The sequence below is a fragment of the Anguilla rostrata genome, chromosome 13, assembly GCF_018555375.3.
Source record: "Anguilla rostrata isolate EN2019 chromosome 13, ASM1855537v3, whole genome shotgun sequence".
Taxonomy (NCBI): Eukaryota; Metazoa; Chordata; class Actinopteri; order Anguilliformes; family Anguillidae; genus Anguilla; species Anguilla rostrata.
Window position 1 is genome coordinate 36,545,326 of NC_057945.1, and position 64,823 is coordinate 36,610,148.

The following is a 64,823-nucleotide window of genomic DNA, read 5'->3' on the forward strand; positions in this document are numbered from 1 at the left end:
TCTCGTCGGCTTTCAGAACCCGCTCGCACCCTTGCGGCTCCTGCCGAGCAGAGGGGTTTTGTTGGCAACTTGTTTTTCTCTCTCTTGTTTACGTTCGGCCCTTGGTGGCAGGGTGCTGGAGCAGGGTGTTCACCAGGCCTGTGGCCTACAGTCATCGAAAAAGTGTTTTTCACGATGCCTGGAGTCCACCGTTCTCCTGGTCACGCCGAGGGAAGGGCAGGCAGCTTTTACATCAGTGAAATGTCAGATGTCTGTCCGGAGGCAACTCAAGAGCTGTTTCTGAAAAAAAAAATAAATAAAATACAGTTCCGTGAAAAAAGTATTTGCCTCTTCCTGGTTTCCTCTATTATTGTATATTTGCTATACTGAGTGGTTTCTGATCTTTAGACAAAATGTAATATTAGACAAAGGGAACCTGAGTAAACACAAAACATATTTGTAAAATTATTTACTTCATTTCATGACAAAAGTTATCAAACACCCATATCACCCATGTGTAAAAGCTATTTCCCACTTACAAACAATTTGGTAGCTTTTCAAGCATGAGCTACTCGTTTCAGGTCCTACCACAGCATCTCTATCGGGTCCGAGTCAGGATTTTGACTAGGACACATCAAAGCTTTAATTTAGTTTCTTTTCTGCCATTCAGATGAGGAATTGCTTTTATGTTTTGGACCATTGTCTTGCTGCTAACCATATTACACTTCAGCTTCAGCTCACACACAGATGACCAAACATTCTCCTAATTAATCTGGTACAGAGCAGAATTCATGGTCCTCAGATAATGGTTAGTTGTCCAGGTTCCTGAGGCACCGAAGCATCCCCATGCGATCACTCCATCACCGTCATGCTTGAATGTTGGTATGTTCTTACCGTGAAATACTGTATTTCTTTACACCAGAATGGGCCCATGTCATCCAAAACATTCAATTTTTGACTCATCTGTCTATAGAACATTATCCCAAAAGTCATCTAGGTGCTTTTTTTTTTTTGCAAATGTGAGCGGAGCATTGATGTTTCTCTTGATTAGAAGTGGTTTCCGCCTTGCTACTATCTCATGAAGCCCAATCTCTTTTTTTATTTATTGTGGAGTTGTGAACATTCTAGTTAGCTGATGTTAGAGAGGCCTGCAGTTCTTTGGATATTTTTCTCTGATCTTATGTGACTTCCTGGATGAGTTCTCACTGTGCCTTTGAAGAAATTAAGGCAGGCCGGTCACTCTTGGGAAGATTCACCACTGTTCCAAGTGTTCTCCATTTGGTGATAATGACTCGCGTTGCGGTTCGGTGGAGTCCCAAGAGCCTACGCGGCTTTGTAACCCTTTCCAAACCAATATATTTCAATAACCTTTTCACATGTCTTCTGAAATTTCCTTTAATCGTGGCAAAGTGTGCTTGTAGAAACTTTGCGAAGACTACTTTACTCTGCTAAGGTTCAATATGAGTACGATTTAGATTCAACAGGACTTTTTCACGGCATTGTATATATGTATATCCCAGTGGCATCACTAGGGATGGTGACACCCGGTGCAGTCAATCGTAGGTGTCACCCGATGTTGATGACCCGGGGGGGTGTTGGATGTGTCGACGGGTTATGCATTCAAACGACAAATCGCTTCTCATCACATTAATACCGCTAATTAAACCGCATCAGAGAAATTAGCTGTTTCAACCCATCGCTACACAAAACACTGCACAAAAAATGTATTGTTAGTCATTTCGGCTGATGGTGTCACCCGGTGCGGTCCGGCCCCCTTGTGATGCCTCTAGTATATCCATCCATCCATTATCTATACCCGCTTATCGTAGACAGGGTCGCGGGTGCTGGAGCCTATCCCAGCGTGCATTGGACAAGAGGCAGGAATACACCCTGGACAGGCCGCCAATCTATTGCAGGGCACATACACTATTCACTCACAGTTCACTCACACACTCATACCTATGAGAAATTTAGAGTGTCCAATTAGCCTATCTACATGTCTTTGGACTGTGGGAGGAAACCGGAGTACCCAGAGGAAACCCACACGGACACGGGGAGAACATGCAAACTCCACACAGAAAGGCCCAGGCCGGATTCAAACCCAGTACCTTCTTGCTGTGAAGCGACAGTGCTCTCAGAAGCATGCTCAATTATATATATATATACATAATTGAGCATGCTCCTAAGATATTGTTTTGAAAGATTGCATCAAGCTGTTCTTTGAAAAAAGAAATAGTGTTTACCTCGAATAATAATAGTAATTATTATTATTATTATTATTACGTAGGCTGTATTATTACATAAGTGTGCCCCTCAGAGGCACACTTTCAGGAGAACCTCTTCAGGAGTAGCTGCTGCTCCTTCGTATTGAAAGGTGTCAGTTGAGGTGGTTTGGGCATCAGATAAGAATGCCTCCTAGGCAATAATAATAACTTTTGAAAAAAAAAAAAAACTGCAGAAAAAAGGCAACATGTATAAAAAATTAACCTCAGGGATAGTGTTCATTGGAAATACCAAGGAAACATAAAATCAATATTCTTTATAATGGATGTGCGTGAGAAAAATGTGCGGTAAATGCAACTCAATATTTTACCTTGGCTTTATTTACTATAACGATTCTTTGATGAAGGAATGATGGGGTTTGAGAGGAACATTCAAAGTCTTTGTCATTTCAGTTATAACAACAAAAGTCCATTGTGTCACTAGATAGCCTAATTACACATGTGAAACCAAGGCACTGTTGAGAATGTCTATCAAATGTTGGAGAGTTACATATGTGATACACACACACACACACACACACACATTCACCTCGGACCTAACCTCCTGTTAGAAAGGTTAGCCATAACCTTGACCATTATGCACATCCAAGATACTACAGTTACTGTTTTACTTTTAACAGGGCTGTTTCACTCCGTCTGAAACACTGGCCTGAGTATGAACCTATTTTATACATATACAGTGCGTGTGTGTGTGTGCGTTTCTCTGCTTTTTAAAAACATTTTTTTAACCACAGTCAAAATCACATAAATCATGCTTAGATCACCCACTCTAATGTTTGGTCGAACATCACTATAAATATCTTCACCATGCCAGCATATTTAATATATTGAGTGTCAGTTGCAGAGTGTTTATTTTCTCTTAAAACTGTCAAAGCAAGAGCACATAAAAATTAAATTTTTACATCTGCTGTAAAAAAAAGTAAATTCTTCTTTGAGAAGCAAACCTCGTGAAAGTACTGAATGGCCCAAAAAACAAGCACATGTACAATCTCCACGAAATCTTTTCTTTCAACATGATTCTTAACATCAAGGATTTTCTTTGGTGGGGACCAAAGGAACTCAAGTTACTCAATGACACTTTTCAAATACAATTTAAAAAAAATTTTTTTTTAGCTCCAGCAACATTAGAAAAAAGGTATAAAAGTCATCACACATTGCAGAAAACCACTGGCTTTCAATAAATAAAAAAAAAGATTTTTTTCCACAAGGTGCCTGCTTCTCTGTGAAAGTTAGAAAGAGTACATTCTTTTTTTTTATTGCACAACATCTCCCACATTCATACAAACTTGAAATAATATTCAAAAATAAAAATATGACTAACACTGAATAAAACGGTTCACAATCCTCTCTTTAACTGGGTATCAATATTCTATTCATCCAACCAACCACGTTCCCCGGGTTAATGTTTAGAACGTTACTGGGAATACGGCACCTGATCTGCAGAAATGTGCAACACGTATAATTCTGTAACAAATGTGTAACAAATAAGTGACTGTATCCAATCTGTAAAGACTATAAAATGACTTATGAATGCAAAAAATTGGCACTCTCTTCCGTAAAACCACATAAAATTTTGCAAAAGGTTTTTTATGCAACTAGAAAACCTTTATGCAACTAGAAATACTTCTTTGATGGGCCGGATGATCACATGACGTGTGCAGGTCTTCTGAAACTACTGCCATATAATCCTCCAACTATAACCCACCTATAACACTTCCTGTTTCCCATCAGAGATATTACCCTGACCCATTTTCAGTGACGCCGCCCCTATACCCACACCCTCTCTTGTTAGCAAAAAAGATCTTTATCAAACCACACGCTATCAAATTATTTATTTGATTCTTTTTTTGTTTTTGTGTGGATTTCAACGTTTGCCAGGTGTTACAAATGCACAGTCGAATACAAACTCGAGGGGTCCGTTTGATTCAGTGCAGAACAGTAAAAACGCGAAAACAAGCCCACTGCAAGGCAGGGATGCGCTACCCTGTCCTCCAGTCAGTGTGATTAAAATGCACGGAGTAGTACTGGCAGTATCGCTCCACACACAAAGCAAAACATATACACAAATACGCCACCAATAGAGACCACTTCTGCATACATCACACCTGTACTCAACCAAGCCCTCGTGCTGACCAGGCCGCCAGATTCAGCAGTCAATTGCATTAAAGAGAGAAGAGACAGCAAGAGAGCAAAACTATGTATATGAAAAGCCTGAGGGGGGGGGGTGGGGGACAACATTAATTGCAAAGCTGACACAAGCAATAAAGTCAAACCACACTTTTCAGGTGCATTCAAAAAACACACCCGTGTGGCAATACTGCTTAGGTGTGCACTTGAAAAACCAACGCGCCTTTTTTTACCAACGTGCGCAAAGTGCAACATGGAAACGCAGATGAGAACGGATAAACATTTCAGACCGCAAACGGAGATCTGGGCCGAACCCCACTATGCCAGCAAAAACGCAGGAACGATAAACACGCGCGTTTCGCGTACACGCACGCCTGCCTGCCAGCCTGCCTGCCTGCCTGCCTGATAACAGGGGACCATATTTCTGAGAAGCAGAGGCGAAGGACCGCAACGTCGCCCAAATCGGACCCCACATCCGCAGGCGCTGGTGCACGGAAGGGCGCTGCGCAAAAACGCTGCTCCAGTTTCGGAAGGCGGAGCGTCCACCATCATCGCGGGGGGGTGGGGGGGGGCTCGGGCCCCTTTCGGCCTAGTCGCAGATACATACAGAAAGTGGAGGAACCTCAGGGGCCAAAATAAGAGGCCTGGTTTCCATTCTCTGGGAACGTAGCAGGGGGGGTGGCCACGGATCTCAGTGAGATGTGAAGGTCACTCTTCAGTTCATTACATTACATTTATTTAGCAGACGCTTTTATCCAGAGCGACATACAATTCATGAATTAAACTCAAACAGCTTGTTTCCCAGGTTGACTCAGCTGACATGGAATTGACCACGGCCTCACTACTCACTGCTACCTGCATTGAGCTGGATGGGGTCGAAGGCAGCGAGGGACAGTGTCAATAAGAGAGAACAGCTAGGAGCTACCTGAAGCACTTTCAAAAAGCACTTTCAAAAAAGCTCATCTACCAGAATTTGGCACATGCTGCACATTCATTCATACCTGTCGCTTGAAAAAACTTGATTTCCATTATTCGGAGAACCGATGAAAACCCAGCTTTTTTTTCCAGCTTTTCTTTCAGGCACAGGTGGCAGCTGATTTCCTGCCTGCGGCCCCTGGTCAAGAGGAAGCATTTCCGTTACAGACTACGTTTCTAACTGACCGTACGGTGCATGTCGCTCCCAAACGGCCCACGGGGATTTGCCTTAACCGGTCGCCCTTCGCACGAGAGCGACAAGATGAAAGGCCTCACGTGCGACTGGAGGTCAGAGGTCAGAGGGGGGGCAGGGCACGCACGGCTCCCCTTTTCGAACGGTGTTAATTTTTCACAGGTCCTATTGGTTACATCGATCGCCCGGAACGGCCGAGCCGACGCACAACAATAGATAAAAGGGGGACGAGGATCGTTTGACAACGTCGAATCCGACACCGCCGCCGCCGCCGCCGCCGCGCGCGCTGTTCTCTGTCCAAAAAAGCCGGTCAGCTTATTTTTCCACTGACAAGACAAGAGCGAAAGGGAGAGAGCACCCTTCCATCACCTACACCACCACCCCCTTCCCCCTCGCCCCCCTCCCCTCCTCCACCTCGCCTCCCCCTGCCCCTTTCCTCAGCAGTGGCCCCCGCCACAGCCACCCACGCTCACCCCCCCCCCCACCCCCCACCCCCCTCGTGTTCGTAAAGGCATAAGAGCGACTGCGGAACGGCCGGGTCCGGCGCTGGGGCTGGGGAGGAGTGTCGGCAGTGCCCCCCGCACAAAGCCAGCTCTGAAAATAGCCGCGCACAATGAGACCTGCCACTCGGTCTATGAGATAATGTCTAATTGAAAACAGTGTGCCCATTGTAGTGCTGTCACCGGCTCCATTGTCCAGCACACCCCCCCCCCCACCCCCCACCCCCTCCCTTTTTTTTTCCATTGACGCGGCATGATTGTTCCCTGCCATTGTAGGCACCCCCCAACCCCCCCCCCCCGCTCTGTATTGTTATAATTTCATTACTCGTTTGTTTTTTGTTCCCCTTCTCCTTTCGCTCCCCTGCAGGTCTTTTGTTCTACGTATTTGGCCACTTCATTTTAAGCTGCCGTTGTCGCTGCTGGTGCACGCGTGCGTGCGTGCGAGCCTGCGTGTTTGCGAAGAGCTTTACTTCCTCTAAAGTAATAAAGAATTTCATTAGCACCTGAGCTAAGAACTCGCTGCCGTTTTAATTGGCAGTTCATTTCACATATAAGACTTCAGACAACAGTCTCGTTACGAACGATCCTGCCACGTACTGTGGGTACGTCTTCATCACGACGCACGCTATGGACATTGTGGTCGAAACAGATGAAAAGAAATAAACTTTCCGCTTGTTTTCGACACTTTGGTGCACATTCGCAATTGTCAGTCTTCTAGGGCCTCAGTCATGCTGATACTGCAGCTCTCATTGCCACAGGCATATTTTCACCCTCTAGCAGACAGTCATGTTCTATTCAAACACTGCACATCTGGACCTTGAAATAGGAATTTGGTAATGAATCCTGGGCTACGACCTACGAGAGAAAGAAAAATCCCTTCTCGATTCTAGACTGTGTCTTGACTTCACTAGAAAGTTAGATAAAATCTAACTTTAGAGACAGGCTGAAGTCTCTAACCCCCTCCCCCCCAGGGAGGAGGTCAAAGGTCGCCAGACAAGGAATTCAAAAAAAAGTTGGCCATCCCCAGACGTCTGGCATAGAGATGTAGGAGATGACCAATCCCCTACATGTTCAGACTCTGGAATGACTACGGACCCTAGATAGAAACTGTAGATTTGCTCTGATATTCTATTGTAACAGAAATGCAATTCAGTGCGTTTTAAATCACATTTTAAACGTTGGAGAAGAAATAAATAGACTTTTAAACGAGCATGCCATATCATCCTGTGACTGGGCGGTATATTTGTGCGAAAATGTCAGGCGTAAACAAAATCTCCTTCAGCAGGGAAACAGATTGCAATTTAATTTTTGCAACAAAATATTCAGCAACCTTTTTTATTCTGCTGTGAGAAGTTAGTTGCCTTGCTCACAAGCACTCTAGCAGGACACACTCCTAGATTTGAACCTGCAAACTCCTGGCTCAAAGTTTTCAGTGGCCTAACTGAACATGACAGCACAGGTGCATGACATCTCATGACAGAAATATGTGAAACACTTCCATAACATTTTCTTTCATCACTAATCCAGGCATTCATAATTCGCGCATTGTTCAGTGACTCATTATGTCCATCCCAGCTCAAGAAAATACCAAAGCCCTCTCTGAATTCTGACAAGGCATTGAAACATTTCAGCTAAAACATTACATTGCAAGGCATTTAGCAGACGCCCTTATCCAGAGTGACTTACACAACATTTTAACCTAGCATAGCATCCATTTATACAGCTGGATATATACTGAAGCATTGCAGGTTAAGTACCTCGCTGAAGGGTACAACAGCAGTGTCCTGCCTGGGAATCAAACCTGTGACCTTTAGGTTACAAGTCCAGCTCCTAACCAATTATACTACACCACACCAAATGTTCATCAATAAATAATTCCATTGCATTTATTTATTTATTTTTTTTACTTTATTAGTAAATTTTCCATTCCATTTCCTTGTGTTCACGAGAGCTATTAAAAAAAAACTCTTATCATACCTGCAGAATCTTCAGTATGGTAACCGTCAAAAAAAAAAAGAAAAGCTTCCAAGGTATTCGGCATTGCTGTGAAAACACGATAAGAAACACAGCGGTGGCTATAGAGATTTCCCTAGGTATAAAAAAGAAAAAGAAAAAAGAATGTTATCTTTGGTGAAAAGTTGTCAACAGGCCACCGTTTACAGAAAATGTTATTCACAATCTGTCACGTGATCTTTTATATTGAACCATAGCTTTTTTTTTTTGTCTTATCCTATCAAGTAAAAATGCATTCATTTATGTACTGTTTAAAAGTGATGAGGGCAGATAAAATGTAGCAGGTAAGAATTCCGTGGCTGGGCTGGGCTACTGGGGAGGAGATACTTACCTTTACAAAACTTACCTTTATGAAACTTACCTTTATGAAATTACAGGCCACCATGGCTGTACAGCCTTTTGAAAACATGTGACATTTAATATATTTAATTAGGAGATAATTGTCTGACAAACCAATTCAGCGAATTCTAAAATTCACTTCCTGTTCCAACAATGTTTCAAAGGGGTTTCCTTAGTTTATGCACACAAAGGAGGCCAATAAAATTACAGGAAAATTGTAATACCTCGAGCAATTTGCTGGATTGTGAGACCAAAGAACAGGCAACTCCTATCGTAATGGGAGAATATGTGAGAGTGTTACTATGATTGATTTCTTGTATAATTTCCCATTATGGACAGGGCAGCGAGTAAAAAATATTCAGTAATCTTTAAATGCTACATTTAAATAGGTTTCCCAACGATTCATTATTTAACTCTCACCCAGTTTGGTAAATGCCAACCACAGCTTGAGCTGTCAATGCGAAATAAGATAAAAATGGTACGTTCATATGTAATCTGGGCCAGAGCAATGAGAAGCCACAATGCAGGTGTGCATTTTCAAAGAGGACACGTCCGAATGTGGTGAGAGGCACAACTTTATTAGTGCCACTTTACGCTGCTAATAACGCGCATCTTCTGCGCTGCCAGGTTAATCATCTGCTCAGAGTCTGCAGCTGGAAAACCGAGCGAGCGTAGCAACAATTATTTGGTTTTTAGCGATTTGCATGGTTTGGCTTTACATGCTGCTTTTCAATTCCCCTTTCTGCAGAAGGAAGGTATGAAATAAAAAAAATGAACTGTTATCTTTCCCACCCAAACAACGGCACCTTTTGTTCGTGACCCCCCCCCCCCGCGACCTCTCTCCGAACGCGCGTCGCTGTCCGAAGCGGAGCCGCCATAGGAAGCACCGAGAGCGCTGCTCGGGGGCCTATTCGCGGGGGGGGGGGCGGCGTGAGCACAAAATGGCCCCCTCCGAGCTCCGGTAGACCAGGGCGGCGTGCGAACTGAAACTTTATTTACTCAATGAATGTGCATCGGTGGCCCCCGGAAGCAAACACTTCCTATGGAATCGAGACAAACAGAACCACCTGCCATTCTGAAAGAAAGCGCATTTATCTAAACGAGCAGGTCCGCAGCCTGCTCTCCCCCACCCCCCCCCCCCCCCCCCTCCCCCGCAGGCTTGCTCTGTACAAGCAAAGGGTGCTGACACGCCATGAATAGTCGCCACAAACACTGGAGACAAAAAAAAAACCTGACCGGAGACGACAAAAAGCACCGGTCGGGAATAAAAGCGACCTCGTCTCCCGTCACATATTTATAACTTAACTGCATAAACAAGGGGGTTGGAAAACTAAAAAAAAATGCGCCGTGTGGCTGCACCGGGGAGACAGTCTGCACCCAGCGGGCAAAGACTGATGCAAGAGAAGGGTTCAGAAGGGCCCCCAAAAACAAAGGCGTCAGGTCCCCGACAATCAACCGAGAGGAACAGGAAGTCGCGCCGGGAGCGGCAATCTGACCCGTGCAGCATTTTCCGCCTGTAAAAAGCACAACCAGGAGAGAGATGCTCGGCCTGATCGGCACCGGGACCGTAAAAAAAAAAAAAAAAAAAAGGGTGAGTTTTGGGCACCAATGTTCTCTGCCCCCCTATCAGCGCTGACATCCCTGTCCGCTCACCGTGGGAGCAGGACGGGCAGGCACCAGTGCCCCCAGCACTTCCTGAATGCCAAGCTCTGCTCTGGGGGTCACGGAAAGTAGCACGTGCACCCTTACACAATATAGGCCTACTCATGTAGGCAGACTGTCTCCCTATTATGGAGCCTAGTGGTGCTGTTATAAACATCAAATTACATGACATAAGAAAATATGCAACATATATTATTCAAAATATGCCACAGGCCTATACACGTGCATGGGTCTATTTAAAAGGTCCATCTCTCACTAAACTGTTTTGCTTCTAATTACTGAAAGGTCTAAATGTAAGAATCACCCCAGAGTGACTACGGTAACTTCTTCAAACCTCTCTGCAGCTAGACTACTACAATCTATTGGGGAGGCTATTGGAATGCAAGACAAAAGTAGATGACACCCTCTCCCATAATTTCACTTCATAAACTATTAACCTCGTGTGAAAATGAAGGTTGATGGAAAGTTTTTCAGTGTGGTTAAGCACAGATCTTTTACCATTAGGACCTAATTTTAAAATACGCGCCGGATCTAACCACAGCAGCAGCTGCAGCTAAAAAAGGCTTTGCGCTACATAAGCAAACGACTTCCCTTTACCACGAGCGCAAGCGGCAGGTTGGCTGCCCGCGTGCCTCTGAACTCCTGCAAATGCACGTGAAGGATCCACGCTGTCTCGTGCTCCTCCGGTGTCGCTTCCTTCTCAGTGGCACCGGGTTTCTGCCTCAAAGGCGTACCCCTCACGTCATCACCCCCCCTAATACCGGTGCCCCTGCCACACAGTCTCTTCCTCGCCCGATTCCAGCCCAGCGGTTTTGATTTTTATCTCATCTCCCTCCGCATCGGCCCGCGCAACGCGTCAGCAGTAGCTACCGCAACAGCCTACCCGAATTTATACTTCAGGTTACCACGTTTCCATCAGAGCATGGTATAAATACACAAAGGGACAGAAGTATGTGGTTTGGGGCCTACACAAGAAATATGACGGAAACAATATTGCATCCTGTTGAGTCGCAGTTTAGACTAATTATCATACACGCCTTACAAAACAAGCGAATGTCTTTTCCCGCAGTGAAAGTAATTGAAAGCCACATTTTTACGTAATAGGTAGCATATAAACCGCATTCACAGAAAAAAACTGATCCAGATCCAAGTGTCAATTGTGGAATGCCTTCGGAAACAAACACTGCATTTTTTCTTTTTTGCTTAGACATTCGTAAACGAATTTTAGCAAGTAACGAAACCACTCCCTGAAGAATGTGCATTATTTCGAGTATTATGATAGACTACTTAATGTCATATGAATTTTTTTATTTTACATCAAAAATATTGTTCGTGAAGGCGCGAGGACAAACTAGACGAAAACCTCGAGTTGCAACTTAGAACCACTGTACGGCGCATGCATATTGACCTCCCTCTAGTGGTTTTTACGAAATATGCATCGTCCGAAATACACGAGGAGTCAACCGAATCAGAGAAACGTCGTCGTTAAAGTAGCTGTGCATCTCCTGACTAAAGTAGGATAGCGCCAACTGCAACATTTCAAGACATTAACGTATCATGGTGGGAAATACAAATTACAGCGTTTTTAAAACTGGAAAAACTGTATTTTTACACGAGACGAGCAATTTAGTGTATATTGAAATGCATCCGATGACCACGGACTTCTCCCATAATGTAACATTTTCATAGCTGCAGTTCCAAAATAGTGTATTTCGTCCATTTATTGTGAATCCACACAGACTACGTTCGATTACATCGGGCTTCACGAGCGTATTTGCCTGGACAATGGATTTACAATTTTTCCCCCAGTCAAGTTAAACTGACTAATTCAATATTTAAAATAATCTATTGATTACAGCCATGCACAGATCTCCCTTCCAGCACTGAGGATGTTCTGTCATCTTTTACTGCTCGCAAGGGCTCTTAAAGTGCAATGTTTCAAATCTTCACTTCACTCTATTCTACATCCCAATAACTCAACAGCAAATTAATAAAACAAAAGCAGTTTTATTGTTCGAGGAAAACTGTTACAAAGAGACAGGAGAAAAATCCTTATACAAAGAATCAATACCACTTCGGTATGTTATAATGTACTTCCGAATGGACAAACATGAAAAGCTAAATGCTCAGTAGATTCATCACAAATTCAGACTACCGCTAATTATCAAAAAAAAAAAAAAAAACCAAAAAAAAAAAAAACACAGGAGGTTAAAGGTCTTCATGGGAAGGTTAAGTAGCAACACTTTGTAGCAAGGTGATATTGTCTCCTTTCAGCATGATCCGCCCTGTAGGGGAGAGAGAGAAAAAAAATGTTCACATCTGTTGGTTTTTTTGCTCCTTTGGAGTTTTCTAACCTCTTTTTTTTTTTTTTTTTTTAAAGCCTTGACTTTGGATTTAAAGCTGTAAATATATGCGAGTCACACTCGGCGCAGAGCTCTGGCAGACACAACACGCGGCTACCACATCCAGCACCGGGCCTCCGGCGCGCGAACAGCCGTCACCTGCAGCCATCTGCCAGACAGGCTGGGGACGGTTAGCACAGTACGACACGCACTTCCGCTTAAAGGGACACAAGGCGCGCTGACGTCAGCTCAAAAAGAAACAGCTATCCAAAAAAATCCCACCTGAACAGAATGCATCACCGTAATCCCCACCATGACGACAAAAATCACATTCGAATATACGATGAACAAAACATTCTCTACAGCTTTTTCACATTTATTGAGCGTCCCAGGGTGATGAAAATATTAAATTACCAGGAAATATTTAAGGCGGCACTGAAAACAGTGCCTTCCACAAAGGGAGACGTTAGAAGGGTCTCTCCATCAAAACTCAAAAAGAAAAAGAAAGCTGGGAGGTAGTTTGAAAGTTTTGTTAAAACACTCAAACAGAACAGCGAACTCTGGTGGCCAAATACTATTTTACATCCAAGTAGACATAGAAGTATAAAACTTCATTTATCACTTTAACATTAAGTAGTTATGAAAGGGTGATATCCATTTCCACAAACTCACAAACTACTAGAGTACATATCTCCATGAATTAACATGAATAAGGCTAAAAAAAATATGCCCACATGTGATTTTCTTCCATTGAAGACACATTAGCAGTATACATTCACGCCCATAGATGACTTGTTTTTAAGGTATGAATGAGTTGTCTTGGTTGCCCTTGTAATCTTACAAAAGGAATGAGAATTTCCCTATTTTTCTCAGCGATACAGATACCTGAAAATGATGCCTCAGTAAAAGGCGGCCATTTTGGATGATCGCTGATCATTTATTTCTCAATAGAAATTTGGTGTCTGGAGCTCAAGCTTCAGCTTTAGACTTTACAGATAGGAATGTGCAGAAAATGAAGAGATTTGAGGAGCAGGCTCGACAGTCTCTAGTCCATTTTGCCGTGGAATGACTCAAATTTTGTTTTGGTGAAAAAGGTACCTCCTGATAAATATTCAGGGTATGGAACTGGGGAAGCTTCCTACCAGGCAATGGAAGGAAATGTGCCATCATCCAATATGCAACAACAGAGACTACTGTACCACTGCATCCAAACTCAAGATATTCTATTCAGAAATGCACAGATAATGTGATGTACACAGACACAGGCTCTTCCCAAAGTTAACCCAACACATTCGGCAAATGAGTTCAGCGGAAAAAGCGAGCAATAAAAGGCAAATGAAGCAACAGTAACTTATTGCACACAATAAAACAAGTTAAAATGCACTAACTATCACACGGACAGAAGAATTCATGAAATAACAGGGCAAAACAACCAGATCCCCGTTTCATAGCACCTGACCCCAGACACAGACAGTGGGCACCCTGTACAGTCCTATATGACTGGAATAGATTCCCTTAAAGTAAGCTATTTGACCAGGGGTGCCCCATCTAATTCGAAAAGGGCCAACGTGGGTACAGGTTTTTGTTTCAACCCAGCACTAATTAGTAGTAGTTCATTAGTTGAATCAGGTGTCAGGGGGCTAGGATAAAAAAATAAAAAAAATAAAAAAACTTGCACTCACATTGGCCCTTTACAAATAAGACTGGATACCCCTGGTCTTAACCAAACATGATGCAATTACTTGTAGAAAAAGGTCTAGAAAGGATGTCAGGTAAATGCTATTACAACAAGATGCACAACCTACCCTTATAACAATGTGCCATAACTCTCTGACTTTACTAGTGGTCAAAAAAAGTTTTTGACAAAAATAAAAACAAACTGCAGGACGTTCTTACCCAGAGGTTTCCTGTTCTTGGTCTTCATGTGGACCTCTTCAGCATCATCCAGAACCAGGTTCATGTATTCATCAAATCCCTGAGGAAAATAAAAATCATCCAGAACCAGGTTAATGTACTCATCAAATCCCTGAAGACAATATAATGGCAATGAATATCATTTACGATCGTGTAACAGTTCAAGGCGAGAACTGGTGCATTTCTGTAATCAGATGCTTTCCATGCACAATATGGTATGCAATATGTTAAGTAGTGTATACAACATGTAGACAGCATTTTTGGACATTGAGACAATTTGGGCTGCAGTGTAGTAAAATGGGTAAGGAGCTGGTCTTGTAAGCTAAAGGTCACAGGCTCAATTCCCGGGTAGGACACTGCCGTTGTACCCTTTAGCAAGGTACGTAACCTCCATTGCTTCAGTATATATCCAGCTGTATAAATGGGTGCAATGTAAATGTTGTTTAAAAAATTGTGTTGCTCTGGATAAGAGCGTCTGCTAAATGCCTGTAATGTGAATTTCCCTATTACTAATAAAAAACAAAATTAATCAAGGTACAGCCTCATCTATGAGTACAATAACAGTTTCAGCCACATTTCCACTTTGTTGACTCCAGAAATGTGGACCTTAAAGGAATACCATGGTGATTTTCACACTTTCTTGGTTATGTGCTATTTGCACAAGAGGCATTGAAGAAACACAATGAGTAAAGTATTAAATATGTCCGTTCTGTATTTTTGGAGAAATATGCGTTTTAAATTTATCGTCCTATTTTCAACCGGTTGAGAAAGTTGTCAACTTGGTGCGTCACGAATACAGTAACCACACCCCTTTCCACGCCCCGTAAACCCATACATAACTCGAGACCCATAGTTTGCGCCGCTGGCTCACAGACAAGACAATGCAAATATTTGACTAACGTTAGGTTCACTTAAATTAGAGTGCCTTTTTAGGACTGTTAGATTATTTTTGGTTATATTAATTTAGCTAGCTAGGTAGTTTGCTTTCATAAGGCAATGTTATCGATAACGTTAGCTAGCTAGTTTGCTTTTATGAGGACGTTATAGTTGTGCTTTTATCTTAACTTGGCTAGCTAGATAGCAAAAATTATAATTGGATATAAGTCAACGTCCTTACCTTAGCTATCTATCGATACTTGACATACTACTAAGCTAGCTATCTTGTGAAAATTCAGTCTCCCAAAAAGAGCGCGTATCATGGGGGTAGCTATGGTAACGGGGGTAGCTATGGTAACGGGGCACGGTCTTTCAATCATAGCTAACTGACAGTTCTCATTACCACGCCCAGACGGTTCGGGTGAACTTTTATAGTGGGAAATTTTGGCTTAGAAAAATACGTTTTAAAGTACATTGAAATGACTGAATAATAAAAAAATTATGCACATTTGTTTTGTTGTTGCCTAAAGACAACTGGGAAGGGTCACGTTCAACCACCATATGTTACTCCTTTAAGTTCCAATGTGGGTTCACTTACAATGATACAGCCCTCTATCCGCAAGTTCACCTGCTCGTACAGCCACACCTGGATTCTGGAGCGCTGCAAAGACGGCAGGGAAGAGGGAAACAAACGGTTGCAAGAGACTCTACCAGCAGTAAGAAAACAAATCATTGTACACCTTATGTTGAAACATCAATGGCTTTCAGAATTCCAAAATTATGGTGAAAGAGTGCGGTTTGGTTGGTCAGACCATTGTACATGAGGAGTTCATATATTTGTACAAACAGACAATAAACGACGGTCGGTATGGTATGATTGTTCGTAAATCAAAGAAAATACATCCACAGAAATAGTATTTTAAGACCGAGGAAAGCTACTTACGTTCTGGAGATACCTGAAAATAAGATTCTATGCAAAAAATAGTTAAGGAAGACACAAATAATGATAATCAATAAATAATTGATACAGATGAACATTCTGTACAGTTCTGCAAACAAGTTAGCTCACATAAGAACGATTCTTACGAACATGGCAAAACATCAGCATCCGCTACTTCCATATTTATACACCCAAACATGCAAAGACTGCTAAATGGTTAACAAGCTCACAGATGTGACCAGGGCCAACCAACAATTATTAACATTTAGGTACCTGCTTGGCTAACTTAGCTAGCACTACGATAGCTACAGCTTTAGCCTCGTAGGCCAAACTTAACTTGCTTGGTAATGTTAGTGTGATAAGCAGCAAGATCGCAAGCTAGGCCCATAGCTAATAGACGTACAATATTTCCCGTCTAATACTTGCGCCTACGAAGTACTCGGCATCCGTCCAGTAGTTACTTAAATACAGATAACATCTCGAATGAATGAAAATAACTAACATGGCAAGCTATGCCTGCCGCAACGCATCAAGTTGTCCATGTCGATTTCTTAAAGGATACAATTGGCTGCACCATAACCTTCTGGACCTTCGGTCCTTGTCCTCTATACGCCATTCTTTATGATGGTTTAAAGTTGGATTATAAACGTAACCTATTTTCCTTTTGATCAAAACTTCTTTCTTCAACGACAATGACGAGAAGCTCACGTTGCTAGTTTTCTTTCTACCATCAATGGCGGGCTTCCGGTACTTACAATGCATCATGGGGGGAAATAAACATCTTCTGTAAACGCAACATCGCCATCTATCGCTGGGAAGTTATTTGCCAAAAATATTACTTCCAAATCGAAACGTACTTGCAATACTAAAATCCATATATGAATTTTTATTACAGGTCTTTCAATCAAGGTAGCTTCTTTGAAACTGAGCACTAAATATATTTAAGTCATAACAATTTCACTCTAGTGTTTCTTTTGCGCCTCTACATCATGAAACCTATGCACTTGTTGTACGTCGCTCTGGATAAGAGCGTCTGCTAAATGCCTATAATGTAATGAAATCATAACCAGACATGAAACGATTAAAGTTTTCATTCAGTTTTTAAACGCAAGTTAAATCTGAGCATATTCTGGCGAGGTTCTTAACGAAAACCCAAATCGGCAAGTGTGTATTATTAAAACGATTTTCGAACTGAAAATGACATGCAAGACTTCTGCTTCTGCTAAGAAAAAGAAGGGGAAAAAAAAGAAATCCCAATATTCAGAAACGTTTTTATTATTATTCACAGAGATGTACAATGATTGGACTGACATTTAAAAGAAGGAAAGCCACGGAGCAGCCCAAGTTCTTCCGATAACGCCCTCAAAACAACATACACTTAAGACATTATTGTATCTCCATGACGGAGCACAACAACAAAAAAGTACATGAAATTCCAAAATAAACTCTGAAAATCAGCAGCCGCACGAATGTGACGGCCATTCAACGGTGTGACAAGACATGGTTTAGACAGATTTCCCTGAGAGGCGATTTCTCAATTGTATCATTTTATTTTAATAGGCCGTGGTTTTATGTTAGGCTTGATGCTAATTACACCACTCTACTGTGATCAAGTACAATGAAAAGCAACTTTAAAAGACGGTCCCGGGTGGCACTTTACAGCTGAAAGTTCGTTAGATCGCTCAGAACGGTTTATGAGCAATAATTCAAAATACATACAAGACACCCAAACAAGCCAATATGCAGACGCGTTCATTCATAAATTGACATCTTGCAATGCATGCAACTCAGATTCTACAGTCTCACAAATCCTTTGATTTTAGATTTTAACAAACAGGGATTCCAGAGATAATTCGGAAGCAATGTCTTCACAAAGTCAAGGCAAGTTTCCACCTCAAACCAAAGGACATATCATAGTTGAATCAAGGACTCAAGCTGACATCTGAAGGCTGTACCTGTGTAAAACATGGATTTGGCCTTGATGAAAATGTATTTTACATTTACAAGTTATTGTAGTTTTAAGGGAAACTTTGACATTGACAGGATTTGTTAACTGTTCCACTGGTTACAGACCATAGTGTCATTACTCAATGCTTTTATCCAATCGATTGTCTCTTTAGCTTTACAGAGGTTCAGCTGGAAAGACGCATGCTCAATTTAAGAAATAAGACTATTTACAGCCACAGACTGGGGGGGAACTTCAGAGAAAGATTTTACAGTATTCTTGGGGAAACTGAAAATCTTCAGAGGGCATGGTGCAGGCTTTACCAAGTGCTGCTAATCATATTCTCCTTATCACAATCGGCTCAAGCGTACATACCTAGGACAGCACATGTAGTACAAACGATCAGGTTCAAAACATTCAAACTACCTCAAGAAATGACCAAAGTTTAGTTACTCAGGTTTCAGTGATCGAGAGAAAACGACCTTGGTTCACAACACCGGTCATAATTACATCATTTCTCTGCTGAACAATAAAGGAAAGCTTAAAAATGCATCTATGGCAACCCAAGAGAATACAGAGCATACACCGCTCCTCTCCAGCCAAACGCATTTTTCTATACCCTACTTCAAATGAGGAATGATAAAGCAAAAAGGAAAAGAAAATAAACCTTTTAATATACGGACTATAAAAATTCCCTCTGGGAACACATAGTCTCTGCATTTAAATGTTAAAATGCGCAGAAACCGGAGAGAGAGGTAATTACGAATACGACTGTGAAAACGGTAAAAATTTAAAACAAAGTCACATCTTAAAGTCGCAATAAAATTGCATTTACATAATTGTTTCTTTTTTTTTTTTTTGGAGGAAAGAGAACAGCCTACACACACAATCCTGCCTCAGACAGAGAAAGAGCACGGGAAGAATCCCAGAGAGGAAACAGATCCATGATGGAGGGGAACCAGAACACCTTCTCTGTCCAGTCCAAACGTTAAAGTGAGAGGGGGGGGGATCAGTGTTAAACCTAATCTCATTCCCAGGTGATGCAGGATGCAGAGAAGGCTCTCCCTCTCGCTGCCCAAACTCCAGGGCCGGTCCCCTAGCTGTCGATCATCTCCGAGAGCTCCAGCAGGAGGTCGTCCTCGTCCTTGCCGGGGTCCAGCTCCATCTCGCCGTCCAGCGGGTCGTCGGCGAACTCGTTCATCAGCTCGTCCAGGTCGTCCAGCGCGGCGGGGGCCCGCGTAGCGGCCGTGCTCTGCCGCCGAGGCTTGGGCTGGACTGGGGCCTTCGCCGCCGGGGAGCTGCACCAATCACAGGGAAGAAGCCGGTCACCGACAGGCCACGTTCAAAACAAGCACGTCCACCTCAGGATCGCTTCAGAGGAACGAGGGTCACTTCAGACGGACACGGCAGTAACAAACATGCAGATACATGCCTGCTTACACATCAGGACGATGTAAAGCAGGGCTGCCTAATCCTGCCTAATTCAGGTGTCCCTGGAGATCTACCGTCCTGTAGGTTTTCACTCCAACCCTAACAAAGCACACCTCATTCAACAGCTAGAGATCTACCGTCCTGTAGGTTTTCACTCCAACCCTAACAAAGCGCACCTCATTCAACAGCTAGAGATCTACAGTCCTGTAGGTTTTCACTCCAACCCTAACAAAGCTCACCTCATTCAACAGCTAGAGATCTACCGTCCTGTAGGTCTTCACTCCAACCCTAACAAAGCTCACCTCATTCAACAGCTAGAGATCTACCGTCCTGTAGGTTTTCACTACAGCCCTAACAAAGCCACACCTCATTCAACAGCTAGAGATCTACGGTCCTGTAGGTTTTCACTCCAACCCTAACAAAGCACACCTCATTCAACTAGAGATCTACCGTCCTGTAGGTCTTCACTCCAACCCTAACAAAGCTCACCTCATTCAACAGCTAGAGATCTACCGTCCTGTAGGTTTTCACTCCAACCCTAACAAAGCGCACCTCATTCAACAGCTAGAGATCTCGTTGAGCTGCTAATGAGTAGAATCAGGTGTGCCAAATTGGGGTTGAAGTGAAAACCTACAGGACAGCAGATCTGCAGGAGCAGGGTTGGGCAGCCCAGACTTAAAGGACTGCTCTGTCGGGGACTTTACCTCTGAGGGGCAGCGGGAGGCTCTTTAGCGGGCGAGAGGACCGGCGCAGTGGGGGCGGGGCTCTGTTCTGCGTTGGCGGTTCTGTGGAGCTCCGTCTCAGAGGTGCCGCCGGGGGCTGGGGAGGAGAGCCTGGGACCCGGAGGGCGGGCCTGCGCCTCGGCCTCCACGCTCACCGATGGAGCTGCCGTCTAGGGAACGCAAACAGACGCACCGTTACGCCACTACTCCCCCCCGTCTCCGCTCGGGAAGAGAGAGGTTTTCACCGCGACACCGTTTAAAACCGCGAACCCACCTCCGGGGCCTTCACGTCAGCGCGCTTGCAGGACGGCTCCGGGGGCTGGTCCTCCACTGCAGCGGGGGCGCTGTTGAGAGGCTTCACTGCCGCCACGGCAGAACGATGACTCTCCGATGCTTTCCTCTTCTGGCCCAACTTCACCTGGGAGGCTGCCTTCACTACGGATGGCTTCACATTCAACTTGGGTCTCACTGAAGGTAGCAAATGGGACAGAAAAACCCCAACAGAAAAACATTACAGACCAACAACACCGAAGGGGAAGCCTTCAAATTGCACTTACTAGTAGAACTCTGAAAAACCAAGTAAATACAAACACTGAGGTTTCTGCAAGCCTCCGTCTGCCGGCTTTTTGCATTCATGTATTTACAGCAACAGGTAGAATGGATTGTAGAGAGGCTCCTTAGACTGCTTCTTTACTTGGGTTCTGAGGCCAAATGCCTCAGAAAATGTAAGGGGGTAAATGATGTGAGTTTTGCCGTTTCGGGTACCTTTGGTTTCTGCCGTCTGCACAGGGGACCTTCTGGGGGCGGGACTCTGCGTCCTCTCCGGCTGTGGCTCCTCCTCCTGGGCCGGGCCGGGAGGCGCAGGCTCCTCCCCCAGGGCTGCCGCGGGCGCCGGAGGCGGGGCCTTCTGCTCGGCGGGGGGAGAGTTTACGCCCCCGGCACTGGCAGAGGGGGACCCCGCCCGGGCCTGGGCCCGCCCCGAGGCTGGAGTGGGCGTGGGTTTAGGCACAGTGGCGGGAGCGGGCGTGGCGGGACTGGACTCCTTTTGTCTGAGGGCGACGCGTGGGCGGCCGATTGTGGGCGTGGCCTCTGGCTGGGCGGGGGGTGAGGCGGGCTGCGAGGTGGTGCCGGCCCTCTGTCGGAGCGTGGAGAGCGCCCTCTGGGGGCGGGAGGCCGCGGGGACCGGTTTCGGAGCAGAGGGGGGCGAGGACTCTTCCGGCGGGCTGGAGGACCCCCCCGCTTCTGCCCCCGCCCCCTGCTCCCCCTGCTCCCCCTGCTGCTTACGGAGTCTCTTCTCCTGCATGATCTCCTCGAAGGTCTTCACCTTCACAGTCTGGCCGGGAGAGTCCTGCCTGCCGTTAGCAGCACCGTTCTGCAGCACACAGATAGCGGGTTAAGCTAACAGGCTCATCAGGGCTGCTACAGAACAACAGGCTCATCAGGGCTGCATACACGCACACATCACGCGCACGCGCACGCACACGCACACGCACACGCACACGCACACACACACACACAGGCAGCACCTCACCTCTGCAGTGACAGGCCCAGGGGGCTTCTCTGTGGCCTCGGGAGTGTTTGGATTACTGCCATTGTCTGCTCCTGGGGGGGGAAAAAAAAAGTTCTCATTAACCCTGGCGCTACGGAGCGCACAAACCTAAGCGAAACTGCGGCTACGGTGTCTCACTGCCACCCATCAAAGAGCCGCCCGTCACAGAGCAGCCCCTCAGAGGTGAGAGGGCGCAGGTAAAAGAGGGGGTGAGGACTTACCGGCCGCTGTCGTCTTGTTAATGCGCAGTATCCTCCGCTTGGGGAGGGCGGAGGGAGGCGCAGAGGGCTCCTCCGTTTTCACTTCCTGCTCTCTGGCCTGCGCGCGCGCCGCCTTCTCCTTGCGGATCTCCTCCAGAGTCTTCACCCGGACCTCGCTGGGCTGGGGCTGGGGCTGGGCCCGGGCCTTCTTTCCCGGGACCTCCTCCTGCGGAGGCGCCTCGGGCTTCCCCGGCTCCTCGCCGGCCTCCTTCCGCTGCGCCTCCTTCTCCTGCTGCTGCCTCTTCCTGGCGTGCAGGACCTCCGAGAAGGTCTTCACGTGAACGCCGGCTGGAGGCTTGGCGCTCCTCTTCGCGGGGCTGGGGGCCTTGGTGACAGCCGTCCCGGGCCCCTGCCCCTGGGCCATGGCTGCCTTCTCCTGCCCCTGGGCCTTGGCCATCTTCTCCTGCCCCTGGGCCTTGGCCACCTTCTCCTGCCTGTGGGCCTTGGCCGCCTTCTCCTGCCGGATCTCCTCCAGAGTTTTGATCCGGATCTCTCCAGATGCCTGCACCTCCCTCTCTATTAGGGCAGAGAAAGCCAGGAGTCTCGATCACACCATTTCCAGAGACATTACAGCAAAAAACAAGTTGTTATTCATGTTGTTATTAACACAATTAAAAATTATCCTTTGAGAGCAGTAGGTTGTTTGGGATGTTTTTTCTAAATTCTAAGTCAGTGTTCTAGAACCCCATCGCTCTCAGTTACCAGTAGTGATGTGACATCAGCATTAGAATGCTCCGTTTAGAATGTTCTAATCACATCTTTGTGATGTCACACCTTAAAGGGTCAGGGAGGCTCCAGCTTACCGTTGTCAGGGGCTGCAGGCTCCGCAGGAAGGCCCAGCCGATCCCTCACAGGCTTCACCGCTGTGCGTTTACAGAAGGGCACAAAAGCGTTAAAGCACAGAATCTCGCCATCAGAGAGGGCAGGTTAACGTGAGATGGATGAGCCGGTCAACAGCACTCTTTTTCTCCTCTCACCTTTCCGCGGGGGGGTGTCCGCGTCGTCTTCCGGAGAGTCCAACTTTCTTCCGAGGCGCTCGGCGAGCGTTCGCTTCAGTGGCGGCTCGCTAGCCACGGGCAGATCTGCGGGAATCAGAAAATGACCCTCCGTTCCTTCCTACTGCCGACTTACAGTGACAAACCCATCCGGAAAGTTCCGCTTTTACAACTCTCTCATCTGCATTAAGATCATTCACTACCGCCAGGACAGCACAGGTGACATTTAACCAAAGGAAAGCGACTCTCATATAGCGACTGAAAGGAAAAGCCATTTTGGCTCACACGGTACCTTTCTTCACAACGAAGTGCTGCTCTGCAGGCAGGCTGGCCTTTCTCTTTCCGAGCCGCTCGGCAATGTGCCGTTTCACCGGATCCTCAATCTGTAGGGGGGTATCTGTGCAGAACCATGGGGGTTAACCTTAGCCCTTTAACCTTTAACCCTTAACCCAAACCGCCTCAGTAATCATCCAGCTGTACAAACTGACCTAAATCGATTGCATAGAAAATATAAGCTGTGCAAAAGAAAAAAAAAAAGTAGAAAATCTACAAAATTTTGCGATGCATTTCTATTTGTTACTACTTCAGCACTAACAATCCAGACCTTACATAAAATTATCATGGCAAAATGCAACCAGTTCCCAATATTTTTCCCTATTCATGGCATGACATTTCTGAATAAAAAGGCCACTTCTCTTTCACATACGTACGTGTAAAACACGGCACGCACCACCCACACGCCCAGCTGCGTACCAACCAACTGCACAGACACTCACAGGGCACGTCTCCCTCCACACAGCCAGCGCCCCACTGCTGCTGCTTACCCTCTTTGGCACTGAACTGGGAAGGGCGTATGAAGGACCTGATGTTCTCCTTTTCCCCACTGGTCCCGTTGCTATGGAGACCCAAGGGAGGGGTCTGACCGGTGCCCTGGGACAGGCTGCTGGGGCTCTGACCTTTGTGAGGAAAGAACACTTCAACATTTTAACACGGTACAGAAGTCCCGCAGGATGTCAGAGATAATGTTAGAGCAGGGGTGGGGAATTCTGGTCATGGAGGGCCGGAGTGTGTGTGCAGGTTTTTGTTTTCCACCAATTATCCTGGCTAAACGTGCTAACAGGCTGTTTATAGATTAGATCACAGTAAAACGGTTTATATAGGGACACAAGAGCGGTCTTTGGCTGTCATTCATGTGTTTATCAAGAAATGTAGCTAAAATGTAAGGTGGAGTAAATGTTATGGCTAATCAGGTAATTAAGGCCAGAGGTTGCCATGAAAACCAGAAACAGATACAGCCCAGGTTGCCCTCCTCCGTGTTAGCGGTAAAAAAGAAGATTAAAGATCTGAAGCACAATTACCAGCTTTCTTTAGATTCGCCTTCAGTGCTTTCCTCAGTCTGATTTCTTCAAGAGTTCTTATGCCAAAGTTTAAGGAATCATCTTTTTAAAAAAAAGGACAGAAAAAGAAGTTACGGTGATTTAATAAGACAAAAGAAAAGAAAGAAAGAAAGAGAAAGGAATGTAGGTGTGGACGGGATGTGTACCTTTGTTGCCGCCGGAGAGGAGTTTCCTAGGCGACACAATCCTGGACGAGCTCTCCTCCCCTTCCTCAGAAAACTGATCTGGAGACGCAAACAGAGAGCGGGTGGGTCATTCACACTGATCAGCACTGAGGGTGAGGAAGCATTTCAGCATCGAGATTAGAGGCGTACCAGCATATAGGCTGGCCAATATAAGCAGTCCATATCTGCCATTTTGAGGTGGCAGGCAGCAAATTTCAAGATGGCAAAAACAAAGTACATAGCTTGCTAACTACCCAACAATGTTCATGTGTCGTAGCATCATGTAAGTACAATGGGACTGAAAAAACTGAAGTGTTACTTGGAAAATAAAATCATAATACATCAAATACAATTTTAAGGGTGTGAATATATGACTGATTGAAATTAATGTACCCTGTATACAATTCCTGAAAATTTCTAAACAAAATTATCTAAGTGATCAGGAGTTTTGATTTTAACTGAAGCTCCTAAAACTATACTGGTTAACGTCGGTGTAGTACCGTCTTCATCTTCGTCCTCATCGTCAGCGGGGTTGATCACCACCGGGGGGTGGGTGGGGCTGGGCACGTTCTCCAGCGTGTCGGCCTTGATGACCCCGCGGAGCTGGGGGTTGGCGGGGTTGGCGATGGGCGCGGGGGCCGGAGAGGCCGGGTCCGCCACGGGAGCCGGCTCCTCCTCGACCTCCCTCTTCAGGGCGGGACCTGCGGGAGGAAACGCAGCACTCCGATTGGCTACAAGGCCGCACGCACGCACGCCGCCGGCCTGGGACAAAAGAAAATGAACTGCCGTGGGGAGAGCGGATATCGATCGCGCCTCGCGCCTCACGCTCACCTCTGCTGGGGGGGACGAACACGCCGTCGATCATGCGAGGCTTCTCGTGGTGGAAGGCACAGTGCGACTTCTGGCAGCCGGCCGGCTGGTTCTCCCAGTAGCAGGGGATCTCGTTGCGCTTTTTCTGATGGGGGAGAGGAAGAAGAGCCATGTGTGCCTCTCCAGCGCTGCCGCCGACCGGACGGCCCGCTCGCCAGGTGTGCGTGTGCACAGGTGCGCAGGTAAGCAGCGTTCGGGGCGTTACCTTAATCTCCATGTGCCGGAACTTGCAGACCTTGCGGAAGCAGCGGTTCTCCTGCCACAGACTGCACATGGTCTCGCTGCCCATGGCCGCCTCGCAGTGCCGGAACGGGCAGCTGTCGCCCTGGAAACGGAAATCGCTAGCTGTCAGGGAAACGCTCAAAAACCGGGTCGTGGCACAGTTCAAAAAAACATTTATCACAGCAGTTAATCCTCCAGATTTAATTTTTGAAGTTTTCCCCAACTAATAGCAGAACGTGTTTTCTGCCTTGAAGGACACACAACTGCTTTTTCATGCCCAACTGATACTGAAGATGATAGCAGGGTCTAAAATCTCAAGGTTGAGAAATAACACTGGACACACCAAGGCCTTGACCTGCGTCCTGTAATGTTACCTTGGAGCAGGTGGAGTAGTAGAAGAAGTAGCAGTCATCTCCGTGGTTAGTCATAGCCAGGCCGAAAAAAGCGATGGTGCTCTTCTGCAGCAGGCCGGGCGGAACTCCGGGTCACAGTCTTCCGGGGTCAACGACCTTTGACCCCACAGGCGCTTCTCTGCTTGCGGTAGGACAGGTGCGTTAAATTACAATGACGCGTCTCCCATGGATACGGCTGACTGACAGGCTCCCGTACGAAGCCTATCGAGGCACACGCACGATGAGCAATGCAGGCCAAGTGCTACGAGCCTGTGGCCTGTGACGTCACACCTACGCGGCCACGCTTCTGACTGACAGTGAGGAGGTTTAGGTGCTGCTCAGTGTGAAGTGGGGAGGGGGTGTGTGATTTTGGGGTGCCGTGTTCACCTGGAGTGGTGGAGCAGGTGTCCCCCTTCTCTTGCTGCACTTCAGAGGTGCCTCCTTGGGGAGTCCTGAAGGAAGACTCAGTCCGTGAGTTAAGAGGGAAAAGGCCCGGAAGGAGACTCCCGCGTCCTACGTCCCTCCTCTGAACAGCTTGCCTGTTCCCTTCACCCTCAGCCTGTCAATCACTAGATGCTGATGGGTGTGGCCAAGTCCTTTTTTTTTTCCTTTTTATTAATAATTTTTTTTTTTAATGAATGGGAGTAGTGGGGGGGGGTGGGGTGGGGGGTGGGCAGAAATCTCTTCTCTATGGATGTAATGCCAGAAGACAGCCAAGGGGAAAAAAATTGGGGGCATGAAAAATTGAAGTGGAGAGAAAAAAAAAGTTCTTCTATTTCTTCTTATAGTGGGGAGGGAACTAAGGGGAAGGGTGAAGCTGGACACGCTTCTGAGGCCAAACAAAATAATCAAAAAAGGGTGAAAAACAGCCGTCCTCTGGGTATCTATTTTTTTTTCCTTTTACATTAATTCTATCTGAATCCAGTGATCTTCGGGGATGTAGAAGTCGTTGCTTCTTTAACCTACATGTAGAAAAAAGAAAAAACACCTCCCCAACACTTTAACTGTTGGCAACACGAATACTACCTTGCAGTCAAACAGGACAACACAGTTCCAATATCTCACTCAACTGTTTCACACTGTTCACAGGTTCGCAATGAGACAGTTTCACAAAGAGAGACATTAGAATTTGTTTGGATCATGAAGCCTTTTTAAAAAGCAGCATGGCATTGATTTTACTTGGCTGTCATTCAGTTACAGAATTTAGCAAATGGCAGGGAATTTGTCTTGCAAACGCACAATAGTGTAGTTTACAAGTAAATAATCCCTTCTAAACACAGCAACATTGTTAAAAGTAACTTGTTAATAATAACAATTTGCCACGTTTTGAATTTGGGAGGATGTAAGCTCATACACTGCCATACTGCCATGTTTTCCTAATATTAGAACGAGTCGTGCAAGGAAAACCCCATCTCAAAAGGCCTGGAGAAATTGTTTTTTCCCTCTCCCCGTTAAACAAAGACACGATGTTTGTCAATTTGTAAATATCGCTAGAACTAATTATCACGAATGTTAACCATAAAGTTAGCTAGCAAGACCATGACATTATGCTAGCAAACCAGCGAAAGAAAGCTTGTACACTACATGTCCAAAAGTATGTGGACACCAGACATCCAACATCTCATCAAAAATGATGGCCATTAATATGGACTTTGTTCACCCTTTGCTGCTACAACAACCTTCTGGGAAGGCTTTATACTAGACAGAGCACTGCTGCAGGGATTTGCTTCCATTCAGCTAGAAGAGCATTAATGAGGTTGGGCACTGACTGAGCAATTAGGCCTGACTCACAGTTGTCCAGATACCTTTAGTCATATATGTCCACATTCTTTTGGCTAGCTAGGCTAGCTACACTACTTGGCCAAAAGAATGCGGACACCCGAACAGCACACTGATATGGGCTTGTCGAACACCTCCAAAACCATGGCCATTAATATGGAGTTGGTCCACCCTTTGCCGCTATAACAGCCTCCACTCTTCTGGGAAGGCTTTCCACTAGATTTTGGAACATGGCTGCTGGGATTCGTTTCCATTCAGCCACAAGAGCATCAGTGAGTTCGGCCACTGACGTTGGGAAACAAGGCCTGGCCCGCAGTTGCCGTTCCAATTCGTCCCAAAGGTGTTCGATGGGGTTGAGGTCAGGGCTCTGTGCAGGCCAGTCAAGTTCTTCCACACCAAACTCAGCAAACCATTTCTTTATGAACCTCACTTTGTGCATGGGGGCACGGTCATGCTGAAACAGGAAAGGGCCTGCCCCAAACTGTTGCCACAATGTTGGAAGCACCCAATTCTCTAGAATGTCACTGTATCCCGCAGCATTACGATTTCCCTTTACTGGAACTAAGGGGCCTAGCCCAAACCATGAAAAACTACCCCAGACCATTATCCCTCCTCCATCAAAATTTTCAGCTGGCTGTACACATTCCGGCAGGTACCGTTCTCCTGGCACTCGCCGAACCAAGATTTGTCCGTCAGACTGCCGGATAGTGAAGCGCGATTCATCACTCCAGAGAACGCGTTTCCACTGCTCCAGAGTCCAATGGCGGTGCGCTTTACACCACTCCAGCCGACGCTTGGCATTACGAATGGTGATCTTAGACTCATGCGTGGTCGCTCGGCCGAGGAAACCCATTTCGTTTAGCTCCCGACGAACAGTTCTCGTGCTGACGTTGCTCCCAGAGGCGGTCTGGAGCTTGGTAGTGAGTGCTGCAACTGTGGACCGACGATTTTCACACGCTACGCGCTTCAGCACCCGCCGGTCCCGTTCTGTGAGTTTGTGCGGCCTACCGCTTCGTGGCTGAGCACTTGTTGCTCCCAAACGTTTCCACTTCACAATAACAGTACTTACAGTTGACGGGGGCATGTCGAGCAAGGCAGAAATTTGACGAACCGACTTGTTGGAAAGGTGGCATCCTATGACAGTGCCACGGTGAAATTCACTGAGCTCTTCAGTACGACCCATTCTACTGCCAATGGTTGATAATGAGATTGCAAGGCTGTATGCTTGATTTATTTATTTATGCCCCTATTAGCAACGAGTGAGGCTGAAGCAATACAGCCCACTAATTAGAAGCGGCGTCCACATACTTTTGACCATGTAGTGTAATTTACGTTATTTTTATTGTTTCGTGTAACCAGCCAAACAAGGAAAATGGACGTTAGGGAACTATAGATAACCTTCCTATACTCATATAGATCTCTCAACAGATAACAGGCTTAAAAAAAAACAATAGATCACAGATACGAAAACAAAAGAAATCAACAGGGCGGTTTACCAGAAATTACTGAGGGTTATGCGTTTTGAATCATCCGCGGTACTGTAACACACAATTGCGCACAATGTTAGTGTTAGTGCTACACGGCAATTTGAATTAAAAAAAGGGTCTCGGATGGCAAGGTGACGCTAACGATTACTCTCTGGACTCAATTTTGTTCGTTTATCAGCAAACCAATACTGTTTTTTTTGGTTGTAGTCAGTTAGCTAACCTTAGATAGGCTACTGTATTTATGTTTCACTTTGATAACGTTAGCCAGCTAAAAAAATACTAAGACGGGACTGTATCTCGCTAGTTAGATAGCTAATGCTAGCCATCAAACAAACACCACCATGCCAACAACCCATTAGCTAGCTAGATAGATATCAATATCAAGTAGTTAGTCCAACTTTCCACAGACATTAAGCTTTCTGATTGAAACATCACAGCTAACTAGCGAGCGAGCTACAGACCAAATGTTATCTTGAAAGGGCTTTCAGGCCTAGGAAATGTTAGCTAGCAAGCTAACGATAGGATAGCATTACATAAGGTGAACTGTGTTTAACGTATTAAAAACTGAAATGACGATTGATAAAATTATTACACTGCATAAAAAACAACAAAATAACGATTAGTTACCAGAATTACTTAAGCAAGTGTTCAATATTCGTTCTCCCACAAAAGAACACACATGTCGCTCCTCTCCAGTCCTCTTTCTACTTCTTTCAGTTCTGAACCTTAGAACAAAATGGCGTCACGGAAGGCAGGGAGAATTCTGAGAGAACTGAGACAGAGAGGCTGGGGTTTGGTTGGCGTAAACTTACCCGATCCAAAATGGCGTCCTGACTGAATGAGGTGTCAGCTGTTAAAATACAGAGAGCCAAAAACTTCACCGATTCATGTGTGATAGCATATTATGGAAAATCAAAAAGCATCTGTTTTTTGAGAACCGATGCCTGATTTAAAAGACCTTTCAAATATGTAGATAATATTTATTATTTTGACAGACATATCATATTCTGACCTTGTGTAGTCAGAAGAGAGAGAAAATCATCCGTTATTACACATCAAAAGTAGGAGATTTACAATTTATCCACATTCATTACAATGTCTGCTTTATCACAGCTTTATTTTTGGCATTGGAAGACCAGCTAGGTATTTTGCATACAATTTACAATAAAATGCTAGCCAAGTATCATTTGCATCCTTTGTCCTGGCTTCTTCCAGTTGCGACTGTAGCTTGATTGGCCAGAATAACTGTGTTCCTGCTTGGAGATTAAGCCCCATCCACCATGAGGCCCAGTCAAAGCCAAAAAAAAAAAAAAAAGATTTAGAAATTTTTGATAGTAATAAAGAAATGGTTTTGAAAGCCTTGATACATAAAATTCCCTGCTGCAACCTCCTCCTGAAAGTCCTCAACCCATTGTCTTTTTGCCCCCAAATCTGACAGCACTGGACCAAACAGAGTTTTTGTTCTTTCGTCAATCCACTTAAAGTCTTTTTAAGTCTTATCTACTGAAATGGAGCAATAGATTGAATGAGGGCATAAATCACCTATTGTTCCAGGAGTTAATTAACTGTAGGAGGAAAGCTATCCCAAAGACCAATGAGACTCTGGCCCTCGAGGACCAGTGTCCTTCATCGCTTGCGTATGCTTTGTGAGTTGGACACACTGTAGCATTTTTCATCCCATTGCCACACGCGTAGAAAGATGTGGGCTCGTCAGGTTTGGGGTACAATCCATCAAGTTTTCCGGTGCAGAAGGCGCCTCCCGGACTGACAATAGTGTCCACGCCCTGGACACATCGGCTTGGCAGCTGCAGTCCCTTGGGGGAGCTATGAGTCACATGTGTGGTTTCAGCAGTGGCTGAGGTGGTAGTTCTGGTCACGGCAGATGTTGTTGGCCCGGGTGATGTTAAAGGCAGGTACTCTGGAAAGATAAATATGTGAATAAAAATCATGCATATGCTATGGGACACTTCAAGCTGAGGGCAATAAAGGTCTCCATGTGAATGCTGAGTTTTCAAATATATATGTATATGCAACAAATGTGCACTGCAATAGAACCTGACTTTTAATTTTTGCTGGCTTTCTATATGCAATGCATTACATTCTTTTTGGAGAAAAGCATTTTGTTGCAGGAGCATCTCACTCTTGCATCCAATCACTCAGTGAGGCATACTTCAGTTATTTATATGGACACTTTCCCTGGTTGCAGCAAGAAAGGCCAAACAGCATAAAACATGTAATCTCTAATTACGTTTTCTACTGCATGTGCTTGACTACTAATAAAGGCTTGTGACTCTGGTCAAGAGGAGCCTAATCACAATCTCGCTCCAGTTAAAGTCCACAATGTGGTTTGAGGGCAGTATAACGGATCAGAGGGTACCTTCCGCGTACGTGGTGACGGGGACCTTCGCAAAACTGCCCCTCAAAATCATCCATGTCCAAAGCCCAGACGAAGGCCCCACCAAAATTATTGTTCTTCAGATACTGGGCCTGGAAGAATGACAAAGGTCATGAAATGGGTGGCAGACAAACCTATTTGTAGCCAATGATGTGACCTCCCATTTCCTATAGGCTAGGTTTACCTTGGCCTCAAAGCTCCTGTGGTTGTCAAACCCCACCCACTCATCCCCCTTGACAGCGTAAGGGACCTGCTGCTCCTCTATCCACTGGACAGTAGTGCCTTGGATGAAAGAGCAGATCTGAGGAAAAACAAAACAGTACATTTCAGATAGTTGGCTCATGCCTGTACAGACGTAACATTCCTAAAGATGAGTTTTCACCTCAGTTTTGATAATAAGTCTAAAAGTCTAAAATACTGTTGTCCACTGGGGCTTCGTTTTTAGAACATATTGTACGAGGTCCCTTCTGTGTTTCTGCATTACATTGCTGCCTGTAGAAGAGCAGATTTGTTGAAATACGTTGTTGCATACCACACTGAGTGCAAGCAGCAATTTACCATCATTGTTTGTTCATTGTCTAACTCTATAGAGTGACAATTGCACAATTTCTGTTACTCCCAGCACTACCTTTAATAAACAGAAACTATACTTATTATGCCTAATAGAGTCTGTTTCTTCTTCTGTACGGTTTGGTTCAACAGTCTTTGGAAATCAGCCTTGCCTATTTTTAGAGCAGACACAACCTATTGTATTCTGTTAGAATATTTTTTTGAAGGCTGCAGCCATACACAGTTTATCCAGTACTCTCGGACACCTACTTGCATGGTGTTTGTAATTGAAATTTCTGAATGACTTTTCAAAACATGCACCTGCACAGCCTTTTGAAATGCACCCATGGCCTGTCCTAACCTGTGCAGACATTCAAAATTCTTGTGCAACATTTTTCAACTTACCTTCCAGTGATGAAATATGAATATTAATATGGAGAGTTTCATAGGCACCTTTTCTATTAAGTCTGTGAATCCCTCTAATGGTGATTTTACAATTACTTGGTCAATAATTCTATGTATGTTACTGCATGCTATTATTATATATCTGATACAAACATACACATTTTCTTGAAGAATAAATATACTTAAAAGTCGTCAGATCCCGTCCTCACAAAAGACAAAAGACCCTCACGAAAGTCTTCTTGTGGGAATCACATTTCATTAAAGAGGTTATTGTAACTCCATGAGGGAAGTTTCAGACCTGTTGTTTTTTTTATTTGGTCTTAGGTTTTTGGCACCCAATGTGGGGCTGTATTCCCACCCTAATTTGTAGTGTTCAATTATCTGCAATCACAGCTGCTCTCGTGCGGTGAACCCCACAGCTAACCCAGGAGAGCACAGACATCTGTCGTTCCCCTTCGAAGCGCTTGGTATCATTAGTACTTCTTGTCACACTGTAGTCTACAGCTAAGCTCGCCTGGAGTGGAGCTGAAGGAAGACCTGTCGTGTGCGGTTTTGACACGTGGAGCCCTAACCGGCCGAACCCTCCCACACTTGGACAACGCAATTGCCAATTGCACGTGGCCCTGTGGAGTTATCGGCCACAGTCGGCACTGGCAGGATCTGGATTTGCTCAGAGGCCGCGAGGCTCATCCATGCACCACAGCGTGGTGCCTCAACCCCCGAATGAGCCATCCAGAAGCTCTCCACCCGTTGGCAACTTGAACACCTCCTCACCTCATAATAAGACCAGAGGCCCATCTCTTGGACGTAGGGCCCAGCAGAGGCCGAGCCCCTCGCCGGAGCCCCGGGGCCTTGGTCAGATGAGCTAAGAGTGAAGGAACGGCCGAATGTTGTGAAGCCCATGTGGAGCTTCTCCGCTGGGGCACCTTGACCCCTCCAGTACCTCATGGCAAAGTCCTGACGGGTGGTGAAGAAAAAGACTCAAAAACATAAAAATAAGTTCTGAAATTTACATTCTCGATGATGAAAAAATTGGAACGGAGTGTAGCACAGTGGGTAAGGAACTGGGCTTGTAACCGAAAGGTCACAGGTCCGATTCCCGGGTAGGACACTGCCGTTGTACCCTTGAACAAGGTACTTAACCGAAGTTGCTTCAGTATATATCCAGCTTTATAAATGGATACAATGTAAAATGCTATGCAAAAGTTGTGTACGTCGCTCTGGATAAGAGTGTCTGCTGAATGCCTGTAATGTAATGTAATGAAAACCAAAGGCTTTTGGACCTTTCTCACGCGCTGCTCTTACTGCATTGGCGTAGGTGAAGTCTCCCTGGTCGCGTGAGCCCCGGTACAAGGGGCTGTGGTGTGCCGTGAAGTTCTCCAGGCTTTCATGGAAATTGAAGGTCATCACATTGATGAAGTCCAGGTACCTAGAGAAGCAAATGTATTGCTAAGAGTCAGGTTATTCTCAGTTCTTGTTCAATGTTTAGACAGATAAAGAAGTAATTTTATAATGATCACGTCCACAAATGCTAGACAGGCCAGGTTGCCTATAATTATGGCTAACATGGCTAGAGGATAGACAGCGAGCACAGGCAATGGACTGCTGAGCAGTGTAGGAATGTGATATGGTTCAGCTTAGTCATCCTTCTTGACAAACGGATGCGTCCACATGTGCCATACAGCTGAAGAAGCCTTCGCGCCAGGTCACTTGGTTCCAACAGTGAAGGGTTCTGGTAGTTCTGCAGTTGTATGGGGGGAATTTTTGGCAGGAATTTGGTGAGGTCAACTTCTTAAGAAGGTAGGTGAACTATTAATTTTGAGTGACTATCTTCATCCCAAGGTGTACAATTTATTTCCTGTCTAGAGTTTTTCTTCCAGGATGACAATGCCCCCAATCTACAGAGCACGGGCAGTCACGCAATGTGATGATAATCTGTCCTTTCAGTCACGAGATCTGAACCCAATAATACATTTACGGGAGACTCGTCAACATGATTCATTTCCATCAACAAGCCAGTTGATTGATTTTCTCGTGGAAGAATGGCACCACATCTCTCCCCCAGAATTCCCGACACTAGTAGATGCAATGCCACGGTTATTACTCATTTCTGTCATCGCTTTTCTTCTTCCCCGTTTTCTCTTGAGATTGCAGGTGATGAAGAGACGCAGGACCACGGTACACAAAGCAGTACGGGACAAATCGTTCACGCAGCTTTGGAATCAAGCTCCATTAGTTTCGGTGAAAGACGTTGGTAATATGATTTGTAGTCATCATTTTAATATCAATAACATGGGATGCGGATGAATATGAGGAAGAGTGTACCTAACTGCCAAATGTAGCTACTGCCAATTAGAGGAGAGGCGTATCTCTCATTAACAACAACTTAAGGCTTGTGGGGGTGTGATGTATTGGGAGGAACTTGTGCAGCGTTAGTTCCTGGGGAACTCTGGGTATTAAACCCACCATTACCCTGGCAAGAGGACACCAGGTGTGTCCCCATGCAGCACCTGTACTATTCAGGAGCTCGCTGTGAAATATTGGAACGCGTCATCCAGTCCCCAAATTACGATCACTGGATAATTTCAAAAGCTGCCACAAGCTGCGTGACCTACTTTGAGAGCTCGACAACCTCGTAGCCGGCGTCGATGATTATTTTCCCAGCAGCCACTGCAGCTGTCACCATCAGTCTGGGGCGTCCGCTCGCCCTGCTCTCCGCCTTGTAAGCTCCCAGAAGCTCCTGGGGGTCCGTGAATAGACAGAATAAATTAGCGAAGCAGCGCATTGCTCCTGGTCAGTACACCGCTTGCTAATTCACTGATCTTTACAGCTCAAGCTATCCATCCGCTCTCGCTGCTGTGAAATTGCACAAAGGCAAATGCCACTCGGTTGCAGCGATCTTAAAAAGCAAGGCCACATATGCTCCCGTGCGCTATCAACTGTCCAGGCTTACCGATTAAGCGCCACATAACCTTTAAGAGCTGCAATTAAATTAGACTTAAATGAAAAGTAAATTAGATTTTTAATAATCTGTGGCAAGTGATAGCAGACAAACCTTTAGGGGCAAATGGACAGCCAAAGTCAGTGTACACTTTATGTATGCGTTTTACAGTCTTTGGCATGATGCTCAAACAGAATAGAAAGAAACGAGAAATGGAAACGACTGGCTAAGTTGACAACTTGCCAAATTTGGCATCAGATTTATAACTTTTACAGGATTCCAGTGAAACTCACATAAAGAATGTCATTATGGTAAATTTTTCCTCTACCAAGTAAAAAAAAAAAACACCAATCTGGTCTGCTTTAAAAACCACGTATGCATGGTGTGCCTTTATCAAATCAGTGTCCATAAATGAGACAAATATTCACACAACAAGCTAAATATACCGCAGTAAGCTCAGTCCCCACCTAGACACTGTCTGCAAAAACTTACTTCCGTGGAATAATTTTCTTCCCCCCCACAGAAAAGTTGCTAACACCAGTAGGGCCACAGGTCTGACTCACCTTGCACAGGAGTGTGAATCTCTGCTTGTCCTCTAGGGGGCTCCCTCGAGACCCCGGGTACTGCCAGTTTAGCTCCAGCCCATCAAAACCGCGCGTTCGCAGGAAACTGACGGATGACTGGATGAACTTCTGGCGGTTGGCCGGTGAGGACACCATGGTGGAGAACCTTGGGGAGGGTTTAAGGGTTAAGCGAGATGGGACCCAATTACATTACATTACATTACAGGCATTTAGCAGACGCTCTTATCCAGAGCGACTTACACAACTTTTACATAGCATTTTTTTACATTGTATCCATTTATACAGCTGGATATATACTGAAGCAATGCAGGTTAAGTACCTTGCTCAAGGGTACAACGGCAGTGTCCTTACCCGGGAATCAAACCTGCGACCTTTCGGTATTTGTATTGTAATGATAAATTGCAGATTTCGATCAATTATAATTGCATCCACTAACTGAATATAGCATTCATATTATTGTTTGTATTATTGTACTCTTTGGACTGGAAGTAATTTTTTCCAGCTGGAACCTCCATTTTTATTTTTTACAGTCCCCTGAAACAGCTTCAGTTTAGAGACTTGCACAGACAAGCTCTCAATTTGGTCCGTACTTATGTAATTGGCCGTGTTTCTTTGTCAGTTAAACACTGATTACTTCACTAGTGTCTACAAGGATGCCTTTGAGAATCATAACTGAAAAGCCAGTTAATGGGTTTCCCAGGTCACAGTTTCATAAAAATCTCATTGGCCATAATTTATGTCTCATGAGTCTCTGATCTTGAACTATGCCGAACCATGCACTGCAAGGGGCTGAATAAAAATAAAATAAATATTATTTTTGAAAATATTTTTTACTAAATGAATGTTTTTTTTTTGTTATACAAGACAATTGTATAAGGTCAAAAAAGGAACATATAATGTTTTTTCTGCCGAAGGAAATGCAGCATAGTGAAATATAGATGCCACACGATGAACTTGATTTACACTTCCTTGTGGGTGCTATTTCACGCTTCTACCACTAGAGGGTGGGCTGTACCAAGCAGAGAAAGGAAACTTACTGGGCAGTGCCGAAGTTCCATCCTCCCACCGCTAGCAGAGTTTTCAGCCGTGGATTTCTGCAGATGAGCATGTGATAAGTTAATTCGTCAAAAAAATTAAAAATAAATTAAATTAAAAAAGGCCATTGTTGAATGTACAGAACATTTATAAATTGCCATTAAGTTATTATATCCATTGTACATTGAGCAAAACATTGTCCCTGGGGTTCCTTTTCAACCATTTATTCATGTTTTCGGGAAAACTGGGTTATGGTACCAGCGAGGTAACTAATAATATATATTTTACAAAAGAACAGCTGTAGCTGGCCATTATGAAACCTTTGTAGATTTGACATTTTTAAATATTACATTGTCACATACTAAGTACATATTGTCCACTGCACACTCACATGTAATTACTAGTACCCACAGACAAGTATTACATTTAGTAAATTAATATGCCAAAAGAATTCATAATTTGATGCAAATATAATTCATGATTTTTTTTTTTTTGTCTGTGAATTGTTGCTACATTAAGAATGGTTTTGATTGTGGGATTGGTTAGCATTGGCTTAGGCATACTTGGTCTTCAGGGCGTTGAACGAGGTGTACAGTGTGTTGTCATTCCACTCCTGGGTGACCAGCTCATTGGCGTAATCGATGCTGGCGAAGGCGTAGATTAGGTGGGTGCACAGGTGTGGGTCCACGTTTCCGGGCAGGTACATCCCTGGCCTGGACCTGTATTGGGACCAGTTGGTGAAGTAGCACACTAGCTTGGTAGCTGCAGCTGGAAAGAGAGTGGTTTTATGCAATGATAAGTACGTCAGTGGATTTCAGAGTGTTTTATTTTTTTATTTTTCAAAATTTGAGTCCGTGTTCTGGAACTCCATTGTTTTGAATTACCAGTAGTGATTGTTACATCAGCATTAGAATGTTCAGTTAAGGACATTCTAATCACATATTTGTGATCTCACACCCAAAAGGGTTAAATCTAGGAGGAGGCACATGTAGGAAACAGTGGGGGCTGAATACATTTGTGTTTGACAGAGATGGTGACCTGCTGGAGATTGTTTGGTGTGCTCTATTTGTGCCATTTTCGTCTCCTCTGTTACCCCACTACCAAAATGAATATTTGTTTTCAATTAGAAAACTTCAAATCACCACAGTCCAAAATTATAAATCCAGGCAGAAACTCCTTAAAAAAGTCTTAGTGGATTTTCAGAATCAAATAATTATGATAAAACACAAAACAAACAACCATTTGTCAACTGTCAAACATACTTTGCACACTTTGTGTTGTGTGTGCAACAGGTAAAAACTTGAATCACACAATTTTATAACCATATTCTATCAAGATACATTTTGTAATGAGTGCAGTTACTTACCGACCTGAAGCAGAAGATTAAGACCTTACAAGACACATAAACCGGAATTTAGTACCCTTAAAATGCTCTTTAGAAAATAAATACACATTATTAAGAGTAAGTACAGTCCGTACCACATTAAACAAAAAAACCCCAAAAAATCTATAATGTCAAAGTGGTGCTTAAATCTTTATGTAAAATTGAATTATATAATTCTCACCCGCAAATTCACTCAACCCTCTCATGGTGATGTGATTGCTGTTGCCTGGCTCGTGCTCCTGTTGCAGCACAGTGTGAAGTGTGAGGAGGGATTGTCAGTACATAATGTAAGTGTAATGTCAGACTGCTTCTCAAATGACCTCACTCTGATCTCTTGAAGGAAATACATTTGCAACTTGCACGTTACAGGACAGAACCTCTGCACAATGTACTCGACAATGGCTGTAGGGTTTTTTGTTTTCTAATAAATGAGCAAATATGAATGAATGAATGAATGAATGGAGAAGCCCAGGAAACTGCTTGGTTATTTGAGCCAAGCACTGTATTTATCTCACTGCCTTGCATGGGGCATCTGCCCAATGAGTTCCTTGTGCATCCACTTGGATATTCTGCCTGGGATTCATTTAAATACCGCTTTGTGTAGTTAATGGGCTTATAAATGATTTTATAGCAAAAAATTAATGTACTGTAGGTGTGTAATGTAACAGTGCTGTATGCTCTTTTGTTTAGAAAAAGAAAAATTAACCAATTCAGCAATTCATAATAAAAAGGAAGCATGTACAGCATTTAAACATGTACCCACATATTCCTTTCAATGCATTAGTTTTTTTTTTTTTAATCGACAATTGAAACTTTATTTTGGCGTAAGTTTGTGTTATTTTGATGTAAAATGTATATACTGGAGATGTAAGCTTTCATTTCTCTGCACTGTATAAACCTGCATGAAAAGCAGGTTTTAAAGCCTTTGTTGATTTTTGTATGAAAATTAGGCTATAATCAAATAAGTCACAGCATGTCACTAAATCATTTGTAAGGTTTTTGAGAGACTAAATTGAAAGCAGTTTCTTTTGCAAAAAAAAGTTTTTCTAGATTTAATAAGACATATAGCAAAATAGAAGATGTATTTTATTAGTTATCACACTTAATATACTTGTACATTGATGCAATAATGTAATAATGTCAAATTTGTTGGAAAAAATAACCAAAGAAAGAAGGTTAGAAGTGTGTCCTATTAAAAATAAAAGATTTATAGTAAACGTGACTATAACTTTCTCTCTTTTGAAACAATAGATATTCTTTGGAGTCAAAGGAGTTAAATATTTTCAAGCTTTTCCTGAACTTCCACATTCTGCCTCCACGTGTGGGCCCATCTCATGTGAAATGATGGTGTTTTCCATGCAATTTGACACTCAGCTCCACTCTACATCTATCCAGAGCTGGTATGTTGAGACCAATCTGATACGTTCCGATGGCCCGTGGTGGATGCGTGTGGGATGTACAATGGCCTTGTCACACTAAACTCGAAGACATTCAGCTTAAGGGCTAAATTTAGCATCCAGCATTTGTGTGAGATGTGTTACAAAAAAAAAACAAACAAACAAAAAAAAAAACGGTAGACAAAACAAGGCGAAAGAAACGGGAACTTGTAATGACGCAGAAATGCATTTTTATTTTATGAGCTCAGAAAGAATGGAAAGAGTACGCAAGGAATCAGCCTTCTCCACAAAACCTAACATTCAAAAATAAGATTACTGACTCGGCTCCTTCGTTTATTTGGAGGAACACAAGCAGTGTCAGAGCCCTATTTGCCTTTATCAGGGCAAGAGTGTGTGTAATTCTCCTTATTTTTGAACGTTTGCTCCCCACTGATTTGCACCGCATTAACATTTGGGTGTGCATTCCTCCCATTTACAGCATTATAAGAGCGCTTTGCAATTATTTCAATATTTTTTTAATACATTTTTTTTGTGTGTGTTGTATTTACACAAAGCATCTTACCTGGTTTTAGTGCAAGAAAACAATTATGAGAATGTGCGTTTTCGCTGTCTGCCTCCAGAGGGCCTCACAGGTTGGTCAGGCCCCTGGCTAATGCTGTGAGCTAGGAGGTAATAAATGGGGGCTTGGGCCAGGAGCAGCACTTGCAGCTGTCGTCGAAAATGGTGCCGTCGCCACAGCGTTTGAGGAAGCTCTTGCCCCCCGCACACTCATAGAACTGGGTGGGGTCCTTCGGGTTGGCATAGATACCGTCGGGCTTGCCAGCGCAGAAACCTGAGTCAGGGGTGACGGTGGGGGGAGGGGGTGGAGTTGGCGGGTCAGGCTTTTCAGTCGGCGGGTCAGGCTTTTCAGTTGGCGGTTTTTCAGTTGGGGGACCAGGCTCTGGGGTCGTGATGGGTGGCAGTTCTGTTAAAAAAATGAAATTATTATCATTGTTATTAATTATTATTATTGCTGTTGTTGTTATTGCAGAATTTTGCTTTTTGAGCAATATGCTCAACCGGATTAATTTTTTGTTTACTCTTCCATGAATAAGTTTGTTTTCTACTGTGTGGAATGTCATTTCAAGAAATTTCAATCATTTCCTGATTTTATTCTCTCCTTTGAATTCACAAAATCGCTCCAAAACATTCAAGTATATTGGAGTGTTTTAAAATATTGTTCGCAGCAGACAAGAGAAGATTACCCTCATATGTACTCAGAATTAGCCTCAGAGTATGTACTCAGACAAGCCTCTGAGTATGTGCCCCGAATTAGCCTCTTAGTATGTTCTTAGACTAGCCTCTTAGTATGTACTCAGATTAGCCTCAGAGTATGTTCTTAGACTAGCCTCTTAGTATGTACTCAGATTAGCCTCAGAGTATGTACTCAGAGTATGTACTCAAATTAGTGTCAAAGTATGCACTCAGATTAGCCTCAGAGTATGTACTCAAATTAGTGTCAGAGGATGTACTCAGAGTATGTATTCAGATTAGCATCAGAGTGTGTACCAATATCCAGGAGCTTGCGTAGGTGGCCCATAAGTGGATGATGTCCTTGCCCACAGAACTGTCCTTCAAAGTCATCCAGGTCCAGGGCCCACACAAAGGCGCCTCCATACTTCATGTCCTTCAGGTAACGAACCTGAAAGGCAGGAGATTTGAGAGTGAAACAGGAGAACAGGAGTTTTATTATCACCATCACCATCATCATCATCATCATCATCGTAACTGTAGACAAGGTACCTTGGTTTCATAACTCTCCTGCGTGTCAAATCCCACCCACTCATTTCCCTTGGAGGCATAAGGAACTTTCTGGTCAGCAATCCATTGCATATTGGCGCCTTGGAGGAAAGTGCAGATCTGAAAAGACAGAATGAGTCAGCCTTTAGCCCGGAGTGAGCTTTCACTTCGATGGGCAGGGTGCAAGAGTGACCTCGCAGCAGACAGCGATGCTGCCCCCGTGGGATACACAACAGATTTTCAAATTTCACATTCACATCACGTTATTTGTATTGTATGAGAGTTGTATTTGTCTGTTCGTATTCTTGTGTTATTGTTGTAACAATGTTTATGCTGCTGTCTTGGCCAGGTCACTCTTGAAAAAGATGTTTTAATCTCAGTGAGACTTTTACCTGGTTAAATAAAGGATATATATATATATGTATATGTTACCCAATCAGCTTTTTGACAGCCTAGGTCTTTCAAACAGCTCAGCGTAGCTATTGGCTGCAGCTGACCGATCCAGTACCCACCTCGTAGTATGCCCAGAAGCCGGCCTCCCGTGTGTAGGACCCGGGAGAGCCAGCGCCGGACACCGGAGCTCCGACCCCATTGGACGCCGTCGATGTGAGGCGGAACGTGCGGCCGTACGTGGCGAAGCCCATCCTGAGCTTCTCGCTGGGGACGCCATTGTCCCTCCAGTACCTCATGGCAAAGTCCTGAGAGATGGAGAGAGAGATGGAGAGATAGAGAGAGAGAGAGAGATGGAGAGAGAGAGAGAGAGAGAGATGGAGAGAGGGAGAGGGAAAGAGAGACATAGACTTTTTTTAAAACTTGTTGTTCCTTTATTGGAACACACAGCTTTCTCCACAACTACATTAAAAACTATCCAAACCACCTATTTACAAACCCACAACCCATACCCTACCCAACACCCACCCCCCCCCCAAAAAAAAACAACACAAAAAGAAACTCAATACAATGCCCAACCACCACAGTTAATCTAAACACATCGCCATCTCCTCTTCATTTAACACACAAACATCTCTCTCAATACACCACATTCTTTGTGCCAACAGTTAGTTGGTGTATTGAGAGTGAGAGAGAGAGAGAGAGAGAGTGAGAGAGAGAGAGAGAGAGAGAGAGAGAGAGATGTCATGTTCTCATGGTCTCTGAGAACAGACATATCAGCCCTACATTTAGCATGTTTTTTTGTAAAAAAAAAAAATGCCACCTGGATTTATTCTTTATGGCCATTATTTGACTTATTTGTGCTTACAATGTTGAAGAACTTGAAGTCCCCTTGGTCGTGAGCCCCAACGTACAGGGGGCTGTTGTGCCCAGTGACCTGCTCCCAGGCCCCGTGGAAGTCGTACGTCATCACATTGATGAAGTCCAGGTACCTAAAAATATGCAAACGGCGCTGTTCACGTGCAACACAGAAAGGCCCCAAGCCGAGATTTAAACCCACGACCTTCCTGCTGTGAGGCGGCAGTGCTACCCACTGCACCACCGTGCCACTTGACTTTTGATTCGATTTTGAAAAAAAAAAAAAAAAACATCCCAAAAAACAAAACTCTTTTATTAAAACTTTTAAAATGGTAAACCCTTGATCTATGTCACCATGGTTAAGCACTTGGTTTTGTTAATCATTTCTTCTATTATCATGCAGACTGGCTATTCTCAAAAAATGTTTAAAGAAATTTACATATTTCAAAATTTAGTGGCTGACACAAGTTAAATAAGTTCAGTGGCATTTTTAACACACTATACAGACCGCCCAATAACCATTATCCATTTAAAACTCACAGTGGCCTCTTTGAATTACCCATTCAATAAATGCGAGATGTTTTTGCTCTTTTCCGGTAAATGTTATTGCAGAACCCACCTCCGTGTTGTCAAGTTCAGTATCCATGGAACTGCCCATGGCTAAATTCCCTGGCACACCCTTCTCTCACTTAGTGATTCTCACGCCCTCTGTGTGTGTTAGGTGACTAAAAGTGAAACCCACTACTTCGCCCGAGAGCCTTGAGGCAATAGTGCCTCTTTGTCTGAAAAAGATGACCTGAATTCACTGTCAGAACATTACATTACATTACAGGCATTTAGCAGACGCTCTCATCCAGAGCGACTTACACAACTTTTTACATAGCATTTTACATTGTATCCATTTATACAGCTGGATATATACTGAAGCAATGCAGGTTAAGTACCTTGCTCAAGGGTACAACGGCAGTGTCCTTATCCGGGAATCGAACCTACGACCTTTCGGTTACAAGCACAGTTCCTTACCCACTGTGCCACACTCCGTACAACATACTGCTGTAAGCACCGAGTCAAGAAATCGCATAAACACGACTCACTGTGCCTGATTATAATTTACCTACTTTGGTTAAAATGACCACAGGATGGTCCTTCATTCACGACTCTTTGAATTCAAGTATTTTATTGTGTGGAGAGGGCACTGGTAGTATATGAACTGTAACAGAATTCAGGGCATTTAGCTTGAAGCTCCCATTTAACATTATATCTAACAGGGTGTTGTGGAGGAAAAGTAATTAATCAGCACTTGGTGTATTCATCTTAGCATTTTCATTGGGTTTTGCTTCATCATTGAACCTCCTTAGTGTATTTTAAACGCGATTGCAGCAATGCATTTGTCTTCTTGCCCTGCTGACGGCAGACAAACTGTCCACTGCTTTGTGTGTAATTTTCAAGGCCTTTGACATGTAATAGCTGGTCTCAGGTCAGCGTTCAGATGGTCTTTGAATATAATTTGTTGCTCCACAACATCTTTTGTAGATCCAGCTCCCAAAATGGAGACGGAATGTGTTTGGCTACCCGCTAACTGAGACCTCATCGGTTCCGTTAACCAATGAAAAGCCTTTCTCTTCAGCCGCTCACACGTGAGGTGGGAATTATATATGTAATTTTTTTTTTCGCGATTGATATTAGCATTGGCAAACAGATCGCTGATTCTTACTTTCCGACTTCAGCGATCTCGTAGCCGGCGTCGATGGTTCCTTTCCCGGCAGACACCGCTGCTGACAGCATCAGCCTGGGGCGTCCGGTAGCCTTTCCTTCCGCCTCGTAGCCCTCCAGGAGCTCCTGCGTTTCCAGAGAATGTGTTAGCCGTCAACAAGAACATCGCTTTCTGGCTTTGTGGTCCTGAACGAGAGCTAGTCCAACACACTGAATTACACAAGTAGCTGCTTAGGGCCCGGACCACCAGGGGGCCTCCTTATCATTTATAATGTTGGGTTTGGGGGGGGGGGCCTCAAATCGAATCCTGCTTAGGACCCCTGAAAGGGTACCTGGCACTATTCTCGATCGTTGCTTAAAGCATTTCACCGGATGGAAAGCGTGAAATTATAACATTACTTGTGCAGGTGTGTGGAATACTAGGTGACCCTTGTAACCTCCAACATTAATGAAACTGTGAGGGCGATGGCAGATGGCCTTTTTCCAACACACCTTGACCAGGAGGGTGAATCTCTTCTTGTCCTCTGGGGGGCTCCCTCGAGACCCGGGGTACTCCCAGTCCAGGTCGAGCCCGTCGAAGCCGTACGTTCGCAGGAACTTGATGGACGACTGGATGAACGTCTGGCGGTTGGCTGGGGTAGACACCATGATGGAGAACCTGGACGGAGGGTTGGAAGCCATGTCATAGAGGCAGGGTCTAATCACACAATATCACCCTGACGTTCAGGACAATGGTCCCCTACCTGCCCCATGAGGTCTAAATGTCATTAAAGTGTGAATAATTTAAATGACTGAATGGGATGAGAGGGAGTGTTTATTGTTGGGATTTAAAGAGTTTTAAAGAGCCCAAATTATGGGTTCTGATTGGAGTGCCTCCAAAGTGAGCTGTTCCTGTGCTTTTAGTGACTATCAAGTAACGGTTGAAGAACATATTTATCATTAAACACATTCGAAGAATATGTCATAATTTCTAGCTACTGTGTTACGACAGTAAGTCACAGTATGATAGGCTACCATAGAAATGTAAACAAAATTGTTAGCAGTGTTCTGAAAATGAAATTACACTTGAGTTAAAAAGATTGATGAAAGATTTATAAAAATGAGTGTGACTTACCGAGATGACCCAAAGTTCCATCCTCCAACTGCCAGAAGTGTTTTCAGGTGGGGGTTTCTAAAGTGGAAGGGGAAAAAAAGAGGTAACGGTTGAAGAAAACTGGTCTTGCTGGCTGTTAATACAGTATACTATATTCCCATAGAGCACCTGTGTTAGCTTCTGTTTTATTACCTCGATTTGAATCGCATGCTTTGCATGCATTGTTAGTAATAATGTATGACCAACATTAACAGTATATTTTTTTTGCAGTGATTTTTCAGTTCAGCCCACACAATGTTCCTGTGGAGACTTTGACCCTGATACTCTCCTCACAGATAATTGTATCGTTATCCTTATCACCTTCATATGCACAAATTGTGCTGCATTGATCGACATGTTTTTCCCTACCCTGTTACATAACTGACCTGTAACTGCATGTTTGGTTTATCAGTGCCTTGAACGCCCTGCTGCTTTTTTGACAGTTATGATTGATCCTCATAATACTGCATGATTGACTTTTGTTTTACAGTATGTTGCTTTGATCTTTTTCTTTTTTTCTTACATGTCCTCTGTATTACTGTTTCAACACAGCACAGGAAATTCATTGCTCTGCAAAAGGCTTCAGATTTAGGATCCTTTCATGAATGTCCCTGGCCTTACTTTTCACATTTTCAAAACATTAGACAGATAAATAGGTAGTTAGACAAATAGAGTTGCTGCTGGTCTCACAGCAGATTTTTATATTGCACATTCCCCACAGTAACATTCCACAAAAAACATTGCAATATATGGCATATTCCGAACCAGAAATGGTTCAAATACGTATTCGTTTTGGATTCAAACACTTTTCTGTGCTCTGTTGATCTTATCTGTTGTAATTGAGCCTGTCAATATGACCAGAAAGTGGGGTTTGCACTTTTTTGAGAGTATTTCATTGGTTCCAATACACCAGACAAGATCAATAGAGCACAGAAAAGTATTTGAATCCAAAACAAATATGTATTTGACCCAGGTCTGTTCCCAACAAAGTACCGCACACATTCCTCACATACACTCCGAGTGTCCGCAGTGCACAAGTACGTACTTGTTCTTCAGGTCGTTGAAGGCCTTGTAGAGAGTCTCGTCGTTCCACTCGTACGTGATGAGCTCGTTGTTGTGGTTGATCATGGCGAAGGCGTAGAGGAGATGGGTGCACAGGAAGGGGTCAACGTTAGCGGGCATGTATTTTCCGGTCCCGGGTCTGTACTGGGCCCAGTTGGTGAAATAGCACCCCATCTCGAGGGCAGCACCTGAGGATGGAGGACAGGGTCATTTTTTAGTACCTCCGAAGTCTTGTTAGAGCAACCCACAAGGAAGAGCACTGAATGATAAATGTCACTTACCTAACTGGCAGACGACCAGGAGCACGCCTGAGGAGAAGACAAAAGACTGACGTTAACAAAGAGCCAGGAAGTACATGACGTTTTGCATGTTTTTCTTAAGCAGTGACACAGCACCTGAAATAGTTTGCTAAAACAATTATTTTGTGATTATGTGCCCACACCAGAATAGTGTGGTTCACGCAACTTTCAAGGTCTGTGGATAGACTCATAACTACCAAATGGATTTTCACCCGGATTGGGTTGAATGAAATTGACGCTTTGTTTGAAAACGGTGTGAGCTTGTTCTTACTGGTCGGTGGATGGGTGAAAATTTAAACGACTTGCCTGCTAAGACTGTCAGCTTGGTCATGGTGGCTGTCCTGTACACCGTGGTTCTCCTTGGATTCCTTTTATATTGAATGAAAGAAGAGAGATGTGCCAACATGTTATATTTACCTGTCATTTTGTTTTCATCCCTGCCAACCAACTCCAAACACACTCACACACACACACACTCACGCACACACACTCACGCACACACCCACACACACACACACACACACACACACACACACACACACGCACACACACACAGACACACACCTTGCTGATGACAGACAGCTGCTGTCACCGATGCAATGGCAAGGCACAATTCAGGCAGGAATTATAGTCCAAACCAAATAGATGATTCATTCAGGAACCATCCGCATTATTTGTCCATCAGTGTGACAGGGTAATCCTGTCTTACTAGGATATAGAATAGAATGCATATCGAGGAGTTCTTATTAAGTATGTCACAGTATAGATACTATTTACTATACATGCAGTTCTAAGTATCTAAACAGCATTCTGCACATTGTCCATCGGTGTGACAGGGTAATCCTGTCTTACTAGGATATAGAATAGAATGCATATTGAGGAGTTCTTATTAAGTATGTCACAGTATAGATACTATTTACTATACATACAGTTCTAAGTATCTAAACAGCATTCTGCACATTGTATAGTGCCCTCCATGTTTACCAATTAATATTAATGTAAAGACACCCGTTAAAGAACATGTGCCAAATATGCAAACTAAACTTCTTCAAATTTAGGAAGTGCCACTCAGTCTTGCCTTACCTAGGGTACCTCTGCTACTGACAGGACCAGTGATTGTAGAAATGCACCGGCTTTATATAGAGCTACAGTGCACAATAAAACACTGACGTGTCCGTCTGAGACCATCTACAAAAGATTGAAATGACAGCCAATAAAAAAAAGTCTAGAACCTGATTGGATAAGATAAAGGAAAAAAACTTTTTATGAAGTAGTGTGATACCATCATTAAACTGCATTTGATGCTCCATACTGATAATTAGGGGAAAAATGCACCTGGCTGTCGGATTAATCAAACAGCAATAATAATGTTTAGGAGAGGTTAGAGTCTGCTGCCCTGGTTTCAGTCTCGGTATCTGATTACTAAAGGACATACCTAATTGTACTTTTTGCTTTCATTGCAAGAATAAGCAAGCAATCTTGTACAATAAGGTCAGCAGACACTACCAGCTTGCTACACATTAAAATGCGCAATTCAATGCTGTGAGTTAACAAAACGCAGAACCAAGCTAATTAATATTCTGTATTTCAATTAATAGAGAATACTATCTGATGGATGATGAAACGATCATTCTTTGGAGGAAGGACTTAGTAGATGGACAACTGACTGCAATGTTTATTTCTCAGTACAGTTTTACCGTCAGCAGTGTGCAGTGTATATTAAGAATGTATTATTAGTAAGTCCAAACTGGAAATAACTGGAGAGCAGTGTTACCCATTATATTATGTGATATATATATATTATAAATGTAGCATACTGTTTATAACAAAAATAGAAGACATTTCAAATCTTAAAACCTGTCAAGAAACACTTTTATTACCACAAAATATTAGCCAACAAATATTTACCAAAAGCAAAGATTGAAAAATCTCATTTGTGTAAGGGCTAAAGTTTTTCCTGCCCAGACTTTGAGGATTAATAACTGAATATCCATTTGCCTGAGTTTCACACTGGCCCGAATGTGCGTCCACATTATACAAACAGCATAGCAGATGAGTATTTCAATGCCAAAGCTATTTGTGAAAAGGACTCTTTAAGACTGTTCTGCTACTGGGCTTTGGTTGCTCTTGTAAACTTTGGGCACACAAATGATCTCAGATTCCCACAAAGTGTTTATCATTATTATTATTATTATTATTATTATTGTTATTATTGTTATTATTATTATTATATAGTTCTGCTTTATTGAGCACGACAATTATTGTTTATTTCTGTGCTTTATCGTGCTTTATATATATATAATAATTATTATAAGAGTTGTGCTTTATAGAGATGTTGTAGGGTGATTTTGTTTTGTCCATGTGTCTGAAGGCCTGCTGGTGGTGTAGATATGGTGTAGATAAACAATGTATGGGCTTTTTCAGCATTTTTGCCTCAAAATATAACATATAATGAAATGTATTGCACTCAAATTAAATTTGGATCAGTGTTCCTGGTTTATCTTTAATTTAAATACTACATAAAATCCTACACAACCAATGATCTGAAGAAGACATTTAAATTAAGGAAGATGTTGTCCCTCTCAGGATGCTGAAAAAATGGTTCGTGCATTTGTATCCTCTCGGCTTGATTACTGCAACTTTTTATTGTCAGGTTTCACCACCTTGGACCTGAAGTCTCCAACTTGTACAGAATACAGCTATATAGGGTTTTTACGAGAACTAAGAAACAGGAAAATATCAGTCCAGAGCACAAATCTCTTCACTGGCTGCTTGTCAAATTGAGAATTGACTATAAGATTTTGCGGTTAACATATAAAGCCTTCAACGGTTTAGCCCCTGACTATCTTAATGAGTTACTCATTACTTACTCTCCTCCAAGATTACTTAGTTCACAAGATGCTGGTTATGAGAAAATTCCATGTTTATCTAAAATTACAATGGGTGGTAGAGTCTTCTCTTAGAGAGCTCCTGTCTTATAGAACGATCTCCCCATGTATGTGCAGGCTTCAGGCACACTCTCTGCCTTTAAGTGTAGGCTTAAAACTTACCTTTTTAGTCAATACTATAGTTAGCCATTCCTATACTCCTACATTTTGCATCCTGCACCACACCCTGCACCACATTGGTGATGGGTGAGATGAGTTCCCCTTCACTGTAAAGCACTTTGAGCATTCGGAAAAGTGCTATACAAATGTAAGGATATCGTTATTATTATTATTATTATTATTATCATTATTATTATCCTATTAAATGTGGATGTTCGGGCTGGGTAGGTAGCTTAGCCTCACGTGTCAAGCTGGCCTTTACAAAGCTGGCACACTAACTAGGTGGCTTAGCGTAATAGCGGCATTACATAAACATACATGTACATACATTTACTCAGCGTGCCGACAATCTTTTATAGTGCCTAATCTTATCTTCTCTGTTTCTACTTCTCAGTTTATTTTTTTTTTCCATGTGACTCCCGCCCCTGCCTTGCCCTGAGCGCAAAGATCGCTCCAGCCTGTTTCCCTTGCCCTGAGTCCACGGGATCGCCCCAGCCCTGTCCCTGGCTTTGTGGTCATGGATCGCCCAAGCTCTGACCCTCGCTCCATGGTCATAGATTTGCTTCAGCCCTGTTCATCCCCTGCCCATGCCTTGATGCAGCCGGGACGCTCCAGATCTATCACCCCGGGCTCCTCTAAACTGCACAATACTGAACTATACCATTTGGTCTTCTATTATTCCTGGTAGCTATCACCTCAACTGCTACCTGTTTAACCCATTTTGTTTGCTGTGATAGATCCCTTGTGACATTTCTGCTACATTCCATTCTACTGCTACTTTACACCAGGCTGGCCAGTGGAGGACGGGCTCCCCCTCTATAGCCGGGCTCCTCTCGAGATTTATTAGTTTTTACTAGCCACCGTTTTAGGGTTCTCCCCCCACTGGGAGCTTTTACCTTATGTAGCTGCTATTTTGGGGCTCAGGCCTAGTGTTTCCTCTATTTGCCCTGCCTCCTACCTTGCTACTCTGTAAAGTGCCTTTGTGGCAGTTATCTATAAAAAAGCGCTATACAAATAAAATTGAATGAATGAATAAGACTGCAATCTTACAACAGTGCCTCACCAAGTGATTGAACTGACAGCCTCATAAATACAAGACCAGTTCCATATTAATAATCCCAAAAAATACTGGCTGCGTAAACAATGGAAACTGTATGGAATGTAAAACAATGGAATCTGTCTTTGGAATGGAATGTAAATAATGGAATCTGTCTTTGGAATGGAATGTAAATAATGGAACCTGTCTTTGGAATGGAATGTAAATAAGGGAATGTGTCTTTGATTAACGCTGCTTCTTTACTGGAACGTCTATTTGTTGAAACTGCATTTGAAATTGTACAATCAGAGTCGGCAGCTCGTCAGCTCATTCTGCCGACCCGCTATGCCAGGGAAATGCATTTCAGTACGACTCATCAGAAAGCCTTTTTTGCTAAAGCAGGGCTCGGTCCCTTAATCAAATGATTGCAAGCAGCCTGGAATTCTGGGGCCCTTGAAAGAATAATGCACTAAGCCCTTTAGAGGGAGCAAAGAAAATTGCTAATGAATTTGTGCCCCCCCCCACCCCCACCCCTACCCCTACCCCTGGCTTTAGGCCTGTACAATCATTATTACCTTTCCTGCATTTACTACGGTGCTGAATACAAGAGTGGAACTGGCCTCTTGTTCCATCCAGAACTATGTAATCCTACTTTTCCCAATTAAACTGATTACCTCCATCTTGTGTGCCACCTCAAACCTTATGAAATGCTGACTACAGCACTTTTTTTTAGCCAGCTATGTTAATTACCCAACTAACTCGTGATGTGTTTTGTTTACTGCTAGCACCATACTTTAGCAAGAAAATTGAAATGAAGAATGAAAATCAATGGGTCAAAACAATAAGTGCCATGTGATTTAACACAATCATCCCTTTGTCTTTGGAGTGAGTTTACATTCTTTATCTACAAATGGAAATGTTTATTGTTGGAAATGTGCTTATTGGTGTGCACATTTTATGATATTTCTTGAGAATAATAACAGCATTGTGTTAAATACTGAGTTACCGAGAGCCATTTATTAATGTGTTCATTGTAAAGTTTTGGGCTTCCATGTAAAGTAGTTCTTTAGACTTTGGTGGTTGTAAAACAAATGTTGTGTATAGTGACAAAATGATATTTAAAAAAAAGATAAATATTATGCTTATTTTTGTTACAGTACACTACGGGATTGCACAATCATTATACATTCATATTATATGTTACATACACTAAAGGCAAACAACTCTAGACAAAACTAACGTTACTTGTGGTTTTCGTATTTCTCTACACTGTTCGAATATTTGTATTTAAAACAGGGAATTGCTGCAGCCTATCGGCCATTTTAACTTGGAATGGGAGCAGAAGGTGAGCAGTGCAGAGGAACAGGCACAGTGGGCTGGCCAATGGGAGGCCTGTTTGGAAGCTGAGCTCATGGCTCCTCCCCCCCTCACGGCCAGTTGCAGCACTTGCAGGCGTCGACGTAGACCAGGCCCGGCTGGCAGCTGTGGATGTAGGTGTTTCCACGGAAACACTGGAAGTAGGTGGTGATGTCGCTGGGGTTGGGGTACAGCCCGTCTGGTCGGCCGATGCAGAAGGAGGCGATGGGATCCGGGGTGGTGGTGGGGCCGGGGGTGGTGGTCGGTTTGGGTGGAAAACCTACAAGAGAGAGGTGCTCAGTTTGCAGTCGACACACCCAACTGTGTCATGACCTCAAAAGCAGTACTTTTTCATTCACCAGATATAACAGACTATGGCGTGAAAAGAGTGCGTTTGGATATATTATTTAACACAGAATAATTAATTTTATGTGCTAAAATAGGCTTGCAGATTGAATTTTAAAGCAGGTGAAAAGCACACTTTCTTTGATCTTCAGAGGTTTATCCTCCAAATGCTTTCTTTGGCTTCTGCCATTACTATTACTGTTAACTGGAAAAGATTAATGCCCATGAAACAACATCCCTTAAGGCTGAAGCCTATTGTAAGCATTTTTGAATCTGGATTGATATATAAAAATATTTTAAATTAGCTGAGGTTTTCCTTATTCATTATGCGATGCAGCCATATATCACACATTAACAATAAATGCACACTGGGAAACAGCCCCCGCTAATGTCTTACCAAGGGAGTTACGGAGGTGGTTAACAAGAGGGTATTTCCCATCTGCACAGAACTGCCCCGCAAAGTCATCCATGTCCAGGGACCACACAAAGGCTCCCCCCAAGTTGTTGCCCTGTACCCATTGAACCTGGAGGGGGTAAAAAAAAAGACATTTTTATTGGCTCTCATTTTAATCTTGTGTAGATGGACTGAGATAGCTGCCTCTTCTGTGTTTTATTGTGCATTTTTGCCTCTGTGCAGGTTCTCATATATGTTCTCTATTACCCAGTTAGTCTTCATTGCTCGATTATGCTAAAGGAGAGAACCTCCCTACTGGTCCTTAATGAACAGTATGTATTAATGTAGCCTCTGTGTGTGTGTGTGTGTGTGTGTGTGTGTCTGTGTGTGGGTGTGTGTGTGTGTGTGTGCGTGTGTGTGTGGTGTGTGGTGTCTGTGTGTGCGTGGGTGGTGTGGTGTGGTGTGCTGTGTGTGTGTGCTGTGTGGTGTCTTGTTGTGAACCATTCAGCAAGTCATTCCAACAGTGCTGTTGAATTACTGAGAACATGTGTGGTCCATGAGGTGTGATCTGCAAAGTGTTCAGACCTGGGACATAAACTCTCAGCAAATAACGGCCTTGAATGTTTTCAGATGAAAAATATTCCACATTTTAGGATCGCTCATCAGCAGCTGAGTCCTTCTACCCAAATTGCATGTCAAATCCAAGCATTACCTTTGCTAGATAATCATTAAAAACAATCAAATGTAGGTTCAGGCTATTATTATTATTATGATTTAACATACTTCATAATTGGCACTTGAAACATACTTATATTTCCTGGAAAAAGTTAGCAGTTATTTAAGAAGAAAGTCTATATACTTTATATATTTATATGCGAATACTTTCCCAAACAAAAAGCGAGGGAATGTTTGTTCCACAGCATATGGCTGGAGCTGTTCTGTCACAAAGTTCTGTCTCGCAACATTCACTGCAGTCTGGACATTATGGTATTCTCACCTTGTTTGCAAAGCTCTCCTTGTTGTCATAGCCGACCCATGAGTCACCGTGCGTGGCGTAGGGAACTCTCTGCTCCTCAATCCAGCCGACGGTGCCGCTCGTGATGAAGGAGCAGACCTGCAACGTAGGACACTTGACTATAGAAACACTTCCGTAAATAAATTTGAGGCCTCATCCCTGATGGATGGGGTTTGAGGTTAGGGCTCTGTGCAGGCCAGTCAAGTTCTTTCACGCTGTTCTCGACAAAAACCATTTCCATGTGGACCTCGCTGTGTGCCTGGGGACATTGTCATGCTGAAACAGGAAAGGGCCTTCCCCAAATTGTCGGGGAAGCACAGACTCGTCTAGAATGTGATTGTACGCTGTAGCATTACGATTTGTCTTCACCGATACTAAGGGGCCCAAGCCCAAACCATGGAAAACAGCCCCAGACCAAGCGGTGTCCAGATACTTTTGATCACATAGTGCATATGGAGCTGACGGGGCCCACAGCGTGCTGTGGGACAGGCCTGCTCACCTCATAGTAAGACCAGTAGCCGGGGTCCCTGGTGTAAGGCCCAGCAGCGGCCGGCCCGTAGGACGGGGCTCCCAGACCGGTCATGGAGGACGTGAGTTTGTTGGTGCGTCCGTACGTGGGGAAGCCCATCAGAAGCTTCTCTGCTGGGGCTCCATTATCCATCCAGTAGGCAAGAGCAGAGTCCTGTAAAACACAGGGGGGGGTTATAGAAACCAGCAATACCAGGACAAAAAAAATATTATATGCTAATTTTATTATATTAATATGCTTCAGGATTCAGGCCAAACATGAATTGGTATTCATGTTTCCCTCAATTATATTATCACTGTATATCGCCAAGAGCAATTTCTTGTTAAAAAAGACAATCTGCAGCTGCATCTGAGATTGTCCTGCATGTGTTTTCTTTTCTTACGACGTTGTGGTGAACTTGGGTTCCTTTGTCGAGGGGGCTGGGGTAGAGGGGACTGTTGTGTCCCGTGGACATCTCCCAGTGTCCGTGGAAGTCGTAGGTCATGACGCTGATGAAGTCCAGCAGGCTGAAGGGAAACGAGGAGAGACATTTCCCCAAGTAGATTATTTATCTCTTAATTAATAAAAAAATCAACCCCAATGCAACCTCAGATCTGCAATAGCTGGCAAGGTAAAGCACAAAAAAAGAGTGGACAGGCTACTGTGCCCTTGAACCATGAGTCAGAGAGGTTAAATCGATCAGGGAGGCTATTGGAAATTAAACTGAAACCTGACCTGTCCACGTCTGCTTTAAAATAATTTTCACTGCTGCATCTAGCTCTCATCTATTTTGGTCATTGTATTTTTATATGATCTTTTTTCTACTGTATTCAAATAGAAAAATCTTGTTTAACTTTCTTCAATCAATAGTTTTTGTTTGCGTATATGCTATACTGCATGCACTTTGAGCTACGAGGGTAGCATTATAAATCAAGTTGAATGTTATGCAGCTCATCAAAAGTTTACACAACTCAGCATATATTTATCCACTGATAAGCATTATGATACTTAATGGACATAACTCCATAAGTCACACACATATGTTTCACTATGCTACATATTGCTTTATGTAGCAAATTTTAAAAAGTATTACAAACACTATGAGAGGGCCACTTCACATGAAGTGCAGCTGAAGACTGAAGGTGTATCGGAGACCACGCGGTTACCTTGACAGCTGGGGGATCTCGTAGCCAAAGTCAATTGTAGCTCTAATGGCCGCCACCTTCGCAGAGAGCAGGAGTCTGGGCTTCTCGGTGCCTTTGACCTCATCCTCAAAGGCTTTTATGAGCTCCTGAAAATTGGAAGCAAGCAGGAATTTTTGAGATTTACAATCAGTTACATTTTATATTTCAGACATTTTGCTGGTGCCCTTATCCAGAATTACTCACAATTTGTGTACAAAGTAAAACGGCTGAGATTCGTAAATCACCAACATCCCAAGTAGCGATTAATGAGTGTGCAATGGATGGCCGTGACACACCGGCTGTAGGAGATAATTTGTTGCTAGTATTAACACAAGGAAGGGAAAGTAGAGTGGGGTTTTTGGGGTGGTGGGGGTGGTAGTGCAATAGAGACAGGAGAAGATGTGAAAGAGGGGAATGGGCACCAGGGTGGAAAAGGGGGGATAGGGCACAGATAGTGGTCAAAAAATGATGAAGAAAGGTAATTGGTCTAAAAACGCGAGACGGCTTTTCGTGCGGCCGCGAGGGCGAACTGGGCGCTCTCGCAGGCGACCGAGGGAGGTGACTCACCGTGACCAGGGCGGTAAATCTCTGCTTGTCCTGGGCGGGGCTGCCATTTTGGCCCGGGTACTCCCACGCCAGGTCCAGACCGTCGAAGCCGTGCTGGCGCAGGAAGCGGATGGACGACTGGATGAATATCTGACGGCTCTCTGCCGTGGCGACCATCCCGATGAACCTGAGGGACGGGTCATTGTGAGGTTTGGGGTTTGGGGTTTGGGGGGGGGGGGGGGTGGCAGTAGTCCTACAGCTCAGTTGGTAACATTGTGCTAACAACACGAAGGTAGTGGGTATGATCCCAGGGGACTACATATACAAAATGGATGCATGCATGCATTCCCAGCTGAAAATTCCAGCTAAGACTTAGCTAGCTGGTCAAAGCGGGCTAAGCTGGTAGTGCATGCTGGTGGTCAGACTGGTGGACCAGCTGACTACATACAGTAGGCTGGTCTGCTGGTGAACAGCTGGTCGACCAGCTAAAATCATCATAAACACAAAACTAAAACCAGCTGTGGCTGGTTTAGGCTGGTTTAAGCTGGAATTTTTAAGCGGGGTTCTGTATGCATTCATGTAAAAGTGATCAAACTCACGGGCTCATCCCATTGACCCAGCCCCCAACGGACAGCAGAGTCTTCATCTGAGGGTTACTGAAACGGTCCAGAGAAGAAATACAAAATCGTCAGTGCTATATCGTGGCATAGCTTCACAGGCACGTGGCTCAGTTAAACAGACGTTTGTACTCTCTATGATCTTGATACCAATAAACACTCACGTGGTCTTCAGGCTGTTCAAAGACTTGTACTGGGACTCATCGTTCCACTCGATGGTTGTGATCTGGTTGTCTTTAATGGTGGCCAAGGTGAATATGACGTGAGTGCAAAGGAAGGGGTCCACGTCTACGGAGGTAAATTTCCCAATTCCAGGCCTGTACTGGGACCAGTTGGAAAAGTAGCACACCAGCTTGGTGGACGTGGCTGGAAGAGAGGGCAGGGGATCAGGTAAATTTGGGTACAGCATTTAGGTAGAGAAGGGGTTCCCAACCCTGTTCCTGCAGATCTACTGTCCTCCTGTGGGTTTTCACTTCTACCCTAGCAAAGCACACACCTCATTCAACAGCTAGAGATCTACCGTCCTGTAGGTTTTCACTCCAACCCTAACAAGGTTGTCTGTGTGGACAGTAGTAGGCTACAAAATAGGGCCATTCAAGTATTGCTAAGAATTATAAGAATTATCCAAATTTAATTCCCTTAATATATGATATTATTTTACTGCCAACTGTCGAAAGCAGAGTAATTAAATGTAAGTTTCAATGTAAGTATGTTTCTTTCCCTAACAATTTCACTGGTCAATCCCACAACATACTCTGATTGGTTTAGGACTTTTTGGCAGTGTTCTTGCCCTGATAATCTGAGAGCGAGGAGAGGGAAGTTCGAGCGAGAGCACAGAGATGTTCACGAGGGCGTGGAATGAATGCGAACGCACGCACGTACTCTCCAAGAGAGGGTACGGCAAATGTGAGAGAGAGGAGAGTATATTTGAGTGCGTGGACAGTATTGTGTGAGAGCAGGGTAAATGGGGCCTCACCTATAATTTTCCGTGAAAGAAAAAGGAATTTGCGTAAGAGCTGAAGGAATCGTGGTCTTGCATTTCATTACTCTGATCTAGACTACTGGCAGTAACATAACACCGTATTAATATTTGTTAAAAATCACATTTTGACTATGTGCATTTGAATTTCATCTTTTATTAAAACAATGAATTTTGAAAATCCCACAGGGATTTTTTCACTGAGCTCACAGCATGAAATTTCAAACTAGCGAACAAACAATAACAAAAACTAATGGAAAAACAACACAAAATGAAAAATGCATAAGGAAATCGTTGCTTACCTATCTGGAGAAAGAGAAGGACACCCAGCCCTGTCAAAAGCAGAGGAGACATAATATCTTAGACATCAAAAGAACAGCAAACAGGACATTTTTCAGAATGGAGAGAAGCCAAGGGAGGGGGGGGGGAGATGCTATGAATTTACCTGCCAGGGCAAGATTTCGTGCCATTTTATCTTCGGGTTACCTGAGGTCTAAATTTCAAAAGCCACCTGAAATATAACAAGATGTGCTTCAGTTGGGTTTCTAGACTTCAGGCACCTGCAGTGAAATCTCTACTTACCTTTATCAAAGGGATAATATCAAGCTTGTGGTTTTGCACTTGCATTACTAAAATCAATCATGCAAACCATTACTATCCCACTGACCTGAAAACAAACACACACACACACACACACAATAATTTATTGCTATACTATGTGAGGACTTCCCATTGACTACATTCATTTCGTAACCTATAACCCTAACCCTAACCCCAGCCACTACATGCCTAACCTTAACCTAATTGTAACCCTAACCCTAACCCTAAACGCTTCTTGAACTGGGGACAGCAAAGGTCCACTGCGTAAATTTTCCTCATCTTTCTATCCTTGTGGGGACATTTGGTTCTCACAAAGATAGTAATACATGTCCACACACACACACACACACACACACACTGTACTATACAAATGAAGAGCTATGAATTAGCACATGCTAAATGGTAAATGGACTGCATTTATATAGCGCTTTTATCCAAAGCGCTTTACAATTGATAAAATATTACCAAGCAAATATTTTAGCAAACATGCTAAAATATTAACAATTTTAGAATTATATTACAAAAAATTACAATAAACAGAATACATGTTATAGCCAGAACTTACTTACCTGTGGCCCAACCAGAGAGAACAGGTATGACACAGGTATATCCACGTCAACACGTATTTATAGTATGTGCCTAATATCAATTGCAGGAACCAAAGTACAAGTGATAAGTGTATGATTAGTGGGTAGTGGGAGACTGATAAACATAATTTGCAGATTGCAGAGCACAACGGTGAATTGAGTCACCGTTAATATGCGATACAACTTCCCGTAACAAATAAATCACTGCCTTTCGTCAGTAACTGTAAATCACTGCAAGCAGCATAAAGTTTCGTCAAGAGCTCTTAAGACATTTTCATTTTCATCACCGTGGATGTCCAGCGACATCTGGTCTTGCTCTGTTTCTGATGACCATTTCGTTAGGAAGTAAATTAAAAATCCAATTTGTGATGTCAAATTCCTGGTTAAAACAAACAAACAAACAAACAAAAAATCTATCTCCAGCAAGATCAGAAATGGACAGTGTGTGTATCTGCTGTGTAATGGACAGTGTGTGTATCTGCTGTGTAATGGACAGTGTGTGTATCTGCTGTGTAATGGACGTGTTTCTCAGACAGCCCTGTGATGGCAGGGCTCGGCTACACTGAAAACGAGGGCCTGGCCCTCAATTGTACCTCCGAGAATTAAATAAAGGTTGTGTTGATGATGATGCTGGAATCTCACATCCAGTCCCACACTGGGCCAATAAAAAAAAAGAGTTTGTTGGCGTAACGCAGGCACCGGCACAGCCATGAACATCCCAGGGGGAAGGCCTACATCAGTAGCCAATGCTGGCCAAAGCATCCTTCACTTTGGCCCTTCATGATCCCCAGACATATCTGGGCATAATGCTGACATATCAGTATCCCGGCATGGAGCTGCTAGACCATGACCAAGCACAGTGTTCCCCTCTGTGACTACACAGTCTGCACTACGGCAAAATCCACTCATTACCTTTATAAATCCGCACCTTTTAGACTTTTTAGATCTCAGATAATACCTCCAAAGTGAAAACAAGGTGACCTACGAGGAGATAATCCCTTGTAATATTATTAATAATAATAATAATAATAATAATAATAATAATAATAATAATAATTATGATGATGATGATGATGATGACGACAACGACAATGGCGATGATGATGATGATGATGATAATGATGATGATGTCAATGATGATGAAGAAGAAGATGATGATGACGAAGGTTTTCTTGGGTCACTTGTACATTATTTCTTCTCCCTCAGTGATGCCAGACACCCAGGAGCTCACAGCTGCAGCCAGTGAGAGATGCAGCTCTCTCCTCCTGCAGCTCCTCTCCCTCTCAGTACAGAAGGCCTGAGGACGCGGAGCATTCCGGAAATCCATCGGGGATCCGCGCACGCTCACCACCGCTTCTCCTCATCATGCAGGTGTGGGTGGCGCAGCGCGGGACTTGGGAAGCCCAGCTGACGGGAGCTAATGAAAACAATTAACAAGCCGACGGCCTCCAATAAAGAAACAGCAATGGCCGCTGTGAGGACAGGCATCTCTAACTCTGGATGCGGGCGGGCATATGCGTAGGTTTGGGACGAGAGAGGGAGACATGTCACCCCCAATATTTTCATATTTTCACTTCTAGTGTGTTGACATTATCTTCCTGCATGGAGACCCACATGTGGAACAATACCAATAATTATAATTACTTTTAATTTTCATAATTTACATGCCATATACAAGCATGTAGGCTAACCTAAAATGGGACTTTCTTTGCATGAGTCACAAACATTTTGCAGGTAATGAGATTCAAAAGGAAATTTGACGTGCTGTTTATATTCAATTTCAACATTAGAAGTATTTATTTGGATATACCAGAATGGTAGCAATGCTGTACATGGAATGTATACTTACCACCGGGTCTTGAATTCTATTTGAGATCAGTCACTTGTGTATTCCCCTTTGTTTAAAAATGCTTTCCAAAATACAGGTTGTAATCAAATGAGGAAGGCCTTCTCTTTGACAATTGTTGAATTAAAAGGGAAGTGTATCTGCCTAATAGTTCATATTATTATCCGTCCTTCTTGTGATATCACATTGAGCACAAACTGTACTGAATTCTTTTGTTTTTCTCTCAGACATACGCAATATCTATTTTTACCCACTGGTGATAGAGAATGAATAACTGAAAATGTATGAAATCTGAATGAACGAAGAATCACAAATACTGTAGCACAGCTACCAGTGAGAAGCAGTTTGAACTTACGGTAAAAATATTTTAAGCATACAACATATAAAATATAGTGGAAAAACCACACTCATGATTTCTAGTACTTAGATATTGATTTACAGGTACAAGAAAAAGCATTATGTAAGAGTGAAGGGTACATGTTGCATAATGAAAGTGCTGATATACCTGCACCAAACTATGGGACATTGCTCTTTGTGATAATGAAGGCTTTGTTATCAAACATCAAACAGGCTAACAGCCTTTGTTTGCACTTATGGTGATCTAAGTAATTTATATTTATAATTGTGTGCACAGACACAGACATACACATACATACACGCGTGCACACACACACACAGGCATGCACACATGCACACACACATACACAAGCAGACACACACAGATATATACATACATTCACACACAAACATGCACAAATATGCACGCACTAACTCATATACCATAATACAAACCATAATACAATAACCCTTACATTAAAAGAAGTCTACCAAAGTTCAGGACACAGGGGACTGTTTAAAGACAATTCCAACTTGTTTATTGAAGATTATTTACAAGTGTTGTTTTTTTTTTTTCATTCAAAATTTTGATATGGCATTAAGTATGACATTTTGGATGCAGTCAGAGTGGGTGGCTTCCTGATAAGACAGTTCAGGCATTCCACCCGGTGGTTAAAATATAACCATCCGAATACTCCCCTCAGCCAACAAAACTCACACATGACATTGCAACACTGTTTCTTGAGCGTTGTGAGAACGTTATGAATCCAAAAAAGGGTTAAAACTGAATTTGCCTCACAGCAATACCGGAACCCGGTGATTAAAATACATTGAACTGTCAATCAACCCAACCCCCACCCCCACCCCCACACCCCTACCCCCCTCCCACCTACATCAACTCATCTACTAAAAGGCAACAACTTTTGCACATACAGTTGCCTACAAGGCTTTCATATGATCTAGCGGTAGTCCTCTTCGGGAAAATGGATACACATTTATAAAAAAAATGGATCTGGTTTCTCAGCCTTAAAAAGGAAAATTTTAAAAAGGGAAAACTTTCAGCATTCAGTGAGGTCAGTGAAAATAAAAATATTTTTCAAACCAAGTGTTAGGCTGGAGTAGATATTTACATATCTTGCAGGCAGGATCAGAGACACCTTTTATTATTTATCTTGAGACATTTTTTTTTAAAAACCTAATTTTAAACATTCAGTTATACAGATGGGAATTGTAACATAAGTAATAGAAGCTAGGTTATTGTGCACCTTGGTGCACATGTTACAGGACCAAATAAAAAGGGAGCTGCATAGACCTGGGTCAAGTACGTATTTGTTTTGGATTCAAATTCTTTTCTGTGCTCTATTGATCTTGCCTGGTCTAATTGAGCCTGCCAATATGACCAGAAGGCAGCTTTCACACTTTTTGAGAGTATTTCATTTGTCTCATTACACCAGACAAGATCAGTAAAGCGTAGAAACGTATTTGAATCCAAAACAAATACGTATTTGAGCCCAGGTCTGGAGCTGCTGATGCCATTCAAATTCAAAAGGTTTCAGTTATAAGATGGGTGGCCGAAGAGAGTGCCTGTTTTCATGCGCGACAGAATAATGTTTTAAGGCTTATGGAGCTGTCCTTATTGACACCGTCTTATGAATGTGTGTGAATCGGTGTTTGTGTGTACTGCTTTCCTGACCAGGCTCCCCCTGACAGTGAGATGACAATCCAAATGGAACTCTCTTTTGGATAAATAAAAAGATAAATAAATAAAAGGGCCTTGTCCAAGAATGTAGAATCACCGCACTACGCAACATCCTGACATCCTGGTTCCATACCCACAACTCCACGCTTTCATAAAAAAAATACATATAATACAAATAAAAGCAAAACATCAACAGCATAAACAACGCATTCATTTCACTATTATAAATCTGGTGCTGAGGGACGAAGAAACATTTTTCATGATTAAATTTCTGGAAAAGAAGTTGTTCAGAAAGCAAAGTGCTGCCCTGTTTCAAATCCCCCTCTGGCTGCTTGGGGAGTTACGAGAACTCCTGTTAAATATATGATAAAATATCAAGTACAGCACAATTATTCATATTACCAATCGGCCAATTACATAGTGTTTTTCATTTTTTGGTTGGCCATTTTACCACAGAATTAATTTCTCTTTTAACTTGAGAGTGGAGGGCATACTGTCAGGTAACTTATGAACCTGGGCTTTCCTTGTGAGAAAGTACTTGATTTTTAAAGATATGATAAAACAAAGATTAATTCTCACTAACACACATGACTTTTTATTTCAGTTTTCAGTGTATAAAATGTTCTACAAAATGTCTGCCCAGTCAAATAAAAAAAATTCACCCTGTGAAACCTTTTGCAATGGATTGTGGGGGTTGACAAATGAACAGATTTACCATAACTGACATTTATATCTGACATTTCTGACATTTTTTTTCACCATTGCAAAGAGAATGAAAAATAAAAAATATGCTCTGTTAGCCAAAGGATTTGTTGCTACAAATAATTCTACAAATTCAGAAGGGTTTTTGCGAGGTATAGCTACTTCCTATAGTGAGGTGAAGTGAGGGGACAGCTAACTACATCAGTGTTTCATGGAACAAGCACAGATACAACAATTGTGTTCTTGTATTGCAATTCTGAAGGATTGTCTTCAACAATAACGGATACGAGTCACCGAGGGGGGGGGCATCAAATATGACAAAAAATGTATGCAGCTGTGGCCCCAAATAATGGAGACAAATTTCTGCGACATTGGCTCCAGTGCATGGGTTTGTTTCCATATTTTAATTTCAAGAAAATAAATAAATAAGACAGTATTTAATACAAGGTTGAAAGTTCAACCCCTTGTTCCCTGCCACAATACAATGATCCTTTCAGATGTTCTTTCCTTGCAATAACAAAAATTACAAACAAAAAAAAAAAAAAGATTTGGTTTCACTTTGACATACAAACCTACAAAGCATAGTTCAGTCAGTGAAGCAATCACAACTATAACGTAAACGCTGCTATACTATAGATGCTAACAAAATACATGAATCAAACCCACAACTAAGTTGACATGACAAAAAACCTCTCATGGTCTTACTTCCATGTTACTTCAATGCATACAAAAGCTAACATTTAGAGGT

At 43.4% G+C, this 64,823-nt stretch overlaps 5 protein-coding genes across 21 annotated transcripts; all 5 read right to left on the reverse strand.

Annotated features, from left to right (window-relative positions):
• Nucleotides 1-12,057: 12,057 nt before the first annotated feature.
• Nucleotides 12,058-16,898, reverse strand: snrpe (small nuclear ribonucleoprotein polypeptide E). The gene is made up of 5 exons (XM_064305546.1): nucleotides 16,705-16,898; nucleotides 16,146-16,172; nucleotides 15,801-15,863; nucleotides 14,309-14,387; nucleotides 12,058-12,355 (listed from the first exon to the last, which is right to left on the reverse strand). Exons 1-5 carry the CDS (start codon nucleotides 16,756-16,758, stop codon nucleotides 12,300-12,302), a joined length of 279 nt encoding a protein of 92 aa, XP_064161616.1. The 5' UTR covers nucleotides 16,759-16,898; the 3' UTR covers nucleotides 12,058-12,299.
• Nucleotides 16,899-17,401: 503 nt separating this feature from the next.
• zc3h11a (zinc finger CCCH-type containing 11A) lies at nucleotides 17,402-30,139 on the reverse strand. 16 transcript variants are annotated; one of them, XM_064306171.1, is made up of 19 exons: nucleotides 29,983-30,139; nucleotides 29,375-29,406; nucleotides 26,477-26,541; nucleotides 26,072-26,228; nucleotides 25,681-25,800; nucleotides 25,437-25,560; nucleotides 25,106-25,306; nucleotides 24,588-24,665; nucleotides 24,403-24,483; nucleotides 23,869-24,000; nucleotides 23,337-23,441; nucleotides 23,027-23,131; nucleotides 22,853-22,912; nucleotides 22,011-22,565; nucleotides 21,772-21,842; nucleotides 21,006-21,612; nucleotides 20,515-20,708; nucleotides 20,223-20,410; nucleotides 17,402-19,385 (listed from the first exon to the last, which is right to left on the reverse strand). In XM_064306171.1, the coding sequence occupies exons 4-19, from the start codon at nucleotides 26,123-26,125 to the stop codon at nucleotides 19,184-19,186; spliced, it is 2,877 nt and encodes a 958-aa protein (XP_064162241.1). In that variant the 5' UTR covers nucleotides 26,126-26,228; nucleotides 26,477-26,541; nucleotides 29,375-29,406; nucleotides 29,983-30,139; the 3' UTR covers nucleotides 17,402-19,183. The 16 variants fall into 16 exon arrangements, with proteins under 16 accessions (XP_064162241.1, XP_064162236.1, XP_064162237.1 ...); XM_064306166.1 differs by having other exon boundaries at nucleotides 26,477-27,051; XM_064306167.1 differs by having other exon boundaries at nucleotides 29,365-29,406.
• Nucleotides 28,472-39,119, reverse strand: LOC135238352 (acidic mammalian chitinase-like). Its single transcript, XM_064306139.1, has 11 exons — nucleotides 38,830-39,119; nucleotides 38,631-38,654; nucleotides 37,828-38,032; nucleotides 37,267-37,323; nucleotides 36,209-36,374; nucleotides 35,320-35,444; nucleotides 34,010-34,133; nucleotides 33,479-33,661; nucleotides 31,935-32,051; nucleotides 31,733-31,842; nucleotides 28,472-28,565 (listed from the first exon to the last, which is right to left on the reverse strand). Exons 1-11 carry the CDS (start codon nucleotides 38,852-38,854, stop codon nucleotides 28,472-28,474), a joined length of 1,230 nt encoding a protein of 409 aa, XP_064162209.1. The 5' UTR covers nucleotides 38,855-39,119.
• Nucleotides 39,120-40,252: 1,133 nt separating this feature from the next.
• On the reverse strand, nucleotides 40,253-48,399 carry LOC135238215 (acidic mammalian chitinase-like). Of its 2 annotated transcripts, XM_064305959.1 has the most exons (13): nucleotides 48,362-48,399; nucleotides 47,585-47,646; nucleotides 47,261-47,287; nucleotides 46,963-47,167; nucleotides 45,900-45,956; nucleotides 45,278-45,443; nucleotides 44,787-44,911; nucleotides 43,083-43,206; nucleotides 42,337-42,522; nucleotides 41,828-41,944; nucleotides 41,594-41,726; nucleotides 40,964-41,009; nucleotides 40,253-40,927 (listed from the first exon to the last, which is right to left on the reverse strand). In XM_064305959.1, exons 2-13 carry the CDS (start codon nucleotides 47,607-47,609, stop codon nucleotides 40,708-40,710), a joined length of 1,431 nt encoding a protein of 476 aa, XP_064162029.1. In that variant the 5' UTR covers nucleotides 47,610-47,646; nucleotides 48,362-48,399; the 3' UTR covers nucleotides 40,253-40,707. The 2 variants fall into 2 exon arrangements, with proteins under 2 accessions (XP_064162029.1, XP_064162028.1); XM_064305958.1 differs by having other exon boundaries at nucleotides 40,253-41,009.
• Nucleotides 48,400-52,359: 3,960 nt separating this feature from the next.
• On the reverse strand, nucleotides 52,360-59,507 carry LOC135238258 (acidic mammalian chitinase-like). Its single transcript, XM_064306027.1, has 12 exons — nucleotides 59,475-59,507; nucleotides 58,751-58,816; nucleotides 58,608-58,637; nucleotides 57,491-57,692; nucleotides 57,309-57,365; nucleotides 56,731-56,896; nucleotides 56,146-56,270; nucleotides 55,383-55,506; nucleotides 54,971-55,153; nucleotides 54,454-54,570; nucleotides 53,460-53,586; nucleotides 52,360-52,997 (listed from the first exon to the last, which is right to left on the reverse strand). The coding sequence occupies exons 2-12, from the start codon at nucleotides 58,773-58,775 to the stop codon at nucleotides 52,789-52,791; spliced, it is 1,365 nt and encodes a 454-aa protein (XP_064162097.1). The 5' UTR covers nucleotides 58,776-58,816; nucleotides 59,475-59,507; the 3' UTR covers nucleotides 52,360-52,788.
• Between the last annotated feature and the right edge of the window lie 5,316 nt (nucleotides 59,508-64,823).

Coding starts and splice junctions, on each gene's coding strand:
- snrpe (XM_064305546.1), bottom strand. CDS start 16,758: ATGGCGTATAGAGGACAAGGACCGAAGGTCCAGAAGGTTATGGTGCAG. Junction 15,864..16,145: donor TTTTCAGGTATCTCCAGAAC/GTAAGTAGCTTT, acceptor CCGTCTTTGCAG/CGCTCCAGAATCCAGGTGTG. Junction 12,356..14,308: donor CAAGAACAGGAAACCTCTGG/GTAAGAACGTCC, acceptor TCTCCCCTACAG/GGCGGATCATGCTGAAAGGA.
- zc3h11a (XM_064306171.1), bottom strand. CDS start 26,125: ATGACTAACCACGGAGATGACTGCTACTTCTTCTACTACTCCACCTGC. Junction 20,709..21,005: donor GCAGACGGCAGAAACCAAAG/GTACCCGAAACG, acceptor TGCTACCTTCAG/TGAGACCCAAGTTGAATGTG. Junction 19,386..20,222: donor CCTCCCGCTGCCCCTCAGAG/GTAAAGTCCCCG, acceptor TGATTGGTGCAG/CTCCCCGGCGGCGAAGGCCC.
- LOC135238352 (XM_064306139.1), bottom strand. CDS start 38,854: ATGAGAGGGTTGAGTGAATTTGCGG. Junction 34,134..35,319: donor GAGGTTGTCGAGCTCTCAAA/GTAGGTCACGCA, acceptor TTGCTTCTCTAG/GTACCTGGACTTCATCAATG. Junction 33,662..34,009: donor ACTTCACCTACGCCAATGCA/GTAAGAGCAGCG, acceptor ACCACCCGTCAG/GACTTTGCCATGAGGTACTG.
- LOC135238215 (XM_064305958.1), bottom strand. CDS start 47,609: ATGACCAAGCTGACAGTCTTAGCAG. Junction 47,168..47,260: donor CCTGGTCGTCTGCCAGTTAG/GTAAGTGACATT, acceptor CTCCATCCTCAG/GTGCTGCCCTCGAGATGGGG. Junction 41,010..41,593: donor ACGCAAGCTCCTGGATATTG/GTACACACTCTG, acceptor TTTTTTTAACAG/AACTGCCACCCATCACGACC.
- LOC135238258 (XM_064306027.1), bottom strand. CDS start 58,775: ATGGCACGAAATCTTGCCCTGGCAG. Junction 58,638..58,750: donor ACGAAATCTTGCCCTGGCAG/GTAAATTCATAG, acceptor TGCTTTTGACAG/GGCTGGGTGTCCTTCTCTTT. Junction 57,693..58,607: donor CCTTCTCTTTCTCCAGATAG/GTAAGCAACGAT, acceptor CCTCTCTTCCAG/CCACGTCCACCAAGCTGGTG.